Genomic DNA, 72089 nt, shown 5'->3' with positions numbered 1-72089 from the left:
GAAGACTTTTATCCGCCACTGATTAGCAACGGAGTACGAAATATTATTCCCATTAAAATTGTCGGCAGATATTATGATTGATTCCACACGTTTTAATTATAAAATCATATAATATTGAAAACAGAACCCACTTGATTCATTTCATTTATTAAACTAAGATTACTATTTGAAACTGTACCATATTCTAACTGATTGATAATTGATCACTGTTGTTGTTGACTAAGATTATATGATACATGAACAATTAAAATATTTATCTTTTCTCTCTCTCTCTCTCTATATATATATATATATATATATATATATATATATATATATATATATATATATATATATATATATATATATATATATATATATACTACCGCATATAGATAACTCATTCATATATAAGCTCGATCACAACCTCTTGCACCACCCTCACAATCACCGGTCACTGCAGCCCATTAAACACCATCATAGAGCATCATCATCAACCACTACATCCACCACAACTTCACAATCATGAATCACCAAACCACCATCTCATATCTTCTGTTTTCCATTTCCTATTACGTACGAACAACCTACAAACCATCACCTCGTGTTCTTCATGTCTAATTCAGTCCATGAACCTTCATTACAAACACACACCACCATCCTCAACACCTCACTATTTTTTTTTGAAAAACTATATCACCATTTTAAACCGCCACCTTTAATTGTTACTTCTTTTAATTACCACCATCATCGACCACTATCAAACACCAACCCACCACCATCTTTCTTTTTTTTCTCTCTTCTTCGTTGAATCACCATCATCTACATATTTCGCAGCTACTTGTTCTTTATGCGATCATAGCCACCACACCATTAAAAAAATTACTACACTAGCTTCTGTTTCTGTTTAACGAACCCAACAAAACCATCACCTCAACCATCAACCATAACCCATCTAAATTACATGTCTAATGTTTCTGGTTCAGTCTTCTTTCATCAAATAACACCACCCTTACAACTCACCACCCACCATTAAATCACAACACAACCTCAAACCACCAACACCTACAATCGTTCCCACTTGCTGCTATTTGGGTTACAGTTCAAACCCACTTAAAAACCCACCTTAATCGCCATGAACAATCATTATGAACCACCATCACTGCCAACTGCTACTTTCTTCTGTTTGATTTTATTCGTGTTCGACACTATTCTGTAGCAGCTGTTATTCGTTCGCTTCTATTATCCACCATCTGTTTTTTTGCGAATTTTATTTTCCTCTTTCCTCTCCTTTATAGCCGACAGGTACTCAACATATAACCCACTTGTTTAATAAAATAAAGGGAATTAAACGATTACAGAATGATAGTGAACCGTGAACTGTATTCTAATTGTCGGGCCATTTAAAAACAATTAAATTCAAATGCGCTTGTAAACATGTTTTTAATAATCGAATACTGTTATGGGCTGCTATCGGGCTTCAACTTGGGTTTGAGAAGAAAATTGGGCCACAAAAATTTCAAGCACATCGTTTCTGTTTCTAGTTACTAATCGTTAAACACAAACACACATATCATTTAAGTTGGTGATGACTAAGAATGAAGAGTTCATGATGTTAGATGATTCATTATGGAAGTAGCACGATAATGATGATGATGTTTAGTATTAACGATATGTTAATGGTGATTATGATCATGAAGGTGATTATGATTTTATGGTGATGATATAACGGAGAAGATGATGATAAATTTATGATAAATAGCTTCGTACATATTAATTATTTAAACGAATGAATAATTGTAAGAAAGTGTCGAGCGGTTCAATGGTTTAAGGGTTTGTTTGTTAAGCGAGAGGTCACGGGTTCGAGCCCTGGTTGTGGCATTTTTTTTAGAAAAAGAAGAAGAAAGGGAAACGGGAAGAAAATGAGTTATATAAATATAAGTATCATATTAATCAGAAGAGCTTTGGTTAAGGATGTTATCGGGTTAGCGGGATGTCGCGGGTTCAAACTCGGACTTGGGCATTTTTTTTAGGACTAATCCTTTGAGGTAGTTTATTTATTACTCACTTTTATTATTATTATTATTATTATTATTATTATTATTATTATTATTATTATTATCAATTTTTTTTTGTGTAAGTAGTATTATTATTGAAACTATTTTTTTATAAAAGTTATCATATTTATTATTAGAACTATCATTATTATTATTATTAGAATTATCATTATTTTTACCATTATTATTTTTATTATCATTTTTATTATTTCTAACACCAATATTATTATTTTTATCATTATTATTATTAGTATTATTAATATATCAAATAAAGATTTTCTATATAAAAATATATTATTTACATAAAACATAACTATATTAATATGATTGTAATAAATATTAATCATCTATGTAATAAATATTAATCATCTATTTAATATATATATATAAATAAATATAGTTAATTTAGTTATTAATGAAACGTACAAGTTACTAAAATAACAATTAATAATAATACCTAAATTTGTTCGATTACCATTATATGTGTTAATATACATATAAATGATATAGGTTCGTGAATCCGAGGCCAACCTTGCATTGTTCAGTTCCGTCGTATGAATATTTTTACTACAAAATATTGGATAGTGAGTTCATTTGCTCCCTTTCACTCTTTACATTTTTGGGACTGAGAATACATGCGCTGTTTTTACAACTACTTTATTAAATGCTTTTGATGTACATTTTTGAACGGTGAATACATGAAATGCTTTTATAAATGTTTGACGAGATAGACACAAGCAAAACATTCCTCGAATGAATTATTATGCAGACAGAAGTTCTGTGGATTATTATTGAATTAGTTGGACGTGATAATTGCCACTAATTGTTGTGAATATTTTCCCCTGATTATTATTGCTTGGTAACCTAAGAATTAGAATCGGGTATGGCCCTAATTCACGCGAATCCTAAAGGTAGCTACCGGGTTTAACACCCCCACCCAGAATGTTCACTAGACGGAAGAGCTAGTGGGCGTGGTGTTTAGTACTTCGAAGTTTATATGATTATTATACAGACGAGATGTTCTGTTTTGGGGATATTATTTATGCGCATTATATGTTAAGGTCGGTTACCAAGCCAAGCAATGAATGAAAAGTGAATGTTATGTATCGAGAGAATGATTTTATACACAGGTTATGTGTATGATATTTTTGTACACGAGATATGTGTACGGTTACTAAGATTTATGAAAATGGTTTTGTACACGAGATAGGTGTACTGTATTTAAATTTTGTGGTCTATCAAAATGATGAATTTTATTGTTTACGATAAACTTATGAACTCACCAACCTTTTGGTTGACACTTTAAAGTATGTTTATTCTCAGGTATGAAAGAAATCTTCCGCTGTGCATTTGCTCATTTTAGAGACATTACTTGGAGTCGATCATCGCAATGGGACCAGATGTTGGTGACTTCGTCCAGATGGATTAGGACGGGTCGTCTCACCTTTTACATTCCACCATATTAACAGTAAATGTATTAACAACTTAATTACCCTTTGACTTAAGCCTCTCCGAAAAATCACTATACTTATTCCTTGAAACCTTATCATGTACTCATCAGCATCTTGTAACGGTAGTTGCCATACCAAAAATCTTGAATCATTATTCTCGAATTTCGCAGTAATTCTACTCCAACAGCTATATATATACATATAACGTCGACCTCCTAGACTTACATACTGCGAATGTGAAGTTTCTGAAAAACACCCTAAACTTCGAACTAGTTCTCCGAATTTTGGAAAAATGCTGATGAAGCAGCAAAAACTGTAAACGACCTTAACAGTCGAGAGTTTGTTGATAAAGAGTAGTGTGTTAAAAAAGTTCAGAAAATGAGAAAAATTTAGTGCTGAAAAACGGTTGAGCAAACCATGAAGGAGGCTGTGGACAAATCACAAAGACGAAATCTACCTTCAAAGAATCCAAATGATTCAGTGTCTGCTGAAATCGTTAGCAAACACCTTACTCCTTATTCTAAACCTTCGCAGATAAATTTTCCGCATCATCCTTTGATTCCAGATATTTTAAAATTCTAAAACATCATCGAATCTTTCATTATAAATATCTTCGGTAATTCTGAAGATATTTTCATAACTATTCTTATCTGAAATCATTTATCCCTTCGCACTATCAGTGTTACATCATAAAGGAAACTGTTTAGTTTCTATATTCTGTAAACCTTCGAGTTTAAATTATGAATGTTCTTGAAGTAATGTTGGGAACTGAAGCATGAGTTAGTATAATATAATGATACTTGATCAATGTGATTAGATTACAGTAAGTCATGCTGAGTTTCTAATTGAACGTGATAAAGATTCACAGATCATACCCTCATCATGAACCATGTTACATAACTCTTTCATTCTATTCAACCTCTAAACTATCAAGAAAATATTTTTCTGATGATTTGGTCTTTTTCGAATATTCTGGTAATTTGACAAATCAAATCGTGCTATTACCTTTCCTTTCTACTTTGTATATTATGATAATTCGAAACTCCATACCTACGAATTCTGGACCATTATTTGCAAAAATAAAACAAGCATGAAGCTCCGAAATAGAAAGGGGGTATAAATCGCAGCAAACGGAAAAGATCATTAACCATAGATGTCAATAATTATGGAAAGACAAATACAAGGAAGGATTATGAAAATCACCACCCCAAGAGCGAAATAGAAGTAAACAGATTCCTCCGGAGGAAGTTGGAAAAGAAGGATAATTGTTGCGACAGTTAGGAACATATCAAGGATCAGAACTGGAACAAGCATATTCACGAATGTTTTAGAAGTATGAATTGGGGAAGAAAGTATAGAAGATGGGAGATGTGGAAGTAAGGAAATAAAGGGGGTGGACTTATAGTGAAACATCTGACAGAGCAATCGAAATAGATCATTGCATTTAACCAAAGAAGATCCTAATTTCCTTAATTACCGAAGAATCAAATCTTATTACGAAGATTTTCTCCAAATCCCTTGAACTCTGGAAATCAACCCTATCTACGTCAAAAGATATGACGAAACTTTACCTTTCTCATTTCACTCTTTTGTGATAACTTCACTCGTACGCTTCACATAAATAAATTGTTTTATCCATATTACTCGCTGATGATAAAACTCTAATTATCAACTCATATTCATCATGAAAACATTTTTATTGTTAGCCATGACGACCTCGATCAAATTTCAGGACGAAATTTCTTTAACGGGTAGGTACTGTGACAACCCGGAAATTTGTGACCAAATTTAAACTTGATCTTTATATGTTCCTGACACGATAAGCAAAGTCTGTAATGTTGAATCTCAAAATTTTAGAACTACATTCATGTAATCAATTACCCTTTGACCATGCTCGGCGATTCACGAACATTTAAGTGCATATAGATATGTATATATAATATATAGTTATATTATAACTTGAAAACGTTAACAAGGTATTAAATATATAATACTTTACATGAACAAAATTGTTTCAATATATTTATCGACAGAAATTTAAAAAGATAATATCAGATGACTAAATTATCAGATACATTATGATATTGTTATGGGTCTCTATTACGAGGTCCACATTGATTTGATAAATCGCTCTTTTTAACGATATTCAGAATAATTGGTAAAGTGATTTTACAAATTGGAATAAAGTGTCATTAATGAGAGGTAGTCAAAAGTTAGTGGAGATTCCCGCTTAATTTTCAAAAGCATGCTTTACAGTGATTGCCTCGTGTCCCTTGGTAAATTAATTATTTAGTTTTCATATTATTAAAAACATTATTTGATATAATAACTTCTATTATTTGAACGAGTTTAAATTATATAAAATGGATTTTGAAATATAACTGGTTTTGAAAACTATTCCAATTATATAGGAGTATATAAATTATATTCTTAAATAAAGATATATATATATATATATATATATATATATATATATATATATATATATATATATATATATATATATATTTTACAATGTAATATTAATATAGTTATAAAACGTTTTGATTTAAGTAATAATTTAAATATATTATTAAATATATTTTAATAAACAACGAGAAGTTGATTTACAAAAGCAAATGACTAAAACACTCAAATGTATAAGTTATCCTTCGTGTAATATAATTTATCAATAACTTAAGGTTATATTTTGACAAGGGTACGAGTCACGAAACGTAAAGTGCAAGTTTTCTAAGCGTACGTAACGATATTCGATAAACCGGAACTGGGACATTAGTCGAATGTCAACGTACAAGTCATAGGAACTGAGATTACAAGTTAACTATACACGGGAATACTATATAATATATAATTAATTATATAAATTAAATTAATATTTATAAATTAATGATAAAAACTGTCGGCAAAAATCATTGGGTGAATGTGAGCTGGAATGGAAGCCCATGTGATCGCATGGCCTCACCACACAAACCCCATGCGATCGCATGGGGGGTTGGTGGCAGCCAACTCCTTTATAAATCGATCGATTTCGCGTCTGGTGATTCAGTTTTCATTTCACACTCTTCACAAATATAAATATATATAATATAATTATTATTATTAATAATATTAAGGTTATTAATATTAATCTTAATATTTTTGATATTAGTATTATTAGGTAGCGTTATTATTAGTATACATAAAATACTACGACGAGAGTGTGTTCAAGTTATTTCAAAACGGGTTTTTTTGAGCGGGATAGAGCTAAGGAAATTACGGGTTATAGCTATGGAGGTTATGGGTATGGTTCAGGGGTATAGCTCGTGAGGTCAACCTAGTGTTTATTATCTCCGTTGCGTCTACATACTTTCCTGCAATATTGAATCACAATATTGATACGTGAGCATTCATATCTTATCTTTTATATATTAATAGTGTATTCCTGACTAGTGCTCGAGTATATATGATTATGCATGCTTGTATGTTTATTTTCGTCATTATATAGTTTATGATAAATCATGAATTTAATACATATACTACTGAGATAAGGTATATGATATGCATTTCGTTGGAAAGCTGTCGAAAAATTATTAACTTTTCATTTAGAAGTCGTGTGATTTCGATGAACGGATTTAAAGATATGGTCAACTGAATTATCGTTAACTCTATTATTATTATTATTATTATTATTATTATTATTATTATTATTATTATTATTATTATTATTATTATTATTATTATTATTATTATTATTATTATTATTATTATTATTATTATTATTATTACTATCGTCGTTATTATTATCGTCGTTATTATTATTACCTATAAATTATTATTATTGTTATTATCATTATCGTTATTATCACTAAGGTTATTATTAGTATTATTATTACTATTATTAAAATTATTAGTAATGATATTATTACTCAAATTATCGTTATTATTAAAAAGTAACAATTTTATAAAAACTATCATTTTATTATTTTTATCATTATTATTATTATTAAAAGTATCATTAATATTAAAAATTATCACTTTTATTAAAATTATCATTTCTAATAGAAATATCATTTTTATTATAAAATATTGTCATTATTATCATATTAGGATTATTATTAAAAATTATCATTTTTGATAGAATTATTTTATAAAATATTATTATTACTATTCTTATTATGATAATTATTATATATAGTAAATATTATTATTATGATGAATTATATTATTTTTTTCTAATATTAAAGTATCGATACTATCAATTATCATTTAAAATTTATCATTTTTATTAAAACTATTATTCTATTAAAAATTATTATTATTATTAAGAATTATCATTTTTATTAAGAATATAGTATAATTAAAAGTATAGAATTTAAAACTGCCATTTTATTTAAAATTATTGTTATTATCAATTTTATTAGTATTATTAATATCATCATTATTATTGCCCTTGTTATTTATATTAAAATTTTTAATAACATTATCTTTACTAATATTATCATTATTATTATTACAAAATAATACAACTTTTACTTATTATTATGATTATCAATATTATTTTATCAAATAAATATGGGATACAAAGATATTTTTATCACACGTAATATAATTACGTTAATAATACATACCACTATATGTTTATGATTTTGAGTGAATTATATAAATTTTATTACTCGAGATATATAAAAGTATATTTTTATCATATATAAATTTTAATATAAATTTTTATTTATTAATATATGACTTGTATTATTTACTCTAATAAAATCTGATAAATATATTTAAATATATAAAATGACTATATTTAGGGTATATGATAAACATGTATAGATTTTGAAAGTCATTTTGAGTCAAATTGATTTTGTTAACTTTTGCATATCGGTCTCGAGCATTAGGATTGTGGTACACTACGACTTGACCTAAATTGTTAGACAGATATTGACCAACATATAAATATATATATACTTAATATAAGTTCGTGAATTCGAGGCCAACCTTGCATTTGTCAATGCCGTCATATGTATTTTTACTACGAAATACAGTATTGTGAGTTTCATTTGCTCCCTTTTTAAATGCTTTTGCAATATATATTTTCGGGACTGAGAATACACGCGCTGCTTTTAATAATGTTTGACGAAATAGACACAAGTAATCGAAACTATATTCTATGTTGGATTACCGAAACCGAATATCGCCCCTTTTAGCTTGGTAGCCTAAGAATTAGGGAACAGTACCCCTAATTGACGCGAATCCTAAAGATATATCTATGGACCTTGACAAGTCCCATTCTGGAATTTGGAATGCTTTAGTACTTCGATTTATAGATATTGATTGCGACGGCCAGTATATAGCATACTGATTGCGATCGTATGCGGGGAATATTCTATATGCATCCTTGTTAGTCGGTTACCAGGTGTTCAACATACGAATGATTTTTAAACACTTGCGAGTGTATGATTATTGAATAAATGAAATCTTGTGGTCTATTAAAATGATGGAAATGATCGATATTGATAAACTAATGAACTCACCAACCTTTTGGTTGACACTTTTTAGCATGTTTATTATCAGGTATTAAAGAAATCTTCCGCTGTGCATTTGCTCATTTTAAAGATATTACTTGGAGTCATTCATGGCATATTTCAAAAGACGTTGCATTCGAGTTGTTGAGTTCAACCAGATTATTATTAAGTCATTTATAGTTTGGATATATTGTGAAATGGTATGCATGTCTGTCGACTTTCGAAGTAATGAAAGTTTGTCTTTTAAAAATGAATGCAATATTTGTAAAATGTATCATATAGAGGTCAAATACCTCGCAATGGAACCATATGTTATTGAATTCGTCCTTATGGATTAGGACGGGTCGCTTCAAGCGCGAAGCTCGTTGACTCCTTCTATTACTCCAGGATGATTGGCTGTTTGAACAAGGGAATGAATAAGATTTATAATGGTAGATATTATGTAATCGTTGCGAGCTATTCTGAAAATGAGGGTGAAAATGGTGTTTTGAATTTGGTTGGTGGAAGGGATCGCCTTCTTCTCATCTTCATTGATTAAGTCGAATACGAACTCATCCTCAATTCATCCATAATTGATGATGGTTGATTGGTTGATTCATTCCGATTACGCTGCTTTCGGAGCTAGAGTGGAAATCTATATCGGAAGAACTGTCAGAATCTGAGGAACTTGAACTGGTTGCGAGTTCCATCTTGTACGGTTAGATAAAGGATTTTTGATACGAAATGATTTTCGGATATCGGATGATATTTTAATTACATAGAATACCTATATATAGTATAGAAGATCCCGTAGATTACGGAGGAACTTTCGGAAGCTGTCAGGCATAGTTTACAGTAACAGGTACGCTAAGATATGAATTCATCTATACACTATCTATGCAATAATTGCACTAAGACATGTCTAGACTTAAGAATGATAAGTAGGTAATTTTCCACTAGGAATGATAAACAAAACTTATAATATGCAGCTAAGGCCAAAGTCCAGAATCGATAATGCATCCTAATGACTATCAGTTAGACACACTAATGCAAGACCTGGATCGCTAAGACCACCTCTTTGATACCACATGAAACGACCCGTCCTAATCCATCTGGACGAAGTCATCAACATCTGGTCCCATTGCTAGGTACTGACCTAAATATGCCATGAACGACTCCAAGTAATATCTTTATAATGAGCAAATACACAGCGGAAGATTTCTTTAATACCTGAGAATAAACATGCTTAAAAGTGTCAACCAAAAGGTTGGTGAGTTCATAGGTTTATCATAAATATTCATTTCCATAATTTTAATAGACCACAAGATTTTCGTTTTTATAAACATCATACAGACATTTCGCAATCTGCATAAAAATCATTCATGTGGTGAACACCTGGTAACCGACATTAACAAAATGCATCTAGAATATCCCCATCATTCCAGGACTCTCATCGAACATGATAAATCAAAGTACTAAAGCATCCGTAACCCGGATGGGGCTTGTTGGGCTCAATAGATCTATCTTTAGGATTCGCGTCAATTGGTGGCAGTTATAATAAACGCCAATTCTTAGGCTACCAAGCTAAAAGGGGTGATATTCGGTATAATAATCCAACCATAGAATGTAGTTTTTAAGTACTTGTGTCTATTTCGTAAAACAGTTATAAAAGCAGCATATGTATTCTCAGTCCCAAAAATATATATATTGCAAAAGCATTTAAAAAGGGAGCAAATGAAACTCACGATACGATATTTTGTAGTAAAATATGCATACGACTGAACTGAACAATACAAGGTTGGCCTCGGATTCACGAACCTATATCAAGTATATATATTACCACATTATAATATTAATCAACTAAGTTTACATCGTATTAAGACTAATATCCTTATATATATATATATATATATATATATATATATATATATATATATATATATATATATATATATATATATATTAATACTTATAATATGTTATAATATGTATCTGATATATAATTTAATTAATGTTATCTTACTATAAATGATATTTATGTGATATTAGTATATTTATGATATAGGTAATAAATATATTTTGCACAAATAATATTTGTTGTAATAATAATAATAATATTAATAGTAATATTAATAATACTAATGATAATGATAATAATAATAATGTTTAAAATAATAATAATAATAATAATAATAATAATAATAATAATAATAATAATAATAATAATAATAATAATAATAATAGTTATATTAATAATATTTATAGTAATCTTTAAAAATGAAAATGATTAGATTTTAATAATGATAATGATAATAATAATAGTTTTGGTAATAATAATACTAGTAGTAATAACAATAATAATGATACTTAATAATAAATTTAGAAATGATAAAATTAATAATAGTAATGATAATAATACTTATGTTAATAATAATAATAATAATAATAATAATAATAATAGTAATAATAATAATAATAATAATAATAATAATAATAATAATAATAATAATAATAATAATAATAATAATAATAATAATAATAATAATAATAATAATAATAATAATAATAATAATAATAATAATAATAATATAATAATAATAATAATAATAATAAAAGAAGTTCTACCTAAAAAAAAAATAGGCTGAGAAAATAAAGCCCCAGCCCGGGTTTGAACCCAAGACCTCTCGCTAATATGACACCTCCCATAACCACTCCTCCGTTTAATTCATTTCTGATTAATTCATGATTTATTTCTATTTAACCCATTTTTATGTGTTCCCCTTCTTCTTCAAACATGATAGTACCATTCGGGAACAGAACTGGATCTAGATCTCGGCCCAATAACATTTAATTATCTAAGCCCAATTAGTAAATAACAAGCCCGAATAGCAAAAGTGGGCTGCTGCAATTTGAACATAAATCGAAAATAGGAGTCCAGTAACAATTATAAAGGGTTTTCGTTATCTGCTATATTCAATTATGTAGCAACTGTAGCAAACATAAATGAACAGGAGGCAGTGCAGTAATATGGCAGTTGTAGGGGTGATCGGAGGTGGTTGTGGGTTGTGGTTTTTATCTTCTCGAACGAAAACAGGAATAAGAGTATTCGATTGTTTAGTGATCGTAAATTCTAAGCATAAGAGATAGTACATGGGTTCACAGCTGTAACATCTTCTTCTTGCATCATATCTCATCAGTCACCATTATCGCAATCATCATCAACTTCAAGTTATCCGTCGTGTCAACACAGAATCGTTATCAAAATAGTTACTGTTCATTGTCTCTTAAATGGGTTTCGATATTTTTGTTTCGAGATGGACTGAAACAGAAACAGGAGAGGTCGAGCTGTATAGTAATAGAATGGATAACAGTGTAGCAGCACAAGTAAATAGGAGCAGTAGCAAAAATATCGAAAATAATGATCGAAATTGGTGATGGTTTTAAGTGGTGAAGGTACGGTTGATCATAACGGTATCATAATGGGTTTGGGTTTAGTTACTTTACCAAAACAGAAACATCATCATCATTATTCACTCTATTTGTTCGATCATCACTCGTCTATGTTACTCATCATCTTCATTAAATAAACAAGAAAAGTACAGCTGCAGTAGCAGTGTAGCAGTGAAGACGGCAGCAGCAAAAACAGTTTTTAAAAAAATGGTGGCATTTAGGGACTGCAACAGCAGCAATGGCAGCTGTAAATGTTATCTGTTTTGTAGCCTGGTTTGACCTGAAACTGAACAGGAAGAAACACAAATATAACTTGGTGGTTATGGTGTTCATAATTAGGATGCTGATTGTAACATCCTCAGTTCGGGCCTAGATGTAAGATGACCTTTTTGCCCTTAGGCATAATTGTGTGGTTAATTATGCTTTTATTTTTAATTATATGTTTAGTGTTATTTTATTATTTGGTTAAGACCAGTTTATGACAAGGGTTACAGAACAGGTTCGTTTATTTAATTTGGACTCCGTTAGGGCAGTCAAATTAAGTACAAAAGATATTAGATAACTGGTAAATACCCTTGTGTGACGGGGTATGTCATTTAACCCACATATATAAGCTTGTGACCAGCTCTTTTTCTCATTTTTTCTTGAACCTTCTAAAAACATCCCGTACCTAAATTTCTTACCACTTGAAACCCTAGATTTCTAATTTGTGTTCTAGAGCTCAAATCATTCATATCATCTTGTTCTTTACAATTTACAGAGTCTATTGAGGTGATAAGGATAAGGAAGCCGCTCAATGATAGTTTATCTGAGCTTATTGCTGGTATTCGGTGAGTGGGTCTATCTCCGGATAGAGTATTAAGTAGCTGACACACTACTTGTTCAGACACTTTACTCTTATGTTTATGTTCAGTATGATTACCATGCGTAGTTAGATATTGCCATTCTAGTTAGGACGATTGCATGAATGTTTATCTGTGATCTTAGTTGGACACCAACCGAGGCGGCAAGGTTGGGAACCCACCGAGGCGGCAAGGTAGGGTTGATGTGAGGTCGACTGCGGTAGCCTGGTCGGGTCATGGTGTTACTGATTATTCAGTATAGCATAGAAGGACGCATGTGTTGCGTCTGGACGGTTATGCAGTGGAATCAGTAAAGCGGACTATCGGTAGACTGTAGCTTGATCAACTAAGTCGTGTGCTCGTACAAGCCGCCGATCCTCATATTGTCAGTTGTTGTTGTATGCTAGTTCAGGACGTTAGCATATCTGTGGCCTTTGCATATTTAGTTGCTTATGCTTGGTCTGTTAGATAGTATCCATTCACTTAGCAGTTGTGCTAATTCCCCACATTTCCACCCTTGCAGGTTTAGGTACTGTTGTTTAGGATGGGTGCTGCGGACGGGTTTGAAGATATGTTTGACTATGTGATTAACTCTGATGTTTCAATTTTAATCATGTTTTCACGTAACACCGATGTTTTGGAATATTGTAATAACAGTAACTAAGTTGATTTGTTAACTATGGTTTGTAAGTATTAACCACGGTTACTTTATTAACTAAATGTACTTCCGCTGTGTTTAAAAAAAAATTCAGGGTGTTACAACTTGGTATCAGAGCGTGGTTTAGCAGTAAGTACGTGCGCGTATTTGTTTCTAAACCCTGAGTTAAGTCAAACGTGTCCGTGGGGTGGGGCTAAGTGAATGCAGGATGTTGTGCATGTTAGTGTTTAGTAAACTAACACTTATCCACTAAGCTTTTGTGCGAGTGTTTTGTAGCACAGATGGCAGATGACAGGGATGCGAACGCTACAAACCCAATCCACCCCCGAATGTTCAGTGCTCCAGATGTGGAGGATGAGGCAGAGATTTACGAGGCTGATTATGTGCATGAGCTTGAAAGTAAGCTTAAGGAAGCTCAGGAAAAGATTACTGAGCTTGAGTTAGCTAGACAATTGGGTAATGAGGATACACCACCAGGTTTGGCCACTGCTCAATCACAAACCATACCGCAAATACACTAGAACCAGTACCATTACCCATTACAGAACCAATTCCCTCAACATGTTATGCCACCACAGTTTAACTACCAATATCAAAATCCCATGATGATGAACCAAGTTCAACCACCCATATACCAACAACCATTTCCGCAACAGCAATTCCAACAACAATACCAACCACCAAAAAGATGCACCTTTAAACAATTCAGGGATAGTGGACCTTCTTCCTACTCAGGAAGTTCTGACCCAACCACAACTCTCAACTGGTTAAGGGAAGTTGAAAAGGCATTCGAGGCATGTCAGTGTGAGCCAGAATTGAAAGTAACTTATGCGAGTAGGTTATTGAAAGATAGGGCTATGGTGTGGTAGGATTCAGTAATAGCAAGTGTTCCTCCAGAACAAGTTCGAATGATCACTTGGGAGCAGTTTTACGGTAAGGTACGTGAGCAGTACTGCAATGTGTTTGACATGAATAGAATAAAAATGGAGTTTTTGGAGATGCGGATGACACCTCAGATGTCAATTGATGAGGTAATTGAGAAATACATGGATAAGTTAAGGTTTGTACAACAATGGGTGCCTGATGAACAATCAAGAATCCAACATTTTGTGAATATGATCTTGCAGGAATACAGGACGTTTGTGAGGTCAGCACCAATGTTATCTCAGGCTTTTGTGATGGCAAAGATGGTAGAAAGTGATGTTAGAGCAGCAAGGGGCATGAATATAGGGAATGTGGTACCGCAGGGTAGTTCGGCTACCAGTCAGTCTCAGTCAGGTTCTAAGTCTAAGAAACCGTTTGGGTTTAGACCTAAGGGTAAAGGTAATCAATCAAGCACAGGGTCTGGTTCGGGAAAGAGAGAATGGTGTAAAGGTTGTAAGTCTTCTCATATTGGGCAGTGTTCTGAGGCAACGAGAAGATGTTTGAGATGTGGTATGGTAGGTCATGAGTCTCAGGGGTGTTCCTTCAGGGATAATGTGTGTTGGATTTGTCACCAGCCGGGTCACCATTCAGCTAGTTGTCAGGCGTCAAAGGGCGCAAGTTCCGGGGCAGGGTCAGAGGCGCGTTCGACATCTGTCGGGGGTTCCACAGCCTCTAGTGGACAGAAGAGAAAGAACCCGCCGACTGTGGAAGCTAGGGCCTTTCAGATGACAATGATGACGTCATAACTGGTATGTTCTTAATCAACTCAATACCTGCTAGAGTATTGTTTGATTCGGGTGAAAATAGGACGTTTATGTCTATAGATTTCTGTACTAAGTTAGGGTTACCTGCTACTGTGCTGCATGAGCCTGTTAGAGTGGAGGTAGCTGATGGTAAGACGGTTCCAGCCACAACGTATGTGTCTGGAGCTAGTATAGAAATTTATGGTAGACCGCTTGCTATGTCCTGTTTAGTGTTGCCTATCCCTAGTTTTGACGTAGTGTTAGGGATGAACTGGATGAGCCTACATAAGGCCCACATTAAGTGTGATAAGAAGATTGTGACTTTCCGTTTGATCGATGGAACCCGTATTGTGGCCCGAGGGGAACCAAGTGGGCTTAGTTTTTCGTTGATTTCTATGATGAAGGCGAAGAAGTCACTCTCTAAGGGGTGTGAATCTTTTATGAATTATGTTATTGATGCTAAGATAGAGAAGAGATCGGTTACTGATATTCCAGTGGTTTCGAAATTTCTCGAGGTATTTCCTGACGAATTACCGGGGTTGCCGCCGGTAAGAGAAGTAGAGTATAAGATTGAGTTGGTTCCGGGAACAACTCCAGTGGCTAAGGCTCCTTATAGGTTAGCACCTTCTGAAATCAGATAGATGATGTCTCAGATACAAGAATTATTAGACAGACGGTTTATAAGACCGAGTTCCTCGTCGTGGGGTGCGCCGGTGTTGTTTGTAAAGAAGAAAGACGGTACTCTGAGAATGTGTATAGATTATCGAGAATTGAATAAGAGGACGGTTAAGAACAAGTATCCTTTACCTAGAATCGATGATCTGTTGGACCAGCTTCAGGGTGCGTCATATTTTTCGAAAATAGATCTTAGATTCGGGTATCATCAGGTTCGGGTTGCAGAATCAGATATACTGAAGACAGCATTTAGAATGAGATATGGGCATTACGAGTTCTTAGTTATGCCATTTGGGTTGACGAATGCTCCAGCAGTTTTCATGGATCTGATGAACAGAGTTTGTAAACCGTATTTAGATCAGTTTGTGATTGTGTTTATCGATGATATACTGGTGTATTCAAAGTCAGAGGCTAATCATGCGACACATCTTCGATTGGTGTTAGGGTTGTTAAAGAAAGAGCAGTTATACGCTAAGTTCTCGAAGTGTGAGTTTTGGCTTCGAGAGGTGCAATTTCTGGGTCATGTTATATGTGAAGCAGGTATTAAAGTGGATCCATCAAAAATAGAAGCGGTAATGGGTTGGAATTCGCCGAAGACGCCGACAGAAGTTAAGAGTTTCTTGGGTCTTGCAGGTTATTATCGCCGATTTATAAAAGATTTTTCTAAAATAGCGGGTCCGTTAACCAAATTGACCAGAAAAGACGTAAGTTTTCAATGGAGTGACCAACAGGAACAGGTTTTTCAGACGATCAAACAGTTGTTGTGTCAGGCTCCAGTGTTAGCATTGCCAGAGGGTTCAGATGACTTTGTGGTTTATTGTGATGCGTTAATTGCCGGGTTGGGGTGTGTACTAATGCAGAGAGATAAAGTTATTGCGTACACTTCTCGTCAGTTAAAGACACACGAACGTAATTATCCGGTTCATGATTTAGAAATGGCCGTAGTGGTATTTGCGTTGATGTTATGGAGACACTACTTATACGGTACAAAGTGTGTGATATGTACAGACCATAAGAGCCTCCAATATATTTTTACGTAGAAAGAACTGAATATGAGACAGAGACGGTGGATTGAGCTTATAAAAGACTACGATTGTGAAATAAAGTATCACCCGGGTAAAGAAAATGTTGTTGCCGATGCTTTAAATCGTAAAAAGACCGTAGAGACCGTGAAATTTATGAGAACCGAAATAGTATCAGACCTTATTGAAAAGATAAGACAAGTTCAAGCCCAAGCTTTATTGGAGGAGAATTTAAAGACTGAATTGATGACCAAAATAAAAGACCAATTGACTACCGATTCCAGAGGACTTAAGACGTTTAACAACCGAATTTGGGTGCCTATGCTTAGAGATTTAAGGAAATTAATCTTAAATGAAGCACACAAATCAAGGTTGACTATCCATCTGGGTAGTACCAAGATGTATAATGACTTAGAACCGATGTATTGCTGGCCCACGATGAAGAAAGATGTTGCTCAGTTGGTAGAAAAGTGTCATATTTGTGCACAGGTTAAGGCCGAACACCAGAAACCCTATGGTTCGTTAAAACAGTTGAAAATTCCAGAGTGGAAATGGGATCATATTACGATGGATTTTGTGATGACTCGAAAATTTTTGACCAAATTTAAACTTAATCTTTAACGTTTCCGACACGATAAGCAAAGTCTGTAAAACTGAATCTCAAAATTTTTGAACTACTTTCATATATTCAAATACCTTTCGGTTGTTATTGACAATTCGCGAACAATTATATGTATATAGATACATATATATATATATATACTATAACTTGAAAACGTAGCAATGTATTAATTGTTTGATACTGTACATTAAACTTATTGGTTTAAATATTTATTTGAATATATATGATAAGTTGGAATATTAATTGTATGAATAATTTGCGACATATATTTAAAACGTGTTTATGAATGTTGAAAATATATATTAACTTGGTCATAAAACGATTTGTTATTATATATATATCAAAAAATAGCGAGGCAATGATTTATAGAAGTAAATGACCAAAATACTCGAAATTTTAAGATATACTTTGAGTGGTATAGTTTAGGGGTAATTTAAGGCTATATTTTGACAAAGGTACGAGTCACAAAACATAAAATACAAGTTTTCTCAGCGTACGAAAGGACATTTGAAAAACCGGAACCGGGACATAAGTCGAGTGATGACGTACGACTTATCGGAACAAAAATTACAAGTCAACTATGCATGTGAATTTAATATAATATATAATTAATTATATAAATTAAATATATTATATATATAATATAAAATTATGTCGACAAATAAAACAACAAAAAATTGTGAGCTGGATTTTGGGGTCATGCGATCGCATGAGAAATAGGCATAAAACCTATGCGATCGCATGGCAGTCAGGATTCAGAAACATGCTATAAAAGGCCAGTTTCTGCTCGAATTTTTACATGGTGTGATATCTCTCTGCTTTATACAAATATATATATAAATTATTATTATTATTATTATTATTATTATTATTATTATTATTATTATTATTATTATTATTATTATTAATATTAATATTATTATTAATCTTATTATTATTAATATTATTAATTAGTATTATACATAAAATACTACGATGAGGTTATGAGCGTGTCACTTTCAAAATGGGTTTTCGAGCGGGATAGAGCTAAGGAAAGTATGGGTTATAGCTATGGAGGTTATGGGTAATGTTCATGGGTAATATTCGCAAGTCAAACCTAGTGTTTATTATCTCCGTTACGTCTACGTACTTTTCTGAAATATTGAATCACAATATTGATACGTAAGCATTTATATTTTATCTTTTATATACTAATAGTGTATCCATGTCTAGTGCTCGAGTGTATATATTTATACATGCTTGTATGTTAAATTTCGTCGTTAAACAGTTTATAATAAATCACGAATTAAATACATATATTATGGGTAAAAGGTATATGATATACATGTTTTCGGAAAGCTGGCGAAAAATCAATAACTTTTCATTTAGATATCGAATAGTTTCGAGGAACGAATCAAAAGATATGGTCAACTGAATTATAATTGACATTAATTGGAATTGCTTTTTGAATCTGCAATTAATACTTAAACAACTTGTTTACGAGATTGATAAAATAGATTTTTGAATATTACCAACCGAGTAAATGAATCCTTATATAAGGTACGTCTCGTTTGTTGAACTATTGTCAAAATTGACTTTTTGAAACAACTTTGAATAACTTTTGTATGCCAATTTCGAGCATTAGGATTGTGATACACTATGACCTGACCTAGCTTGATAGACATTTATTGACCAACATATGTTCTCTAGGTTGAGATATACGATTATTTGATATACCGAGTTTCGGTCACATTACGATGAACAACTTTATATGCTGCTAAGGTGAGTTTCATTTGCTCCCTTTTTAAATGCTTTTGTAATATATATTTTTGGGCTGAGAATACATGCGCTACTTTTATAACTGTTTTTATGAAATGAATACAAATACTAAAACTGATTTTTCGTGAGTTTCATATGATCCCTTTTACCCTTTACATTTTTGGGCCGAGAATACATGCAAATGCTTTATTAACTGATTTACAATATTTATATACGTGAGTTTCATTTGCTCCCTTTTTAATTGCTTTTGCAATCTATATTTTTGGGCTGAGAATACATGCACTTTATTTTAAACGCAATGGATACAAGTACATACTAAATTCTACACCGAGTTTGAACCGAAAATCCCTTAGCTTTGGTAACTAGTAACTGCCGGTTATAAGAACTGGTGGGCGCGAGTAGTTATATATGGATCCATAGGGCTTGATATCCCCGTCCGAGCTAGAGCACTAGCCTTTTAACGGATGTATGCTATTTGAGAAGCGTACACGTTGGTTGCGTGTATTATTAAGATGATTATACAAAGGGTATAAATTATATATACATTAAGTTTAGTTACCAGGGTGCTCAATTTCGTAGAATATTTTGATAAACGTTTCTGGATTGAACAACTGAAATCTTGTGATCCACCTTTCTATACAGATTATGCGCAACATTAAAACTATGAACTCACCAACCTTTGTGTTGACACTTGTTAGCATGTTTATTCTCAGGTTCCCTAGAAGTCTTCCGCTGTTTGCTTATATGATAGACAAGCTATGTGCATGGAGTCTTATATGGCATATTTTTCAAGAAAACGTTGCATTCACCAATTCATCGTCATGTACCTTATTTTGACTGCATTGTCAATGGAAGTACTATTGTAAACTATTATATACGGTGATTGTCTATATGTAGAAATCATCAGATATCGAAAACCTTTGATTTAAATATTCATTTATGGTGTGCCTTTTCAAAAGAATGCAATGTTTACAAAACGTATCATATAGAGGTCAAATACCTCGCAATGAAATCAATGAATGACGTGTTCGTCCATATGGATTTGGAGCGATCGTCACAGATTTTGTAACTAAATTACCTAGATCTCAGAGAGGTAATGATATGATATGGGTAATTATTGATCGACTGACGAAGAGTGCACATTTCTTAGCTACAAAAGAGACAGCTTCGTTGAGTACTTTGGCAGAATTGTACTTGAAAGAAATAGTTAGTCGACATGGAGTTCCATTGTCTATCATATCCGACGGGGATTCTAGATTTGTATCGAACTTCTGGAACAGTTTACAGAAAAGTTTGGAAACAAGGGTAAATCTGAGTAAAGCGCATCATCCACAGACCGACGGTCAGAGTGAGCGTACAATACAGACACTAGAGGATATGCTTCGATCCTACGTGTTAGAGTACGGTGGTCCGTGGGATATACATCTACCATTGATCGAGTTTGCTTACAACAATACTTACCATTCGAGTATTGGTATGCCACCTTATGAAATGTTATATGGTCGCAAATATAGAACGCCGACTTGTTGGTTAGAAGCCGGAGAGAAAAAGTTTGCAGGTCCAGAATTAGTTCAGATAACAGCCGATAAGGTAGCGATAGCGCGTGAAAAGTTAAAAGCGGCACGTGACATACAGAAAATGTACGCTGATCCACGTAGACGTCCAGTAAACTTTGAGGTGGGTGATTGTGTTTACTTGAAAGTTTCACCGTAGAAGGGTGTTATCAGGTTTGGTAAGGGGGGAAAGTTAGCTCCGAGATACATTGAGACGTTCAATATTATTCAGAGGATTAATGATCAGACGGTTGTATTAGAGCTTCCAGCAGAGTTAGCAGGGATACATAACACTTTCAACGTATGTTACCTTAGGAAGTGTAAGGTCGATGATGAGACGCAACTGATTCCGTTGAGTGATTTGATTGTAACATCCTCAGTTCGGGCCTAGATGTAAGATGACCTTTTTGCCCTTAGGCATAATTGTGTGGTTAATTATGCTTTTATTTTTAATTATATGTTTAGTGTTATTTTAGTATTTGGTTAAGACCAGTTTGTGACAAGGGTCACAGAACAGATTCGTTTATTTAATTTGGACTCCGCTAGGGCAGTCAAATTAAGTACGAAAGATATTAGATAACTGGTAAATACCCGTGTGTGATGGGGTATGTCATTTAACCCACATATATAAGCTTGTGACCAGCTCTTTTTCTCATTTTTTCTTGAACCTTCTAAAAACATCCCGTACCTAAATTTCTTACCACTTGAAACCCTAGATTTCTAATTTGTGTTCTAGAGCTCAAATCATTCATATCATCTTGTTCTTTACAATTTACAGAGTCTATTGAGGTGATAAGGATAAGGAAGCCGCTCAGTGATAGTTTATCTGAGCTTATTGCTAGTATTCGGTGAGTGAGTCTATCTCCGAATATAGTATTAAGTAGCTGACACGCTACTTGTTCAGACACTTTACTCTTATGTTTATGTTCAGTATGATTACCATGCGTAGTTAGATATTGCCATGCTAGTTAGGACGATTGCATGACTGTTTATCTGTGATCTTATGTGCGCACTGTTAGTTGGACACCAACCGAGGTGGCAAGGTTGGGAACCCACCGAGGCAGCAAGGTAGGGTTGATGTGAGGTCGAATGTGGTAGCATGGTCGGGTAATGGTTTTACTGATTGTTCAGTATAGCATAGAAGGATGCATGTGTTGCGTCTGGACGGTTATGCAGTGGAATCAGTAAAGCGGACTATCGGTAGACTGTAGCTTGATCAACTAAGTCGTGTGCTCGTACAAGCCGCCAATTCTCATATTGTCAGTTGTTGTTGTATGCTAGTTCAGGACGTTAGCATATCTTTGGCCTTTGCATGTTTAGTTACTTATGCTTGGTCTGTTAGATAGTATCCATTCACTTAGCAGTTGTGTTAATTCCCCCACATTTCCACCCTTGCAGGTTTAGGTACTGCTGTTTAGGATGGGTGTTGCGGACGAGTTTGAAGACATGTTTGACTATGTGAATAACTCTGTTGTTTCAATTTTAATCATGTTTTCACGTAACACCGATGTTTTGGAATATTGTAATAACAGTAACTAAGTTGATTTGTTAACTATGGTTTGTAAGTATTAACCAGGGTTACTTTAGTAACTAAATGTACTTCCGCCGTGTTTAAAAAAAAAAATTCAGGGTGTTACAACTTGGTATCAGAGCGTGGTTTAGCAGCAAGTACGTGCGCGTATTTCTTCCTAAACCCTGAGTTAAGTCAAACATGTCCGTGGGGTGGGGCTAAGTGAATGCAGGATGTTGTGCATGTTAATGTTTAGTAAGCTAACAGTTATCCACTAAGCTTTTGTGCGAGTGTTTTGTAGCACAGATGGTAGATGACAGGGATGCGAACGCTACAAACCCAATCCACCCCGGAACGTTCAGTGCTCCAGATGTGGAGGATGAGGCAGAGATTTACGAGGCTGATTATGTGCATGAGCTTGAAAGTAAGTTTAAGGAAGCTCAGGAAAAGATTACTGAGCTTGAGTTAGCTAGACAGTCGGGTAATGAGGATACACCACCAGGTTTTGCTCAGGAAAACGTGTTATAAGTTAGCCGTCACTAATTACGGACTAAATTTCGTACTCCGTTGATAATTAGTTGCGGATGAAAGTCTTCGAAAAAAAATTCCATATTTTTAAATTAAAATTCTTTATTTATTTCAGTCATTATGGTATAAAATTTTGTTATTAACTATTAAATAAAAATTACATCACTGTCCGTGCTCGATTCCAGGTAAAATATGAAAAGTTTTCAAATTTAACAATTAGCTCCTAAATACATTTTTAATAAGCCTATAATTTATAAAACTCATTTTCGGATCACCGTTTATTTTAAAATCATATAAGTTCGAATTTAACTTGCTTAATATTAATCGGAATATCAAACGAGTACTACAATCCTTTAATATTTATTTTTAATATACTTTATATATATATATATATATATATATATATATATATATATATATATATATATATATATATATATATATATATATATATATATATATATATATATTCATTTTAAGATACAACATTATTATATCTTATTTTATTTTATTGTACAAGATTAATTCTAATAAATAACTAATATAATATTTTAAATTATATTTTGAATTAATATATATATATATATATATATATATATATATATATATATATATATATATATATATATATATATATATAGGGGCAGGATCAATGGGGAAGTAACAAATCGGGGGGAAGTAAAAAAAAAAAATTTCGTTTTTTTTTAAATTTTTTTTCCGACATCAAGATCACACGAAAATATGAACATTTAGAAGAGACACTTCGTGATGAATGTTATTATTTAGGCGGGAAAACGATCGACAAAAATAACATTCAAGATAATATTGTTCGTGAAGAATATGAACGTTTTTTTTCATGTTTTGTGAAGTAAAATTTAGCCCGATTTAGAGTTTAGGGTTTAGGGTTTAGGGTTTGGTGTTTTGAGTTTATTCTATAAACCCAAAACACCAAACTCTAAACCCTAAACCCTAAACTCTAAACCGTTCGTGTTAAAAACTCAATCTAAATCCTAAATCTAAACCCTAAATCTAAACCCTAAGCCCTAAATTTCTAGACCCTAATATCTAAACCCTATAAACCCTAATATCTAAACCCCAATAGCTAAAACCTCAAAATACGCTCGAAAAACACGATAATTGTTATATATTACTTATTCGAGCGTTTCCCGCCAAAATAAAAACATTTATCACAAAGTGACTCTACTAAATGTTCATATTTTCATCTCATCTATAATGTTCGTGAACAAAGTTTTTTCAAAAAACGAAAAAAAAAACTTTTTGCTTCCCCCCGCTTCCCCCCGATTGGTTACTTCCCTCTTGATCCTACCCGTATATATATATATATATATATATATATATATATATATATATATAGTTTCTATTATATTGCTAAAATGATGATGTCATTATTAGGCTAATTCCTTTATTAAGAAAAAATCAAAAAGAAAAAGAAAAAAACCTAAGCATGATGGGTGATGTCATTAATTTAAATAATTTTAAATTAAAATTAAATCTTATTAATTAATTAATTATTATTAAATCTTACTAATAATTATTTTAATTATTAATAACTATTTTAATTATTAAAATTAAATAAATTTAAATATTTTTAATTAATTATTTTTAATTGAGTACGAGAAGGTATAAAAGTTAGGCAGAAGAAAATCAATTCAACATTTATATTTTAATATTTTAATTTACACTTTTAAAATAAAATGACAACTAATATTATCTCTTATGATTGGATGTGGATTGTTAAATATGTATTTTAGGTGTTTGACGAAATGTTCAGCTGACGAGTTTCTTAGTCGGACTATGTGGTTCCACGGGTCATTAAACTAAATAACTTTAGCATTTACATTCACTTGATACCTATCATTAAACTGTTTCGTTTAAACAAACCCGTGATTTCACGGGTCATTTCACTAGTATTTAAATATATACGTATCTATTTACAAATAGTTGTTCGTGAATCGTCGAGAACAGTCGAAGGTCAATTGAATATATGAATCAGTTCAAAATTTTTGAGACTCAACCTAACATACTTTTCTTATCGTGTCAAAAATATTAAATCGTATCGAGAGTTTGATTTAAAATTAGTCGAAAATTTCCAGGTCGTCACATGATAAAACTACTCGAGAGTGTAAGGTGGTCTTTTTTTTGGGATTGGGTGTTCGGGTTCTAAAATCTTTTGGCTAAAATGGGAAAATGTCATAGATTCATTCGGGAATGAAGGGTTAAATATCGGGTCTCTAAAGAGTAAAAATTTTGCTTTGTTGCAAAAGTGGCGGTGGAGGTTCAAAATCGAAACCAACTCACTTTGGGTTAAAATTTTTCGTAGCATTCATGGTTCTTATGGTGGCTTGATGTCGGAGAGTGAAAATGCTCATTCTTAGACATTGGGCACATGGCATGATATCATTTTAGCAGGTGCATCTATTGAAGGTTACATGTCTCGTTTAGAAGTTCTTTCTCAAAATAACTGGTGATGGTGGTTCTACTTCCGTTTAGCATGAACAATGGATTGGTGATGATATATTTTGCAACTTATGCCCACAACTTTATAGGCTCGAAGTTTCAAAAGAAGCAACAATAAAGGATCGTATACTTGGGGATGCTGCCGATTTTCATGCAGCTTGGAACTAATCTCGACTACCAACATGACGCACTTCAGGAGAGCTGGAAAAGTTACATAACTTGTTTTCTCCGTTCTCTTTGTTAGACGGTAGTTTAGATTTAGGCCCAAGCCCAATTGTGGACTGGGTCCATTAGGGTTTACTAGGGTTCTTCATGAAAGTGAGGTACTGAAGAGCCCCGGCGAGGCTGCGATACAATGTCGGATTAGCAACCGGTGGACCTGACGTATTAAGCTTAGAGCTGGTTTCGACCGGGGTTCTGCTCGGGTGACACCCCGTCATATCTGCGCGCTCTAGAATCTCGGTGGCGTACTTCTTCTGAGATAGAAACATCCCCGAAGAGGTGCGAGTAACTGAAATACCCAAGAAGTAGTTCAGCGGGCCAAGATCGGTCATGGAGAACTCCATGTGTAGAGAGGCAATAACCCGCTGAAGAAACTCTGTCGATAAGGCAGTCAGAAGAATATCGTCCACATATAATAAAAAATATGCAATATCAGTACCCTGTCGATAAATAAACAAAGAAGTGTCGCATCGGCTCTGCTGAAAACCGACACTCTGAGCATAGCTTGCGAATCACTGGTACCATGCGCGTGGAGCCTGCTTTAATCCGTAGAGAGATTTCTGCAGGAGACACACATGATCTGGTAGTGAAGGGTCACGAAAACCTGGAGGCTGATGCATATAGACAGTCTCAGAAAGATGACCGTGAAGGAAAACATTCTTGACATCTAGCTGATGAACGGGCCAGTGTCGAGAAATGGAAAGACTGAGAACAGTCCGAATGGTGGCCGGTTTAACAACCGGGCTAAACGTCTCATCACAATCAATACCAACCTGCTGACTGCGACCATTAGCAACTAGTCGAGCCTTATACATGCTCAAAGTCCCATCAGCATTAAACTTGTGCTTAAACAACCACATGGAGCGAATGATGTTCGTGTCCGAAGGGCGGGGCACAAGAGTCCAAGTACCATTTTTAATTAAAACATTATACTCTTCGGTCATAGCGAGTTGCCAGTTAGGGTCTTTAAACGATTTTCTTTTCACACCTGTCGCACATGCAAAATGTATACCAATATTTGTATTTGACCCAAGAATCATCTTGTGTGCTGAAGAAACCTAAAGTCTATATTTTTTTTGTTTTTTGTTTTTTGTTTTTTTATTACTCCGGATTTTGCTGTGTATTTTATTTTAAATCTTTCAATAATCAGCGTGGGGCTGAGCCGCCTAGCTTGACTAAGTTCCAAACCCCGAAAAAAAGGTATATGAAAAAAAAAAAAATGAAAAAAAAATATAGTCAAAATTCTTGTTTGCAGCGTGTTGAAGAATATTGTTATCGTCGACAGAAATTGCATAACAAAGTGGTACTTGATCCTTAGGCACAAGCCACGGCGTAAAGAAAAAAAAAGCTACGGAAAAGGAGAAGCCATCAAGACATACGCAACCAAATCAGCGAATATCGGTCTATTCAGCACAACAAATCAAGAAAAACATATGTTATGTTTTCTTTATTTATTTGATATTTGTATTTCCTTCCAGTTCGAAATTTCGCGATTTCGTCGTTTGAACTGCGGGGGAGTGTTAGACGGTAGTTTAGAGTTAGGCCCAAGCCCAATTGTGGACTGGGTCCATTAGGGTTTGCTAGGGTTCTTCGTGTCATTATAAATAGCGCACCAATAACAAAGTAATATTCACGGGGGTTGTATTCTATAACATGGTTGTTAGACGGTAGTTTAGAGTTAGGCCCAAGCCAAATTGTGGACTGGGTCCATTAGGGTTTGCTAGGGTTCTTCGTGTCATTATAAATAGCGCACCAATAATAAAGTAATATTCACGGGGGTTGTATTCTATAACATGGTAATCAGAGCTTAGGTCTGATCCCGAGACCATGTTATAGAATACAACCCCCGTGAATATTACTTTATTATTGGTGCACTATTTATAATGACACGAAGAACCCTAGCAAACCCTAATGGACCTAGTCCACAATTGGGCTTGGGCCTAACTCTAAACTACCGTCTAACACTCTTTTGATCACAGGAACATATACGCATGGCGATGGAGTGTGTCCTCGGAAGGGTTGTTCACAGAGAAGAAATTAGCAGCAGCAATCGATGATCATCTTCTTGGTTCAAGCAGGTCGCAACAAATCACTACACGTAACAATCTTGTGCCTATAAAGTTTAGAGATTTTCGTGTGGAGAACATTAAATAAAAGATTACGCGTTAGACTTGAGCTTGAAAAGAGTAAATAGATCTACATAGTATCTATTGTCCTCTTTTTGATGACGATTTTGAATCTGGGGATCACTTCCTTATCTTTTGCAAGCACACACTTGACATTTGGGATCATGCATATAATTGGTGAAAGTTGGGGAATTTTGCAAGCTTCAACATACCCGAACTACTTAGTCGCACGGCCCAATCACAATGTCGTGTTATGGTAAAAAAAAAGTGTGGTAAGCTACGGAATGGGTTTGTGCGTATCTAATTTTAAAAAATCATAAAAGCATGGTGTTTCAAGGTAAAAGTATGAATCCTCTGGTGGCTCTAAATGAAATACAAATCAGGTCGTTTGAGTGGATATCAAATAGACCGAGAGGAAGGAAGTTCTAATGGCATACGCGGCTATCTAATCCAAGTGTATACTTCAACATTTCGTGATTTATAGTTTCTTTGCGCTGCTGCCTTTGCAACCCATTTATCATGCTCATGTTCTAATGTATATCATGATATTTGGCATGGGTGATCCATGACTGTCTATGGATCCTCATGTAATCCATGTACTATGTAATTGTGTGAATAAAAATCCAATTGTCAAAAAAACATTGAAGGGTAAAAGAATATTGTTTTCATGTTCATGCAATTACGAGAACGAATATCTTTATTTAGTGCAAGCGGCATAATTATGTTATGCATTGATTGTATTCGAATTTAACCCTAATCACTCAGATATGTTTATGGAAATATTTGAACATTATTATATCTCTTTCGGATAAATTATAAAGTCAAAGAATCTCCTCAACCGAAATAATATCTATATCTCAACCATAAAACTATCTTATAATAGTTATAACTAGAAAAAAATTCAACCGCGCATTGCTGCGGTTATATTCAACGGGCGGTTGAATTTGAATATAAGTTGTTTGGTACCTAATATATCTAGTAGGTTGAGTTGTTTGTTGGACGTGTATGTATGTGTATGAAATATAGCCTGAAATATTTAGTGTTTTTTAACGATGTTCGTTTCGCGTATAGTTAGTCGCGTTGTGTTCGTAAAATTATTTCGAGTTGAACGGTGGTCTCGGAAAAATTTAACTCGCATCGAGCGAGAATATAGGGCCCGTTATTTAGTGTTTTTTTAACGATGTCCGTTTCGCGTATAGTTAGTCCCGTTGGGTCCCTCTGATTTTTTCGAGTTGAACGATGGTCTTGGAAAAATTTAACTCGGACCGAGCGAGAAGATAGGGCCCATTGAAAATTCGGGTGGAATTAGTTTCTTTTATTTTAATAAAATTATATATTTACACTTTCTACCCCTGAAAAATTGGGAACCTAAGGGGCCGTTGTGTAAATCAAGCCGAAATTGAGGGACCGTTTGTAGTGCTTACGCAAACTCAAAACGACGATTAAATAGAACTGAAACGGCGAAATCAGCCGTGAGATTTAGTATACAGATAAAAATAAAAATAAATTATGATTATTATTATAATTATCTAATAAAAAGGATCATGACAGGTAAACCACACGTGGTGGTGAAGTGGTTAGAGTTTACTCTTCCAAAGTGGAAGTTATGGGTTCAAATCTATAAAGTCGAAAAAATTAATTCCCCTCGTAGCTACGGACCCGCAATGACTCTGGATGACTGCAAAGATGAGTCACTGTAAGATTAGTCGGCTCCCAAAGCGAATCGAAAACCCATGTATAAAAGAAAGATCATGACATTATTCAAATCATAGTAAGAAATAAAAAATTCCATACTTTTATTAAGTGGCAAATAAATAAATAGAGAACGCTAATTAGTGCCTTAATTAACATTTAATTGAGTTAAATTTTTCGTAAATAATTCAATTCAAATCATAATTAAAATTAAGTAATATTTATGTATAATTGAAGATTTATTACATAACCATGGATATTTTGTTATGAATAAAAAGTAGAAGTGATAGGTTATTAGCAAGGGCATAGTTTCTTATGGCAGGAGGGGACCTCACCCCTCCAAAAATTTGAGTAGCTAGTGGAGATTTGTAGCCTTTAAGTTACGGATGTTTGGACTTTTGAATCGACTAAAACAAAATCCGTATGAAGGAGATATGCTCAAAATAGTGAAGGCTCGCAAAATTTGTGAGTTGCCAGCGTTTTGGTTATATCTACTTCAAACGAACTCGGATTTAGTTGATTTAGGGCTCAAATGCCCGTAGCTCAATTGACTACAAATTTCATTTTAATTGTTACCTGGAATTAAGAGCCATTGGTCCAGAGAGAGCAGTTCCTCTCTGAGATATCACTAATATACTCAAAATTAATATTCTTTACTAAAATCAGTTGGCATCTCGATATAAGATGTCATGTTCAGCCTCTCCAAAACAACTGTTCAAGCTCTGCGCCACTGGTTATTAGTTAGCATTTTCCAAAATAAATATCAACATAAGCTATTAAGTTGCATAATATAAGTCAAAAAATCAAACATGTGAAGTTTAATTGTTAGGTCATTAGTTAACATTTCCAAATAAATATCAAAATAGCTATTAAGTTACATATAAATAAGTCAAAAAACAAACATGTGCTATACTTGCTTGTTAAAATATGATTGGCAGCATTAAATATTTAGCCTATTAATATGGAGGCAATAACCCATATATAACAATTCAAGCATGCTTTATACTTTTTTATATCTTAACATATAAGATTATAAGATGTCCACAGTTGCCTTTGAAAAGTTATAAGCAGTTTCTAGATCATAAATCAAAAGATGATCAATTATCAATATGTGCAAATTAGTGTTACTGCGCAAAACTTTGATCGCCTTGTTGCAGGTGATCCCTGTAAACCATCCCTTGTGACCACATAGTTTTCGCACATAATTTCAGTTAGATTACAGCGGCTGAAGTTCTTGCTCAGGCACGATTGAACCTACCGGCCTATATGGAATCTTATTGTGGTGTGTGTGTCTCCAGTACCACCATGTAACAAGAGCTGAACATCCAAAAATTATAGCCAAAAGGAATATTATGACAGTAACCATGTACCTCTGCCACCATGATCTGCACATCATTTTTCCAAGCATTTTAGCGGGGCGCTTATCTGAAATCACCATAAAACTAAACATCTACAATTTAAAGAGCATACAATATGTATACCTATTTGGTTCTGATTCAATAAACCAATTGGATATCCTATGATTTCCAAAGCTTCGAGGAAGGTGTATCTCATTTTCAGCTATCCGAGCAATAATATCCTGTTAGCCGAAACAAAAAATAAGTTTGTAATTTACAAGATAAATTTAAAAACCGGTAGTAGAAAAAAATATATAACCCACGGATGCAGTTGCTTTGGACATAAATTCAGCAGGTTTTAGTGGAGTAATAGACCATATTGTAAGCGAGCCATTTCCATCAGACGTAAAATCCAGTAGCTTAACCTGAAAACAATATTCACATAAACTTGCACTTAATATGTAAACTACCTTGCAACTGTAATAATCGTAATATACCTGAGAAATGTTAACATCCAACTCCATGGCAATAAACTGTGTAAGCTCTGTGATTTGGGGTTCCAATTTGAAATATTTAATATTCAGAGACATGTAAAATACTATGCTTCCAACCTTCGACCCTGCAAAATGTGTGTTTAGTGGAAGTTTTATATTTACCCAGATATTTCAAACAAATAATCTCTATCTAAAAACGATGCTAAAAATAAGCAAGCTTGGTACTTATTTAATCTATCTATCATCCCATAAATAAAAGGGAAAAGAATCTAATTTGGCATGTACCCTATCCGTTAAAATTTGTCTGACTGTAACAAGTAACAAAATAAAATCATAATAGTAATAAAAAATAATAATTGATAATTAATACGGAGTATAGTGAATAATAATTGACATAATCTCAATAAACCAGTAGTAAGTTAATTTTATTTTTACAAAAAAAAAAAAAAAGGTTTGGCGGATTTACGGTTATGTATATGTACAGAACAACTAATGTATCAAACATGTTGTTGAAATGAAAAGATGCATCGGTGGATATTGGTAAATCCGTAAATATGGAAAAAACTTGCAACTTATAGATCACATTTTCCTCATACACACGACACATCATATGGAACGCATAATATGCAACACTAAAATGTAAATCCAATAGAATTAACTGATCAACCTACTTGCATGGCAGAAGGATATGGCCGGACCAAAAAATAAAAGAAAGCACAACAGTGAGTAAACTGAATGAAATAGCAATAAACGATACCAATAAGGTAAGTACCTAAATTAAAAAGATAGACCAACTCTACTAGATTGGTCATACATTGGAAATGCTCAATCACTCAATAAATTTTTATCCCAATCATACGCCCCCTAAAACACCTAACCCTCTTTACTAGACGTTTCCTTTTTGAACAGCTAACTCACACACCTACGACCCTCCTATTATACACCTTGTTTCGTTTCGGACTTTAACACTTAATCACCTGCTTGAAGAACATAGTTGTCTAGTTAGGCCTTAACTAGTAAGACTAAGATAAACTATGTACCTGGAGAAATATGATATGGCATCCCCATTGGAGCTGATGAAGGAGTCGTATCTGCAATCGAATGTGATCCATCAGATGGAGAAGGAGGTGAATCAAAAGAATGAAGTCTTGCCCATAGATCGGAACAGTTAGTTTTCCAGAATCCAATCTTGTCGTTTTCACGGTCATACATAACGAAAATATTGCGGGTAATGATGCCTAAATCAAACATAATATTCAGTCAAACAATTTTGTTTAAAAAGGATGATACTTGAGCTATAAAAACACATCTAGTGAAATTAAGATACCTCCTAAAAGAGTTGTTGGGTCTTTTCCGTTCTGAAAAACCCCAAGGCAATACGCACCACGAACCTTTGAGTGCTTTTCAAGTAAAAAACAAATGAGATAAAAAGGAAACAATAAAAAACCTCAATTATATCATTAAAATGATTTGAATAAAAAATACACTGAAGTAAAAAACACATTAGCTCACCCTAAATAAGTAATTCTCAGGGGATAGCGATAGCTTATGTCCTTTCCCAAAAACCATGTCAACTGACGGAAATTTGTCCGAGAGTTCCGAAATATCACTGAAGTAAAAAACACAAATGATCAATTCCATTTGAACGCGATAATAATTCTAGATTACTGCTATATATGCATACTTCACAAACAACACCTTCCAGCACCAGAGAAGCAAATGTCATTATAACTTGGATCAGGACCTTTGATCTGTTTGAGAGTTTGAAGTTCTTTCGTGATCTGCATACAAAGTTTAAAACTTTTTATGAGACTAAAGTTGCAAGACCATGGAAAGGATAAAAACTGTTAAATATAATTTATAGGTAGAAAGTCATCAATAGATACACTAGCATCTTTATGATGATCAAGTTCCTTCAATAACTGATTCAAGCTATACATATCTAATTAAAGCAAATGCAAATTTAAAAGATTATGAGATTTGTATATTACAGCATCCTTAAATGCAAGAAAAGCTGCTTCAGGTAGGTATGCATACGTTGTTCCACTATCTAAGACTGTTCCATGCTTTCCATAAAAAACACTCGGATTTAAAGGCAACCGCTTCCCAGCAACATGTAACTCCTTCAGCTCGATATTGTAATATGGGCTGTTGCCACCCCGAGACTAGAGTAAATGTGTGAGACGTATTAAATGTATTTTGTTATAGAAAGACGTTAAGTTTTGTATCCATAAAAATAATAGATACAAAACATACCTGCGTACGGGGTCTGAGTAGGCATAGACCATCTCAGGTGGTGGAGAAATACCACCAAGAACCATTGCACCACCACCGACATCCATTCCACCATAACACAAAGAAAACGAATCACTAATTACCCCTTTATCAACAAGTTGATCAACTAGACTAAGATCACCACGGCCCAAACCCATTATTCCATCAGCATGCTGACTGTACAAATCTCCAGTTTCCATATTTTCACAACCAAAGGTAGCACGCTGAGGCGAAAGGTCACTTTGGTTCCCAAATGATATTATATCCTCACCAAGGACACCACTACTAGAACTCATTTCAGCATACTGCCTTTCATATATGCACTGCTTTTTGTCATTGTCACATAAGCAATCAATATTGCATTTCACAGGTTCATATGTGCTGGATAACTCTGGATCAAACTTTGGGTCCTGGCGAAATCAATAATATATTCAGATACTTAACAGGCTATGCAAACATATATATACGTATACGTGATAACTATAACTCATAGGGATCAAAATTCACTTAACTAAAACACACACTGCGTATCTTTCAAGGGAATACATGCACATTAAAAGATGATATCTCCTAATAATGCAATTCCTTATATCGAATCCTAATATCCTACTATCAATATAAGATAAAATCAACTAACAGATGCAGTGTATCTTTTTATCTGAACTTCACTACAAGAGAATGTACCTGATGTTTGCCACATTTTTCACAGGTTGAACATGGAACATAAGTAACAGTACTCCCTGTATCAACTATGAGTGCAAACCTCTGAGGCGGTGACCCGATCCATAGCCTCGTCGTATAATACCTAATTATTATGTTATAAATTAATCATACAATTAAACACTATTTCTACTCAATGCACATTCAATTTCACAATTAACACATATTATATATGCATATATATATATATATATATATATATATATATATATATATATATATATATATATATATATATATATATATATATATATATATATATATAAAAATTAAACTGAAACGATACCCGTTGAGGAGGAGATCATCATGAAGAGCCATCCGAGCGTTAGGGGGAGAATCACTATCGGATTTCTGGAGGTGACGGCGAGATTTAACGGCGCCGGAGAAACGAGAGGAATTAGGCGGAGATGGAAAAAGAGGTAAAAACATGGTGTGACGATTGCTACCGGAATGCGGTGGACGGAGAATCATGGCGGTTGGATCATCAACAATCGCGTAATCAATAAAGGATGATTGTAGAATATTAATTAACATATTTATGGTTACAATGACGGCGATGGTAACGGAAATGGATGACGCCGGTAAACAGGTTAATCGTGACATACTTTGCTTATATGATTGTAAGAATGTGTGTTATGATTTTAATTTCCGGTGGGTGAGCTAATGTTTTTAATTTTTATTGATGTATATATTGGTTCGAATTTACGTTAACCGGATCTGGAACTTAAAAGTAGATCAAAATGAAAAGAAAAGTGGCGTGTTTTATAATTATAATATATTATTATTACGGGATATGAAAAAGGCGCTGAGCTTCTGAGTTGGCGTTCGACAACGCTCACAATGCTTGTTACGAGGCGTTGTGGGATAGTTGTGGGCAGACGTTGGGGTGGGAACAAAGGCTATCGCAATAGGCTTCTTCGCCACGTATCAGATTTTGATTGGACTAAAAGGAGTTTGTTTGACTGATTTCAATTAATAAATTATTATTTTTTTCAATAATTTATCTACATAAACATATCTTTCACTTTTTTGTATCCATCTTCATCTTCTTCTCTTTCTATTTGTCCAAATTTTGCAAACAACAATAATCAATTTTCCTACAATTAAAATCCATCAAATGTTCCAAATGATTCATCCTTTTCACCAAGTTCATCCTTCTTGAATCATTTAAACATGGTTATGCCAACTACACCGGGTGTCGGATCTTCCCAACAACCTAAGAACTAGCTCGCGCTTAACACAACATGTGTGTTACTTTACTTTATTTCACTATGTTTAAAGTTTAATAATAAAAATTAGAGTTTACGTAACGTGTAAAATATCGAGGTGCCCATTTGACCTTGAGGTCGTGGTTTCAAGTTCTGTAATGAACATTATGAACATTATGTATATATTCGTGTAAAATATCATATTGAATGTGTGCCGTAGCCTTTCAAAATAATCCAATTTTCTAAAGCTCACATCTATTGAAATTTAAAGATGGCAAAAAGCCTTTTACAAATACACTAAGTTCACCAGCATTAGACTATAATTAGCCAAACTAAACAACAATTCCCTTCTAACCAAACTTCAAAGGGTTGATACCATCACCTACACTCGCTTCTTCCTTGGGATTGAATCGCTGTTTCTCAAGATCTAGGAGAATATTTGAAACACCTGAATGATAACCAAAACCAAAGGTGTGATAAAATTTTCATACTTGCAAGCACATCCTCATTGCGATATGAACTCGTTTTTCTACCAACTATGGATTGATTTGTTCCTCCACTTCCAGATTGACCACAACACGTATCGCGTTGCAAGCCCCCACCAAGTTTAATACCTCACTCTTTTGCACGGGAGAGCGTTGCTAACGTGTGGTACCACAAGTTTTTGTCACTTCGGTACAATCACACTATTTCTTTGTATCTTAAATAACTAGTACTAAAGATTCATACTCCGTATTTCATAAGCACGTGACATTTTAAATCTCTTTAAATAATTCCATTCTTAATCCTTACTAGTATTAATAAAGATTTTTTTTTTTTTTTTTTTTTTTGGTTATTTTGCAAATGTGTCAAGATTTATAGACAAAATCTACATGTGCCAAATATGGACTCTAGGAAATAAAGATAGATGACCGATGGTTTCGGTTTTAAGTTAGTAGCTAAAAAATGAGGACTACTAATGCGGCCCGATACTTTTTTCCAATAATGGCCCAAAAAAATTATAGCATAGCCTTTATTTTCATCAATCACAAAATACTTGCAACATTTTATAAACATGAACAACACTTGACGTGTGTTGCAACATTTTATAAACATGAATAACACTTAACGTTGTTGGGATCGAACCTGCACACATATCACTTTCGAGATCGATCCCCATCACATTAAAAACCACACAAACATGTATAAGTCAATAATAAACGACAAAACATAAAAAGTAATACGCACACAACATTTTACGTGGAAAACCTCTCAAGGAAGAGTAAAAACCACGGGACCAGCGGCTACTTAAATTCTACTATGTACGAATAATATTACAAGAATGAACGCTCCTTACAACACTCTTAAAGATTATCACGTATCTCTCAACACCTCTCACAAACGGTAGATTACAATAACGGAATTCGTTCTCATCGTTATTGAATTACCGACACCACCTCACGGGACGGAGTAAAGACGACTCTCATAAACTCTATTTTTTCTCTCTAACTCATCCACTTTTCTCTACATACTACCACACATATTTATACTAAAACTCCACCAAATTTCCCTCCAAAATTCACTCCACAAAACTCGCTCCACAAAACTCTCCAACACAATTTCCACCAAAACTTCCCAACAAAATATTCCCTCTAAAAATATACTTACATTATTTAGATAATTTAAATCAAAAATATAACAAACGTGTGTTGCAACAAGGAGAGTATTTAGTTTTAAAAGCTTCTTTCGCAGACCTAGAATGGTTTATCCGGGTTATAATGCTTCGACCCAACCATGTAATCCAAAAGTTGAAAGATGGGTGCAGATTTAACACATCGCATAACTTTATATTGATTAAGAGATGCCCCTTGTGATATCGCGTAATCCATCAATTCTTCAAATGTACCATTATTCACAACACGAATCTCCAACGGGCCAATAGAATTATCTAAAACTCGACACTATCGATAAACCGAATTCAAAGTCTCCTCCATTGACAAACAACATTACTCCAACACCTCCTGACTCGACCCGGTATTGTTTTCGTGTCACTAAAGCGTGTGTGTCCAAAACTTCAGTGTTACACTCTTTCAAAAACACCGAAGCTACTTTGATAGCGGTTTGCAGCTCGTTTTCATCAGTTTATCATGATCGATACTATGTAAAACGTCCTTTCTTCTAATGAATTTGAATTTCGGAGACAAATAGTGGAAACCAGTGACCGGTAGTATGTCTCCAACCCGGTAATGATATAGACCCGGGTAAGTTGTGAAATGTCCCGTTCTTATTGATTAAAAACGTTTCATATTAATTGATTTCGTTGCGAGGTTTTGACCTCTATATGAGACGTTTTTCAAAGACTGCATTCATTTTAAAACAAACCATAACCTTTATTTCATCAATAAAGGTTTAAAAAGCTTTACGTAGATTATCAAATAATGATAATCTAAAATATCCTGTTTACACACGACTATTACATAATGGTTTACAATACAAATATGTTACAACGAAATAAGTTTCTTGAATGCAGTTTTTACACAATATCATACAGGCATGGACTCCAAATCTTGTCCTTATTTAAGTATGCGACATCGAAAGCTCTTAATAATCACCTGAAAATAAACATGCTTAAAATGTCAACAAAAAATGTTGGTGAGTTATAGGTTTAACCTATATATATCAAATCGTAATAATAGACCACAAGATTTCATATTTCAATATACATCCCATACATAGAGATAAAAATCATTCATATGGTGAACACCTGGTAACCGACATTAACAAGATGCATATATAAGAATATCCCCATCATTTTGGGACACCCTTCGGATATGATATAAATTTCGAAGTACTAAAGCATCCGGTACTTTGGATGGGATTTGTTAGGCCCAATAGATCTATCTTTAGGATTCGCGTCAATTAGGGTGTATGTTCCCTAATTCTTAGATTACCAGACTTAATAAAAAGGGGCATATTCGATTTCGATAATTCAACCATAGAATGTAGTTTCACGTACTTGTGTCTATTTTGTAAATCATTTATAAAACCTGCATGTATTCTCATCCCAAAAATATTAGATTTTAAAAGTGAGACTATAACTCACTTTCACATATTTTTACTTCGTCGGGAAGAAAGACTTGGCCACTGGTCGTTTCACGAACCTATAACAAATATGTACATATATATCAAAGTATGTTCAAAATATATTTACAACACTTTTAATATATTTTGATATTTTAAGTTTATTAACTCAGCTGTCCTCGTTAGTAACCTACAACTAGTTGTCCAACTTTAGATGTACAGAAAAAATTGATATATATTATCTTGAATCAATCCACGACCCAGTGTATACACGTCTCAGGCTAGATCACAACTCAAAGTATATATATTTTTGAAATCAACCTCAACCCTGTATAGCTAACTCCCACATTACTGCATATAGAGTGTCTATGGTTGTTCCAAATAATATATACACATGGGTCGATATGACATGTCAAAACATTTGCATACGTGTCTATGGTATTCCAAGATTACATAATATATTAGAATACATGTATAATACAATATAAGTTAGCTAGGATATGATTAATATAGATTTGTTACCAATTTTCACGTTGCTACAACAAGAAAAATTATCCAATCTTGTTTTACCCATAACTTCTTCATTTTAAATCCGTTTTGAGTGAATTAAATTGCTATGGTTTCATATTGAACTCTATTTTATGAATCTAAACAGAAAAATTATAGGTTTATAGTTGGAAATATAAGTTACAAGTCGTTTTTGTAAAGGTAGTCATTTCAGTTGAAAGAACGACGTCTAGATGACCATTTTAGAAAACATACTTCCACTTTGAGTTTAACCATGATTTTTGGATATAGTTTCATGTTCATAAGTAAAATTATTTTCCCAGAAGAACAACTTTTAAATCAAAGTTTATCATAGTTTTTAATTAACTAACCCAAAACAGCCCGCGGTGTTACTACGACGGCGTATGTCCGGTTTTACAGTGTTCTTCGTGTTTCCAGGTTTTAAATCATTAAGTTAGTATATCATATAGATATAGAACATGTGTTTAGTTGATTTTAAAAGTTAAGTTAGAAGGATTAACTTTTGTTTGCGAACAAGTTTAGAATTAACTAAACTATGTTCTAGTGATTACAAGTTTAAACCTTCGAATAAGATAGCTTTATATGTATGAATCGAATGATGTTATGAACATCATTACTACCTCAAGTTTTCTGGATAAAGCTACTGGAAATGAGAAAAATGTATCTAGCTTCAAAGGATCCTTGGATGGCTTGAAAGTTCTTGAAGCAGAATCATGACACGAAAACAGTTCAAGTAAGATTTTCACTCGAAATAAGATTGTTATAGTTATAGAAATTGAATCAAAGTTTGAATATGAGTATTACCCTGTATTAGAAAGATATCTTACTGTAAATAAGAAAGATTTCTTGAGGTTGGATGATCACTCTACAAGATTGGAAGTAAGCTAACAAACTTGGAAGTATTCTTGATTTTATGAAACTAGAACTTGTAGAATTTATGAAGAACACTTAGAACTTGAAGATAGAACTTGAGAGAGATCAATTAGATGAAGAAAATTGAAGAATAAAAGTGTTTGTAGGTGTTTTTGGTCGTTGGTGTATGGATTAGATATAAAGGATATGTAATTTTGTTTTCATGTAAATAAGTCATGAATGATTACTCATATTTTTGTAATTTTATGAGATATTTCATGCTAGTTGCCAAATGATGGTTCCCATATGTGTTAGGTGACTCACATGGGCTGCTAAGAGCTGATCATTGGAGTGTATATACCAATAGTACATACATCTAAAAGCTGTGTATTGTACAAGTACGAATACGGGTGCATACGAGTAGAATTGTTGATGAAACTGAACGAGGATGTAATTGTAAGCATTTTTGTTAAGTAGAAGTATTTTGATAAGTGTTTTGAAGTCTTTCAAAAGTGTATGAATACATATTAAAACACTACATGTATATACATTTTAACTGAGTCGTTAAGTCATCGTTAGTCGTTACATGTAAGTGTTGTTTTGAAACCTTTAGGTTAACGATCTTGTTAAATGTTGTTAACCCAATGTTTATAATATCAAATGAGATTTTAAATTATTATATTATCATGATATTATGATGTACGAATATCTCTTAATATGATATATATATACATTAAATGTCGTTACAACGATAATCGTTACATATATGTCTCGTTTCAAAATCATTAAGTTAGTAGTCTTGTTTTTACATATGTAGTTCATTATTAATATACTTAATGATATGTTTACTTATCATAATATCATGTTAACTATATATATAACCATATATATGTCATCATATAGTTTTTACAAGTTATAACGTTCGTGAATCACCGGTCAACTTGGGTGGTCAATTGTCTATATGAAACCTATTTCAATTAATCAAGTCTTAACAAGTTTGATTGCTTAACATGTTGAAAACACTTAATCATGTAAATAACAATTTCATTTAATATATATATAAACATGGAAAAGTTCGGGTCACTACAAGTTGTTATCCCGAGTTCATACTCCTTTCCTAGTTCCACTTCAACAAGATCAACGAGTTGAGTAAGCGACTCATCCAAGTCTTGTGATATGAATTCAAAGTAACCCATGTTTGGCATAAGGGTGTAAGAAACTTCAGACAGTTTAATCATTGACCCAAATGAACATTCAGATGAACCGTAAGCCATACAAACTTACGGTATATTACCGCTATAAAAATATAATATCGAAACGTACTGAGACATTGCTCCCATAACAATGACGTCAAGGTACTTGGTATTGGGCCAAATCCAGGTTACAATCCCTTCCCAATTTTTTTTTTTACAACAATGATCTGTAACAAATCGGGCCAGGTCCGGTTTGGTGATATGTTCAATCTAAGTTCTTAAACCGCAATTGAACAATCGATTAAACCTTTAAGCCTATGAACAGGAAAAGCTTAGTAGCAGAATCAATATCTTTATTGATTACTGAAATTGGAATTGGAATTGAGAGAGAAGTATTCTGTTATAACTGCAAACCTAAAAATACAATGCTTTCAATCTAAGCTATATATCTGCAATGAAAACGAAATAAGGGCAGAAAGTAGTTAGACGCTCAAGCTTCTTTTATTTGGCTCACGTGTTACGTATATGGGCTTTTAACTCTACGCATGTGCTACACACGTGCTGCACATATCAATCCTTCCCCCTTAAAATAATGCTTGTCCTCAAGCATTGAGTAAGAAGTGTAATTTGAAAAGCGTTGTAAGAGCTCATCAAGTGGCTACCAAGTGGCATCATCGATGCTTCCTTGTTGCCATTGGATTAAAGCATATACCACCGGTTGATTCTGTTTTTTTTCTTCTAACTGGCTTTCGTTCCAATATTTTGAGCAGCAATGGAGTGATTAACCCTTGAATATACACGTCTTTTTGTGTAGGAGGGCGACAGTATGGTCTAATGTTAACCGGTTGGGCACCATTTTTGAGAAGAATTCGATGATCACAACTAAGCCTAGGTGGTAAAGTTTTTGTGACATCAAATATATCTTGGAATGCATCTAATAACTGTTGAAGTTTGGGATCCAATTCTTGAACTTCCTTTTCTGTTGGCTTTTGTGAAGGCACATTCATATTGCAAATTAACAGTGGGTACACACACGAGAACATGGCACGTAATTGCACATGTGGTTGTTCCATTGGCTTCAACAAGTTCTTTCCATCAACCATTACAACCGATGACATTTTCCCATTTAATTCTACCTTAACATCTTTGTACATAAAAGTCATTCTCAATTTTTCGAAATTTCACACAATATCTCCAAGTGTTTCTAACAATTGTATCCCAAGTACCATGTCACAACCCCCCCCCCCCCCCCCCCCCCTCTTGGTAATAACAATACATCACTTGTAAGACCATTTATTTTCCATTGAAATTGTTCAAAAAAGATTCTTAATTGGTCACCCCGAAGAAATCGCTTTCTTAACTGAACAATCCATCAACCAAAACCTGAGCAATGGTCGAGCGCATTCTATCCAACACCCTTCGTCAACCATTTTTTCTAGTGAGAGAAGTTTAAAACCGCCTTATATTCCACATACCCTGGAATATCCGACCAAAACCTTTGGTCATACCGTTTCAAACCCGCAAGTAACAAACTTCCCTGATAAATTCCACTTTTAATTTCAATTCGATGCGTCCCGTTCATTACCCAAATGCCCTAACTTGAGAGAAACCGCTCTTCCTGAGCTCCAAAATAAACTAACATCCCCAATAATCCTGCTCATATCGCTCAAAGTTTTACAAGAAAAACCATCTCGCACTCGCTTTAACAAATTTGAAAAGTTTATCTTGAAACTGCAACAACTTTGAAATTTTATATCTGAAAATCCATCGGTCCGGTCATCGCCAAATTTTTACATCTAGAACTATATGTCTTCTATTTACAATCCATAATTCAAATATTTGACGATTAACGAACCCTCTATGAATTTTTTCCTCCATCTATGCATGAACGTCAGAATTTAGCTCGATCTTTCCTTCGCACAGGATATCAAGGAACGAAAACTCAGATCAGGCACCCAGATCTTTCAAAATCTCTCTTGTAACAAATCAGATCGATCCAACCTCTGACTCCGTAACCCTTCGCTAACAAACATCACCTTAATAAAACTGTCGCGACCAACTGCATCATAATCTGCCAGAAGTTTTACCCAACCCTGGTGTGATCAACTATGGATACATTGACCATACCCACTGAGTTTACCGCGATCAACTAAGTCACCTGGTCTCGATACATGTTACAAAAAAATCCTAAGCCCCATCGTTTAATAACCCCGATGAAGAAAACTGATCATCAACATATAGTAAAACCATGTTTCAATCCGTCGCCGTGTACGATCTTCAAACCTTGAAGAATTGATACCATTTGTTTGGAATTGGCCGCGAAATGACTCAACCAACAGTACCCTCGTTAGCGAAAACCCAATTCTCACCAGATTTGTGTAACCGGATTACATCTACAAATAACAAATGATTAAGCAAAATGATAAATAAAAGATAAACGATTCAAGGATATAACGTGATTATATCCCAACTCCAAAAACGGCGAAAGGTTTAGTTCATGGGTACAAACTAAAGATTTTTCTTATTATTTTATGCACACAATTACAGAGGTTAGGGTTACATTATATATGAAGCGTAGAAGGTAGAAACCAAATCAAATACAAAAATAAATTCAGATTTGGATTTCCAACTTGGCCTCCATGTCAGAATTTCTGCTCATATCCAAGCAAAATATCTCATTTGAATCAGTGAGATCCCACTGAGATCTTGAATTCTAATCCTAATTTCTTTGTTCTAATATTAACACTCAACAAAATTGACTAAACAGTAATAAAAAATTTGATACTCCTATGAAATTAACCTTTCTCTATCAAGAAGCCATATAAGAAGTGGCTCATGTATCCATGTACCATGTATCTTCGGGGGAGTTGAGTGCCATGGTGTGCAAAGCATTCTCAATGTTAGTAGGATAGTAATTTGAGGCATCAGAAGTAACTGAATGGGCTTGAGTTAGTCGAGGGCCCAATAAACCAGCCTGACCAGAATTGTTTGTGGGATAGGAACATGGTGGTGTATAGGCCCAAGGGTTTTGCTATTAATTCCATGGTGGTTGAGTCGACCAAGTAGGTAGGTTATTTAGATAATAGGCTTGACCACGACCACGATTGTTGTTATTTCTGCCCCGATATTACCAACATAACCACCTCGACCTTATTGTTGCCACAATACTAAGAAATACTGGAAAATGGAGGTTTGTTTGATGGAGAATTGGTGTTGGTGGTGATTAGGGTTGCGTCAGAGGGTCTAGAAGGTGGAAGACTTTGCTTCTGCTTACGTGTTTCTTCTAGTAACAACATTGAGCTTGATAAAATGAAGGTAATGGTGTAATATGAGCCAATTGAGAACCGATTGTGTCAAAGTTATCATTCAAACCCGCGATCAATTGAAGTACCATTTGTGTTTCGTAGACTTTGTCCCCAACATTTCCAAGTTGATCTCCAAGAGATTTAAGTTCCTGACAATAAGAAGAAACGTTAGAAAAATCATCAAGTTTGATGTTGGTAAATTGGCGTTGAAAATAAAATACCCGAGAGCTTTTGTTGTCTTGAAAAATGGGTTGTATTCGTTTCCAAGTCTTTATAGCCGTGGAATCAGCCTCAAAGATGGTGTCAAGAAGATCAATGGAAATTGTTTCAATGATCTAGTTTAGAACAAACACGTCTAATCGAGAGCATGAAACATATGAATTAGTTTCAGTAGAGGTAGAAGCAGAAGATTCTGTAGCAGCATAAGCATCAGAGGGTAGGATGATGTGATCAATCACATCATATGATCGTCAGGTAATGTTAAAGAGTTCTGACCATGTAGAGTATTTTGCTTTGTCCATTTTAAGTGTAATGAGAATATGGTTTTTGATATTGACAGTGAAAGTAGGGTGATATTTGTGTACTACCATGGAGAAGATGATGAATAGGATTGAAAAATAAAATAAAAGAGAATATTATAGGATTTTTGGTCTGATATCATATAAGACAAAGTTAATCGATGATCTTATTTCCTGTATAATGCCGTATATATAATGTTACATGCAATGTAATCCCTATTCTCCTCTAGTTTAATACAAATATGGGAATGATATACAAAATCATTCTTATCTATAGAAGATATCTATATGCTATGAATATTGTACGGCTTGTACGCGCGTATATGTCTTATACTAACTAGAAAGGCCATTCCCTATTTCTAGTGAAAGGGGCATGTTAACACTAGTGAAAGGATAAAAAAGATAGGTAGCAATTAGTGAAAGGGTTTGTGAATGATCGATGCAACAAGGCTCTCACGAAAAGTGGTGGGACCACATGTTTTTTTTTTTTTAGCTTGTACATGTTTCATTAATTGTACATATTATTTTATATAGATAGAATTGTGGGTAATATTTTAGTGTAAGATAAGGATGGATTAGTAAAGAAATATTAAAGTCTTTTGTGCTAATATGACGGATGTGGATGAGAGAAGTTATGTTAAATGAGTGTAAGATAAGGAACATTGATCATTTATTAACTAGTTGTGAAGCAAATGAAATTATATGCATTAACGTGGATCTTCATTGTTGTAATGAAAAGCTCCCTCCATCTATTTATTTCCTTGTTTTTTGGAGGAAAAAAAAACGACCGTTCAAATGGTTTTTTTAAAGGAGGCATGGTAGTACAATTGCATGCAAACTTGCCGGTCAACGTCTGTTTTTGTTCACTTTATGTAATTATTCTTTGAGTTTTTTTTTTTTTTTTTTTTTTTTTTTTTTTTTTTGTTGGCAAAAAACAGAAATAAATATATATAAATTTTCACAAAAATGTGAAAAAATTTCAAGTACACAAGCAAGCCGGACTTACACACACCTATGTCCACTTGACTAAGGCCCACTAGACCAAAATAGCACAACATATCAGTTGGCCCAAAACACATAAAGGCTATCACACTAACACCAAGCTAACATTAGTTACAAGTAAGCATCCCTAAACTACCAATTAAAGGAACTGAAGTAAAACACAATAAAATAGAACCCTGCATGTTTCTTACAAAAGCACTCATGGTTGTTCCAACCATACGTACAGTTGGAGACTATCGCACGGCTTCAAAATCACTAGCCCTTAAAACACTTTATACTTTATATGAGTGACAACACATGCCCAACATGAGTACACCCCGTTAAACATTTCAGTATTTCTTACGTTCAAATCGCCCAATAAGTAGCGGGACTCCATAAATATTCCACCACTCAAACAAAGACGCCCATATGCTATACGTCCACGAACAATGTAAATAAAGGTGTTCTATTGATTCGATATATTTCAAGCACCAACCGCAATTAAAATCCGACCCATCGCTTAAACAATACCTATAACTCAAAACTTCTCTTAGCCAAAACGCCCCCCTCCTTTGATCATAATCTAATGAAAAAAGCTAACTTTGAAGGAACGTGCTTATTCCATATAAATTTAACCCACTCGAACTCTACATCCACATTAGAAGCGAGCATACTCCGAAACCCATCCGGAACCATATATACCTACTCAATCGAATGGACCCATTGAATTTAATCTTCGCTATTTTATTAGTAATAATAAAGGAATTTAATAAAACCAATAAAGTTTGTTTTTGTAATTCTTCATAAGACTGGAGAATATAAGTGAAGCCAGAATCCCATCTCATTTCCTCTAAATCATTTAGACCCAACCAACCTCTATCCCAATCTTCTAACCTCATTGTTTGAGTTTTTGCCATAATTTTAGTATTCATAATAAATAATACTCCGTAATAAATAGTAGTGACAGAATTGATAAATCGTATAGTCTAACAACATGTACAACATATAAGTCCAAGAGTCCATCCTTTTCTAAAACCAATTGGTGATAGAGGGACTTCCCCTTAGACTTAAATGCATACCTTTGTAGAGGGACTTCCCCTTAGACTTAAATGCATACATTTGTTTTGTCCCATGGCCGATGTGGGATAAATTCCCAACACGCCCCCTCACATCGAGGCGTGGAACAGTTGTAGAGATGGCGGCAAGAAGAAGGCCTGACTCATCTCTTTGTAGCGACGGCCGCACACTCATGGGGGCCTGACTCGGACTCGCTGTAGAATAAACCGTCCACCTAAGCTCTGATACCATGACATAATTGATAAATCGTATAGTCTAACAACATATACAACATATAAGTCGAAGAGTCCATCCTTTTCTAAAACCAATTGGTGATAGAGGGACTTCCCCTTAGACTTAAATGCATACATTTGTTTTGTCCCATGGCCGATGTTGAATAAATTCCCAACAAGTAGTAATAGTGTAATAATCATGATATTGACGGAGCATTGTTTTAGGCTATGTCTTGTTTGATCAGAGGAATATATGTCACAGGCTCAAAAGTGTAACTAAAAGTTGCATTCAATATAGGGTCGACGTCTTTATAGAATTAAAACAACCCAACCCGTATTCTGTACGATAAATTTTTTTTTTAAATAATACACATTTACGCGCCAATTAAATATGTAACCATTCCACACGTTCGTTGGAACATACAACAAGTTTTAGTGTTTACAAAAGGCACAAAGGCCATTAACGAATGAGATACAAGTTTGACCAATACAAAAATGATAGTTTTAAACCAAACAACACATCGAGCATGGTTTGGGACTAAACTACCCAAAACGCTAGGCCAACTTCCAAAAGCTCCAACATAACATCATCAAGGGACACCTAGTGCCCAACAACCCCCTTGCCCTTGTCCACACCTGCATCTAAAAAGATAAACAACTAGAGGGGTAAGCTAATGCTTAGTGAGTGCAACAATTATACGTATACATATACAACCTACTTACTTGCAATCACTTACACATTTACCGCATACATGTTAGCAATATAAATAATCATACCATCCCAAGTACATTACCAAACCTTCCACCATACGAGCCAGCATAATAATAGCATATAGTTTAAACAATATAATATGCTACAATTCACACACAACCATGGTTAACCAATCGAATGAGGGAACGGTGTTTAAAGACCGTCGGAGTTCATAACAACCATTAGTGCACTTAACACCTCGTACACTAACCCCACGGGTGGCATCTTAACACCTCGATACTTCACCCCGAGTGGCATCTTAACACCTCGATGCTTCACCCATCTATTCTACGGAGTGCTGCCTTAACACCTCGACACTTCACCCCTAGGTGGCATCTTAACACCTCGATGCTTCACCTATCACGTGAGTAGTGGTGTCTTAACACCTCGACACTTCACAACTCATACTACACAAATAAATACATCATACATGCACGCATATAATTATTCCACTCACCTTAACACCTCGGTGGTGATTTAATGCTTCCAAGGCTTCAAAGCAAGGTACCTATTACATAAGTACACATTCAATTACACACTAGTGGAATTAACCACATTACACATACTTGAGCATTTAATGACTCAATTCGCATTAAATGACTCAACCACACCAAAACCGCCCTTAAATGGCCAAGACCCGACTTTAACCACTAAAACTAGTGAATTAAAGTCTTCTAACCTCAACTAACACAAACTTAGGGTAATTCATACCCATTTCACCCAAACTAGGGCAACTAGTACATTTTGACCCATTTTAATTACTTAGCCTCACAATCAAGTCAAACTTACCCATTAACACTTCTTTCATAAATCTAAAAGTGTATTAGTGACTATCAATACCATTTGACACTTACAATCTCAAATCACAAGACCAAAACCCTAGTTTGTGGCTATTAGGGTTTCATTACAACAACATAACCCAAATTCACCCATTTTACCCTCAAATGGGTCACCCAAATCTCTAGTAACCAAAACCCTAACCATTAACCAATTAAAACTCAAAACTTAGAGTTAGAACTTACCGAGACTATCAACGTGTAGCTAGAGACACAAGCAACAACTTTAATTCTTGCTCCAAGGTTTGATTCACAATTCTTCACTCTCAAATCTCACTTGAACACAAATGGGCTTTTAAGTTTTGGGAGAGAAAATGGAAAGAAAAGAGAAAAGAAATTGAATTAAATGAATAAGTGGTTGAGATTTAAAGCTCCCATCAGATCTACACGTCAATTTACCATTTTACCCCTTAAAATCCCCAAAAAAGAGCTAAGTCCGGAATCTGTCCAGCAGGATTGCCGCGGCGCGGCTTAATTGGTCGCGGCGTGACGTATAAAGGGAAAACAGACCCTTCATAACTCATTTTCTGATCCAGGTTTGCTTGATATGTCGCGGCGTGGACCACTTTGTCGCGGCGCGGCTTAAAGCTTCACCTGAACAGCTCGACCACCTTAAGCAAATTTTGATTTTTATTTAATTGTACACTCCATTCCCGCTTCATATATTCGCCTAACCCTCAAAAATAGTCTCACAAGACTTAACGCTATCAAAACTCATGTATAAACTTGTATATGCGCATATTGTCAAGCATATCTACGTATATACACATATCTACACACATATCTATACATTTCCACATAAACTAACGAGTTACAAACGTACTAATGATTAAGTATGTACCTTTAGACGTGTACGGGGAAACGAGATGTTACAACTCTCCCCCACTTGAATCGGAGCGCGTCCTCGCGATCCAAGCCGCATGACAAGAAGGAAGATAAACCAACACAAACTCTTCGGGCTCCCAAGTAAACTCGAAACCCTTACTACGACGCCATTGAACTTTAAAAGCCCTAACCTCTTTATGTCTCAACCTTTTGACCTTCTCATCAAGTATGGAAATCGGTTCCTCAATGTACTCTAACTTATTGTTTAGCTCGATCTCGTCTAATGGCACCCAAGATGAATCATCCGCAAGACACTTACGGAGATGGGAAACATGAAATGTATTATGGATCCCCTCAAGCTCTTCGGGTAATTCCAAACGATACGCGACTTCACCAACACGAGCTAAAACCTTAAATGGTCCAATAAACCGAGGAGCTAACTTTCCCCGTTTTCGAAATCGAATAATACCTTTCCATGGCGAAACCTTAAGCATCACCATGTCACCTTCTTGGAATTCGATCGTTCGTCACGTTTGTCGGCATACGACTTTTGCCTATCTTGAGCCTTTTTCAAATGCTCTCGAATCATATCAATCTTGCTATTCGTTTCTAAAACCAAATCGGTACTCCCGATTTTCTTTTGTCCCACTTCACCCCAACAAATCGGGGTTCGACATCTACGCCCATAAAGCATCTCATATAGCGGCATCCCGATACTAGTATGATAACTATTATTGTACGAGAATTCCACCAAAGGTAAGTGCTTGTCCCAACTATACCAAAATCGATAATACATGCCCGTAACATATCCTCCAATGTTTGATTCGTACGTTCGGTTTGACCGTCCGTTTGAGGATGATACGCCGTGCTCAACTTCAATTGCGTACCCATATCTTCATGAAACTTTTCCCAAAACCGAGATGTAAAGCGAGTATCTCGATTCGAAATAATAGATATAGGAACACCGTGTCGAGAGATGACTTCCTTGATAAACAACTTAGCCAAGGTCTCCGACGATATCGCTTCCTTAATGGGAAGAAACAAAGCACTCTTCGTCAGGCGATCAACTATAACCCAAATCGAATCAAACTGGGTTCTCGCCGTTTTAGGTAACTTTGTGATGAAATCCATGGTAATATGCTCCCATTTCCATTTCGGGATTTCTAACGGTTGTAACTTACCATACGGATTTTGGTGCTCGGCCTTAACTTGCAAACACGTGACGCATTGCTCAACATACTTCACAACATCACGTTTCATGCCCAGCCACCAATAATCTTTCCTTAAATCAAGATACATTTTCGTCACGCCCGGATGAATGGAATACTTTGACTTATGTGCTTCATCAAGTAGCACTCACCGGTAACCACCCATCTTAGGCACCCACACTCTTTCTTGAAAAGACAACAAACCACGCGAGCCCATAGTGATGAACTCCGATTGCCCTACAATTCGTTCTTCGTGTTTGTTGTGAACGTAAGCCTCAATTTGAATCTCACCAAGCTTTACAAGAAAATCATTAGTAATAATCATACGTAACAATCCCAATCGTAATGCCGGGTGATGACTCTTTCGACTTAACGCATCCGTGACCACATTCGCCTTGCCCGGATGATAAAGTATTTCACAATCATAATCCTTACCACATCCATCCACCAACGTTGACGACAATTCAAATCTCGTTGAGTAAAGAGGTGTTTCAAACTCTTATGATCCGAATAAATCGTACACTTGACACCATACAAGTAGTGGCGCCAAATTTTCAACGCATGTACCACCGCAGCCAATTCAAGATCATGAGTCGGGTATCTCTTTTCGTGTTCCTTTAATTGTCGAGAGGCGTAAGCGATGACTTTACCTCTTTGCATCAAAACACACCCGAGCCCATTTAAAGAAGCATCACAATAAACCGTCATGTCTTCTACCCCTTCCGGCAACACTAACACTGGAGCTTGACACAACTTCTCTTTTAACAATTGAAAAGCAATTTCTTGCTCGTTTTCCCAATTGAACCTTACGTTCTTCCTCGTCAACTTCATCAAAGGAGAAGCAATCTTAGAAAAGTCTTGGATAAACCGACGATAATAACCGGCCAACTCGAGAAAACTTCCGATTTTCGTAGGCGTAGTCGGTCGTCCCCAACTCTTCACCGTTTCTATCTTCCCCGGATCTACTTGAATACCTTCTTGGTTCACAATATGGCCAAGGAATTGAACTTCCCTTAGCCAAAATTCACATTTGGAGAATTTTGCATACAACTTCTCCTTCCACAATGTCTTCAACACTTCACGCAAATGGTGCTCATGTTCCTTCATACTCTTAGAATAGACAAGTATGTCGTCAATGAACACTATTTCCGACTTGTCCAACATAGGTTGGCACACTCGGTTCATAAGGTCCATGAATGCCGCTGGTGCATTCGTAAGACCAAAAGGCATAACTACAAATTCAAAATGCCCATAACGCGTTCGAAAAGCTGTTTTCTCTATGTCTTCCTCACGGACCCGCACTTGATGATAGCCGGACCGTAAGTCGATCTTAGAAAAATACGTCGCACCTTGGAGTTGATCAAACAAATCGTCAATCTGAGGCAATGGATAGCAATTCTTGATTGTCACTTTATTTAACTCCCGATAATCGATGCACATTCGCATACTTCCATCTTTCTTTTTCACGAACAAAACCGGAGCACCCCATGGCGAGGAACTCGGTCGAATGAAACCCTTTTCAAGCAACTCTTGGGTTTGATTTAACAACTCTTGCATTTCCGTTGGCACTAAACGATAAGGAGTTTTAGCAATGGGAGTAGCTCCCGGAACCAACTCAATGCGAAATTCTACTTGTCTTTCCTCCGGAACACCCGGTAACTCATCCGGAAAAACATCTTCAAACTCACTTACCACCGAAATTTCACGAATAGGTGGTGGCTCATCACGAGTATCAACAACATGGGCAAGAAAAGCCATGTCACCACTAGCAAGAAAACGACGAGCCCGTGCAAAAGTGCATATCGGCACAAGTCTTCTTCGTTTATCACCGTGAATAATTAACTCTCCCCCACTTGGGGTCTTCACACGGATAAATTTCTCATGGAATGCAATATCGGCTCTATTTCGATCGAGCCAATCCATACCAACAACAATATCAAAGTCGCCCAAAGTCATCGGGATAAGATCAATTTTAAAGTTCTCAACACCAAACACAACATCACAATTTTTACACACATCAACCACTAGCACCGTCTTGCCGTCCGCTATTTCGACTTCTACCGGATGACTTAACTTAGCTAGCGGTTTGTTAAGCTTAGATACAAATCGAGGCAACACAAAAGACAAATTAGCACCGCTATCAAATAATATCCGTGCCGGATTAGAGTTAACCATGAAAGTACCTGAGACGACTTCACTTGATTGCTTGGCTTCGTCATTGGTCATCAAATAGTTTCGCCCCCGGGCCGTACCCGCCGCCTTCTCTAACCTCTTAACATTATCATTGCGTAAGTCGGGACACTCCGTCTTCTTATGCCCTTTTTTACCGCAATTAAAACAAGTGAGCTTGGTTGTGGATGATTGTTTTGGGCACTCACGAGCCATGTGCCCCCTTTGCCCAAAATTGTATCAAGCATAAGTAAAATCACCGGAAGCACCCTTCTTAACACTACCAACACTCTCGGAGCCCTTTTTGTGCTTCTTGTTAGAAAAGTTCGAATGACTAGTAGCTTCAAACTTCCTTTTGCCGAAGGTAAAGCCACTCTTTCTCAAGATGAGCGACTCGAACCCTTTGGCCATATCAAACAACTCATCAAAACTCTTCACCACGTTCACACTAATCTTTTCTTGATAGTTGTCATTCAAGATTCGGTAAAAGTCTTCCTTCAACATCTTATCATTCCTGACATACTCCGGGCAAAATTGAGTTTTTGACAAGTAAACGGATTTAAGAGTATTCAAATCCATCGACCCTTGCCTCAAGGAATGTAACTCGTCCTTAAGTCTAGTAAGGTCGGCCGAAGTTCGGTACTCTTGGAAAAACTCCGTTTTGAATTCATCCCAAGTAAAATCCATGCATTGTTCTTCGCCATTAACTTGGATTTTTGCATCCCACCATAGCTTCGCATCACCTCTTAGCATGCTACAACCATACCTTGTCTTTTTATCAATCGGGCATTCACAAGTTCGAAAGGCCCCCTCCATACCGGAGATCCACCGGGCACTCTTTAACGGGTCTCTTTCGCCCTCGAAAGTAGGTGGTTGAGCATCCTTGAAATTCTTATAGAAAAAGTCACGTCTTCCCACATTATCTTCATGTAGGATGGACTTAACTTGTTCCCTTACCACACCGACTAATTGTTCGTCGATTGAATCTAGGAACATCTTCTTGATATCCACAAGGTATTCAGCCTTTTGACGTTGAAAAATGGCCTCAACCTTGGCCGTGAATTCGGGGTCCTCACTAGTGCCCCCATTTTCGGTGTCGTGTCCGTTTCTCATCTTCATTCTATAAAACAGAAAAGATTAAACAACGAAACGAAAGACATGACACATATAAATACACATACACGTCAATCCGCCCCATCTTGCTCAACAATCTCCGTACATTGCTTGTTTGATACGATTTGCACCCGTAACAATGGTAGCTAGTCATTGCTACGCGAGCACGTCGCATTAACTCGCTAGTACAACGTCCATCTCGCTTGATGATTATAACTACAACACGAAACAATTAGTGCAAGGTTAAATCACATAAAACTAAGCACTAAAATTTTCGATCCGACCCGAAGTCCTGCAAGTCCCGCATAAAAGCGCATACACATTAAAGTCTAAGTCTAGGCACCTATCTCGAGTCGCCTAAATCCCTTAGACCATGCTCTGATACCACTTGAAACAACCCAACCCGTATTCCATCCGATAAATTTTTTTTTTTTAAAATAATACACATTTACGCGCCAATTAAATATGTAACCATTCCACACGTTCGTTGAAACATACAACAAGTTTTAGTGTTTACAAAAGGCACAAAGGCCATTAACGAATGAGATACAAGTTTGACCAATACAAAAATGATAGTTTTAAACCAAACAACACATCGAGCATGGTTTGGGACTAAACTACCCAAAACGCTAGGCCAACTTCCAAAAGCTCCAACATAACATCATCAAGGGACACCTAGTGCCCAACAACCCCCTTGCCCTTGTCCACACCTGCATCTAAAAAGATAAACAACTAGAGGGGTAAGCTAATGCTTAGTGAGTGCAACAATTATACGTATACATATACAACCTACTTACTTGCAATCACTTACACATTTACCGCATACATGTTAGCAATATAAATAATCATACCATCCCAAGTACATTACCAAACCTTCCACCATACGAGCCAGCATAATAATAGCATATAGTTTAAACAATATAATATGCTACAATTCACACACAACCATGGTTAACCAATCGAACGAGGGAACGGTGTTTAAAGACCGTCGGAGTTCATAACAACCATTAGTGCACTTAACACCTCGTACACTAACCCCACGGGTGGCATCTTAACACCTCGATACTTCACCCCGAGTGGCATCTTAACACCTCGATGCTTCACCCATCTATTCTACGGAGTGGTGCCTTAACACCTCGATACTTCACCCCTAGGTGGCATCTTAACACCTCGATGCTTCACCTATCACGTGAGTAGTGGTGTCTTAACACCTCGACACTTCACAACTCATACTACACAAATAAATACATCATACATGCACACATATAATTATTCCACTCACCTTAACACCTCGGTGGTGATTTAATGCTTCCGAAGGCTTCAAAGCAAGGTACCTATTACATAAGTACACATTCAATTACACACTAGTGGAATTAACCACATTACACATACTTGAGCATTTAATGACTCAATTTGCATTAAATGACTCAACCACACCAAAACCGCCCTTAAATGGCCAAGACCCGACTTTAACCACTAAAACTAGTGAATTAAAGTCTTCTAACCTCAACTAACACAAACTTAGGGTAATTCATACCCATTTCACCCAAACTAGGTCAACTAGTACATTTTGACCCATTTTAATTACTTAGCCTCACAATCAAGTCAAACTTACCCATTAACACTTCTTTCATAAATCTAAAAGTGTATTAGTGACTAGCAATACCATTTGACACTTACAACCTCAAATCACAAGACCAAAACCCTAGTTTGTGGCTATTAGGGTTTCATTACAACAACATAACCCAAATTCACCCATTTTACCCTCAAATGGGTCACCCAAATCTCTAGTAACCAAAACCCTAACCATTAACCAATTAAAACTCAAAACTTAGAGTTAGAACTTACCGAGACTATCAACGTGTAGCTAGAGACACAAGCAACAACTTTAATTCTTGCTCCAAGGTTTGATTCACAATTCTCCACTCTCAAATCTCACTTGAACACAAATGGGCTTTTAAGTTTTGGGAGAGAAAATGGAAAGAAAAGAGAAAAGAAATTGAATTAAATGAATAAGTGGTTGAGATTTAAATTTGTCGCGGCGCGACGTATAAAGGGAAAACAGACCCTTCATAACTCATTTTCTGATCCAGGTTTGCTTGATATGCCGCGGCGCGGACCACTTTGTCGCGGCGCGGCTTAAAGCTGCACCTGAACAGCTCGACCACCTTAAGCAAATTTTGATTTTTATTTAATTGTACACTCCATTCCCGCTTCATATATTAGCCTAACCCTCAACAATAGTCTCATAAGACTTAACGCTACCAAAACTCATGTATAAACTTGTATATGCGCATATTGTCAAGCATATCTACGTATATACACATATCTACACACATATCTATACATTTCCACATAAACTAACGAGTTACAAACGTACTAATGATTAAGTATGTACCTTTAGACGTGTACGGGGAAACGGGATGTTACAAGAATGTATTTACGGAGTAGTATTTATGTACATTTGTTTATATATTTCTCTCTACTTGATTACGGAGTTACTTATTATAACAAACAGGGTTGGTAATTTGTACACCATCAAAACTAGCATGCATTACAGAATTTCAATTATACATTTCATTGTGTTAATTTACAATACCTTTGAAGTATGAATTTAGTGATATTTGACTAATTTTTGATAATATTATAATCCTTATCATATACTTGTATTAACATCCAAATAATTATTTAAGTTGTTTTCATAGCTTAGTTATTTTATTCGTAGGATTTAGAAATAGAAAATAACAAGCTAGCACCAGCTAGAGCAATGATTACTTAAATACCGGTAGAATAATACTTTATAATAACATTAAGTTGTAGTTTAATTGGTAGTGGTCTGCCTCTCTAAACGAGATGTCAGGAGTTCGACTCGTTGGGCTGCAACATTGCACTCAGTATTATCCTTGACCTGAAGTATCCACTCAGGTCGCATTTCGCTTAGTGTGGGCCTACGGGGAGGGGGTTTTTAATCGTATTTGATAAACTGAGAGAAACCGCTCTTCCCGAAGTTTTACAAGACAAACCATCTCGCACTCGTTTTACGATTATATGTTCTAGTTCTTATGTTCTACATATTTTATTGGTGCATCAACTTGCATATCTATTTGAATTCGAACAATTTTATATATGTTCGAACAAATAGATACAAATTGATGCATCAATAAAATATGTAGAACATCCGATGTAGATGTAAATTGTTAGATGCAATTGTTACGTACAATTTCGTTCAACAATTTCTTCTCTACAATTGTTAGATGCAAGATGTAAATTCTAGCTTTTTTAAATTATGTACAGGAATAATTGGTTGATCAAAATTTGAAGATAAGTTTATGATAAAGGACAGGAGATTGAGATTTAAGGTGATTTTTAAAGTTTATGATAAAGAATTGCCCTAATTATTAGCTGCATGTTAAAATTGTTCGACCACAACCTATATTTGTTCACCCCTGTCTCTAAATTGTTCGAAGTTGGAGTTCTTAGGGTTGCAATTTTGAAAATCGAATACTTTAAATATCTAATAAACAGTGCCCTAATCATAGCACAAAAACATTCTTGTAGGAGTGGATAGGGGAGCATTTTAGAACTGAGGGGTTAAAGGTTCAAGGCTTGACAGTGTTATCTTTTTAAAACACTCGATTCGTTTAAATAATTAATAAATAGTGTGGTAATTATAACATAAAAGTATTTTTTTTAAACACTCGATTCGTTTAAATAGTTAATAAATAGTGTGGTAATTATAACATACAAGTATTTTTGGACGAGTGGTTAAGGGAGCATTTTCAACTGAGGGGTTAGCGGTTCGAGTTCCGGTGTTGTTTTCTTTTTAAGAGAATTTTGGAAATCGATTTTTTAAGCAAGCAATAAATAATGTGGTAATTATAACACAAAAGCAGCCTTGGATGAGTGGTTAGGGAAGCTCTTATCAACCTAACAGTAAGGGGTTTGAGTACTAGCTGCGTTATTTTTTAAAATTTTGGTCTGGAGACTTAAAACCCATTTATTTAAACAATAAACAAATAATGTTTTAATTAAATTGTAGAATCAAGCTTGGAGGAGTGGTCATCGACGGTGTTTATCAACTTAATGATCGAGGGTTCGAAACCTGACTACTATAAATTGTTGATTTTAGTTATACATATGTCAAACGTTTTTTTTTTTTTTTTTTTTTCAATTTGAAAGTTGCTCTTTGTATATGTCTAAGATTTTATTGGTTTTTTATTTTCTTCGTTAAACATATAACTATTGTTTTCTGGGTTACATTAAACTCATTAAAGTAAAATTATTTTTAAGGAAAACATATTGTTATGTACGAAAATAAACTTAACATTTAGTAGCAATATTTGTTAAAAGCTCTTACATTGTTAACCACACTTCGATCGCCGCGAAGCGGGATTGACCCCAAAACTTTCTACATTAATATGATAAATCTAGCAGGATGAAAGAAATTACATCCATACCACCAAAACATACTCTACCGACTAAAATTGAATCTCACGATAGTCTATGATCGCCAAACGAAAATCTACCAACGATACGACCAAAACATACTCATACATACAAAAGTACAATCTCGACATCCAAAACAACCGAGCACAATGTCATTAAGGGCAATCACTAGGTAAATTAAGCATGATACAGACTTAAATTGACCACGACCTTTACATATTCGACACAACCCACAATAACTTAAAAATAAATAGCTCTGATCATGTAATATACTAAATGGTGACACCGCGCTGATAAGAGATGGCTGCCTGAATAATAACTTGGCATGTATGAAATCCATGACACGAATCGGCCCTTGAAATGACCTTTAACGAGCAACCTATCTCGACCCATACACCTCCGATAGTCGTTAAAAATCAAACACCACGAAAACAAACGACCTATAACGAGTAACATATCTCGACCTTTACACCAAAAATTTTCTTTCTCGAGACATAAAGCTAAAAGAATAAAAGATATCTTCTTTTCTTTGTGAGGAGCCGTATGGGGTTGCAAATCCGATCCGATCTCGATCTTCAAAATTGTTCTAGTTTCACCAACTGTGACGACCCGGAAATTTCCGATCAAATTTAAACTTGATCTTTATATGTTTCCGACACGATAAGCAAAGTCTGTAGTGATGAAGTCTCAAAAAATTTGAACTGTTTCATATATTTGATTACCCTTCGACTGTTCTCGACGATTCACGAACAATTAATTGTAAATAAATATGTATATATATATATATATATATATATATATATGGGTATATAAATAATAATTTGAGATATTAAATAAAGTATTATATGATTTGATGATTTGAATTAATAATTAAATTTTTAGTTAATATATATTTATGTAAATATAACGTAATTAAAAAATAAATGGTTATTTAAACAAACTTATATGATTTTAAAATAAACGGTGATCTGAAAATGAGTTATATAAATTTTAGGCTTACTAAAAATGTATTTATGAGCTAATTGTTAAATTTGAACACTGATGTGCGTAGAGGTGTATACGAAATAGTAGTATTTTTATTACGAAATACTATTAAATACGATACAATTTTACACAAGTTATTTATTTATTTATAGAGTGGATATACCTAAACCTTGCTACAACACTTATAGGCAGTGTACCTAATCGTACAGTAGTGTAGTTTTTAGTAAGTCCGGTTCGTTCCACAGGGAGCTAGCCAAGTTTAACGCTATATTTTTAAAACTATATTTGTATAAATATAAATATAAATATAAATATAAGTAGTATTATTATTATAAAAGGGGTTTTTTACCGTTTAATGACCGGTTTGTCGATTTTAAAACTTTAGTCGCAGTTAAAACCTAATGTAAAATATTAAATATATAAAAGACTTAATTTAAAGTGTAAAGTATATGACAATAATGAAATTGTGATAAATAAAATGACGATAAATAAAATTGCGATAATTAAAAAGTACGATAATTAAAATGACAATAAATTAAAGTGCGATAATTAAAAGTGCAATTAAATATGAAATAAAGAAATTATGCTTATTTAAACTTCCGTAATCATGATGTTTGACGTGTTGATTTTAGTTTATTCCCATGAGTTAATTGTCCTTTGTCCTGGATTATTCAATATGTCCGTCTGGTTTTTATCCATAATAGTCCATCAGTCATAAATATAAAGTGCGAGTGTCCTCGTCAAATTATCCTTATATCCGAAGTCAAATATTCCAACTAATTGGGGACTTAAACTGTAACAAGGTTTTAATATTTTGTTTAATAATTACACCAGGATATCGACTGGGTGTAACCCAAGATTTTAATACTTTATTAACAATTACGCCAAGTGTCCTTGTACATAATTCACCCTTGTTTTAATAAGTCCATTAACTATTAATCCATTCCCGTGTCCGGTTAAATGAACGATTATTAGTACTTATAAATATCCCACCCATCGTGTCCGATCGAGTGTATGTGGTTATTTATAGGTACGTCCAATTGTAAATCTTTATATTAAATTAACAAACTATCATTTAATTAAACAAATATAAAGCCCATTAATAGCCCATAGTATAATTTTCACAAGTGTCGTTCTTTTGTCCAAACCCCAATTATGGTACAAAGCCCAATTACCCCGTCTTTAATATTTTAGCCCAACATCACGATTACTTCGGCTTAAATAAGCATAATAATAACTTAGCTACGAGACATTAATTTAAAAAGGTTGAACATAACTTACAATGATTAAAAATAGCGTAGCATTACACGGACAGAATTTCGACTTACACCCTTACAACATTCGCTAACATACCCTTATTATTAAAATTAAAATTAAAATTAAAATTATAATATATATATATATATATATATATATATATATACATATATATATATATATACATATATATATATATATACATATATATATATATATACATATATGTACGTGAGATTGAGAGATAGAGAAAAGGTGTAAACATTTGATCAAAAACTGCGAAATTTATAGGATGTCACCTGATTCTGTTTACCATGTGATCGCATGGATTTATAACTGCCAGGCCATGCGATCGCATGGCCTGCTTTTCCAGCTCACATGAGTTTGTTTGCTTTCTTGCCGACGGTATTTAATAATAATATAATATATAAATAATTTATAGAATTATTTAAATATTATATTATATTTGTGTGCATAGTTGACTTGTAATTTTAGCTCCGTTGTGTCGCGCGTTGTTAGTTGGCTCAGGTCCCGGTTCCGGATTTTTGATCGTCCTTGCGTACAATTTAATATCTTGTTTTTTGCGTCTTGTACTCTTGTAATTTTGATACGTTTCTCATCAATAATTTGAACCACTTTGATTGTACTTTGTACTTTTGAGCTTTTTGATCGTTTGCGTCTTCAATTAGTCGAATCTGTCTTTTGTCTTCACCTTATATTATTTAAACGAATATCACTTGTAAATAGAACAATTGCAACTAAAAGCTTGTCTTTCATGAGGTATAATGCTATGAAATATATGTTCATTTTTAGCATTATCAAATATTCCCACACTTGAGCATTGCTTGTCCTCAAGCAATATATTCTTGAAATAAAAATACTAGAATCACTTCTTTATTCTTCACACTTTGTACATCAGTGATTTCTATACGGCGGTATGAACAATGGTAGTAACGATGTGGTTTACAGTCCCACATGACTATAAAAATTTAGATCCTTTAGGAAATTGGATTTTTATGAAAACATTTGATCTTTTGTAAATTCAATCTAGCTTTTACCCTAGATAAGTTTTCCGGAATAACCCTTCACCGGTGTTTGTAAATTGTTTTTGTGGGTTGTATGGGTTTCAGATTTGAAAATTTTAGCTCAAAACTTATGGTTTTGTGTCACTCACTTGCTAACCTTGTATTGGGAAAGCAACACGTCCAGTATACTTGCTCCGTATATACCTTTCGGTAAACTACCGTCTGGTTGTAAAAGAAAGCGTTGAACAAGCAACTGTTAAGGCAATGTCCCGTGACATGCTTTTAATTATGGTCTATAACGTGTCTGATGCAATTACTATCCTTGGTAGGAGCAATAGTAAAGATCACCCTATAGTTTTTCGGTCTGGCACAAGGTCCTGTCTTTGACCATGCTATGCAACCACCGTTCTTACGGTTGACACCCGATTTGGTTCAGGTGACCTAATGAATTCCAGGTGAATTCCTAGGATTTTACGTTCAATGGTAATGAACACATTAAAAATGGGTTTTCAGAAAATAAATCGGTTTGTAATTTGATCAAAATATTTTCTCGTTCAAGCTCGAGTTTAGATATTATCGAATTCCATGAGTTTGAATTCTCAATCTTTAAAAGTCAATCTCAAGGATTGAGTAATATCAGTCTTAAAAGCTGATTTTTGATCTTTAAGGAGATTATCCTTTCTGGGGTCTGATTCATTAGTCTTATCAAGCTAATTTACACGGCGCCCTCCCCATTTGACGAGACAGATCCTCTCATGGTTAGGATTAGTCTAACCACTTGGCGACCCTGTTTGATGCTGAGGTCCGTGGATTTCCTGCTGATTTTAGAGATGACTTTTCTAGATTTTTTGTCAACCTACAGCTGGTCTGGACGACAACTTCATGACCTAAATCAAGAAGTGCGTGTCTTTTTCGGAAGACTTTACTTCCTTTTAATGATGGAATTGATTCATCGTGTAGATCCATCTATTCTTTCAAATATATTACAGTAAATTAGGTAAAACTGATTAAAATCGTCCAAAGCAAAAGTACCCGCAATAATCTTGTCCAAATATGTGATATATGTTTTGAAGAACTTGGTAAATTCTTCCCACACTTAGCTTTTTATTTTATTTCTTTGCCTTTTTATTCTCCTTTATTCTATTTTAAATGAATTCTAACGTTTTGGGTTGTTTCTCCATTTATGTTCTGTCCGAGGTAACAATAGTTTTGGCATTAACACCTAGTTTTATCGTTCATAAATATGTATAAACATGATTTTGAATTCATTTAGTTAAAATTTTTTCAAATTTTCACAAAATTTGGCAATTAAACTAAGTGTAAACCCGAGAGAATTTATAACCCTTCCCCACACTTGAGATCATGCAATGCCCTCATTTGCATGAAATCAGACTATAATTATAAATTCATGAGGGTGATTAGTGTAGAAAAGTGATTAAAAATACCGAGTTTGTAATTACTAAGGTCGTCGAATGATAGATGGCGCGCCTCATCGTTCATTCCTTTTGTTGTAATTTCATATTTTTTTGCGTCTTATCGTCAAAATTAGTAGCTTTTGCTGAACTTAATCTTTACAAGTGCGCTGTTTTATCATGTTTTGTACATAAGATAAACTACAAACATATATATATATATAATATATATATATATATATATATATATATATATTTTTATAAAAACCTTTATTTATTAAAATAATTTAAATGAATAATTTTTAAAATTTTGTTTCCTTTTACTTTAGGTAGTTTCGGTATGTTTACCTAGTCCGTCCCTCGACAAAATTTAAAATTTGTCGTTTTTAAAGCGATTGTTTTAAAAGCAAAGATTTTTGTGGTTTTTTAATTTTTTTGGTATACTTTAGATCAATAAAATTAAAAATAATGATAACAAAATTTTTCGCCCCGCCCTCGGGTAAAACAATTTCGGTTCCATGACCTAGTCTTCAACTTACGATGAATTTTAGAAATCATTTTTTAAACTTAATGAAATAAAGTAAATTTTGTTTTTAAATTCACACAAAACTTAAATTTAAAAAGCATATTAATTTCATATAAAACCTACAAAATATTTGAAAAAAAAATCAGAATGGGGGGAGAAAACTAGTTCTTTAGTGTCTGCTAGCGGAAGAGACCAACCGAATTCCATTCTCGGAACTACACGAGAACAGAACAACTAACCCTAGACAGTATAATTTCTTAGAACATTTGAATCTCCCCACACTTAGGTAGCTGTGGTGTCGAAATTGTGGTTAACTTCATTGTCAATTTCTCTTGGACCATAATCAACTTGCATATCTATGACTTTTGCTTTAAGCCATTGGTCGGATTCCTGTGTAATATCCACAAATTCAACTAGTTTCGCCTTTTCTCTAGGAGATAGATTGGATACTAACCGGTTACATAACTTAAAGTTCCCCTTGGTTCTAGCATCGCGAATCCGTTTAATAAGTTTCTTCATTGAACTGTTAATAATGGAGTCATTTAATTTTGTATCAACAACGGGGTTCTTTGTTATCAGGTCATCATTAGGTGTTACTTCATCTTCCCCACACTTAGGCATTTTATTATTGCTAAGCACTACCGTTAGAGTTGGTAAAACAACATGGTTCTTACATATCGTTTTTGTCGGTTCAACGGTTTTGGTTGGTGGAGATTTAGACTTTCGACTCACAAAGGTGATCGATTTTTCATTATTACTAAGTGTCATTCTACCCTCTCTTACATCAAATAACGCCCCGGTAGACGCTAAGAATGGTCGACCTAAAATTAGAGGAATGTTTGGGTCCTCTTCTATGTCAATGACAATAAATTCGACTAGAAAGGTTAAATTACCCACTTGAACGGGTAGGTCGTCAGCAATTCCAACTGGGTGCTTAATGGTTTGATCAAAAAGTCGAACACTCATCTCTGTTGGACTTAACTCACCTACTCCTAATCTCTTATATAATGAAAGAGGCATAACACTCACACTCGCACCTAAATCTGCTAGTGCATCATACATGACACAATCAGTAAGTAGACAAGGAACAATAAATTCACCCGGATCACCCAATCTGGGTGGAACTTTTAATGGAACTGTCTTCACCGAGTTTATCTTTACGGTTTTTGTTTCTTGCACTTTCTTATTCTTCTTCTTCTTTCCAAAGGTATCATAAACTTTATTACCTATTACTTGCTCATACTCAACTCCTTTTCTTGGAAACGGGATGGGTGGTCTGTATGGTGCCACCACTGGCTTTACATACTCGGGTGGTAGTGGTGTTGTTGTAACTTCTTCATTGTTACTCACATCTAAAACCTTCCCATCTTCTGGAGCTGGTTTTTCAGAATTCGTTGAAACCATATTAACATTCTCATTTCGAGGATTTACTTCAGTATTACTCGGTAGCTTTCCTTGTTCCCTCTCACTCATCATGCTAGCAAGAGTACCTACGTGTTTTTCTAGATTCAAAATGGAAGCTTGTTGAGTTCTTAATGAATGATCAAACCTCTCATTTGTTTGGGTTTGAGATGTAATAAATTGTGTTTGAGATTCCATTAGCTTTGCCATCATTTCTTCTAGAATTGGCTTTTTCTCTTCGGTTTGTTGTGGTAGTTTATACAAACCAGGTCTTTGTTGATTGAAAGTGTTGTTTTGAGTTGGTTGGTTATTCGGACCTTGTTGGTTATACGAGTTATTGTTTGGTCCATTTGGATTGTAAAGAATGTTTTGATTTTGATTGAAGTTTGGCCTTGGCGGTTGATAATTATTTTGATAATTATTTCCCGGCCTTTGGTTCATGTAGGAAATATTCTCCCATTGTTTCATCGTTTGTTCAATGTGACAATCTTTTGTTTAAGTGTGGTCCACCGCATTGCTCACAACTGATTCGTATTGCATGAATATCTTTAGTCATCTTTTCCATTCGTCTCTCGAAAGCATCTATTTTTTGCCGAAACGGAATCAAAGTCAAGGCTAGAATCGGCTCTAGCCGCTTTAGATGATCGAAAAATATCTTTTTCTTGATGCCACTCAAGTGAGTGGGATGCTGTGTTATCAATAATTTTATAAGCTTCAGTTGCGGTTTTCTTCATAATGGAACCACCAGCTGTTATGTCGATGTCTTTTCATGTAGCAACGTCGCATCCTTGGTAGAATATTTGTACTATTTGATAAGTATCTAAACTGTGCTGAGGACATCCTCTCAACAACTTTCCGAATCTTGTCCACGCCTCATATAGAGTTTCATTTGGCTTTTGCGTGAACGTAACAATTTCTCCTTGAAGTCTCACGGCTTTGGATGCCGGAAAGAATTATTTAAGAAAATTTTCAACTAAAACATCCCATGTATCAATCGCCCCTTCAGGTAACGATTCTAACCAATCTTTGGCTTCTCCCTTTAAAGTCCAGGGAAATAACATGAGATAGATCTGTTCATCCTCAACTTCTCTGATTTTAAATAGAGTACAAATCCTATTAAAGGTTCGAAGATGTACGTTTGGATCTTCCTTCGGCGTACCACTATATTGGCATTGATTAGTTACCATGTGTAGGATTTGTCCTTTGATTTCATAATCTGGCGCACTAACATCTGGCTTAATAATGGCATGTCCTTGGCCCGTACGTGTGGCTCTCATTCGATCTTCCATACTTAGAGGTTCCGTTACTTCCATAATTGAAATTGTTGAATACGAATCACTAGAGGATTCTGATTTAACGGTTTGTGGTTCAGGAGGAATGATTAGTGGTTCAGGATCTTGGAATTGTCCTTGAATATCCTCCGGGTATTCAATTTTGAAGTCGGGTTCAAAAAATGGTTTTCAATTTTGAAGTCGGGTTAAATGAACGATTATTAGTACTTATAAATATCCCGCCCATCGTGTCCGATCGAGTGTATGTGGTTATTTATAGGTACGTCCAATTGTAAATCTTTATATTAAATTAACAAACTATCATTTAATTAAACAAATATAAAGCCCATTAATAGCCCATAGTATAATTTCCACAAGTGTCGTTCTTTTGTCCAAACCCCAATTATGGTACAAAGCCCAATTACCCCGTCTTTAATATTTTAGTCCAACATCATGATTACTTCGGCTTAAATAAGCATAATAATAACTTAGCTACGAGACATTAATTTAAAAAGGTTGAACATAACTTACAATGATTAAAAATAGTGTAGCGTTACACGGACAGAATTTCGACTTACACCCTTACAACATTCGCTAACATACCCTTATTATTAAAATTAAAATTAAACTTATAATATATATATATATATATATATATATATATATATATATATATATATATATATATATATATATATATATATATATATATATATATATATATATATATATATATATATACGTGAGATTGAGAGATAGAGAAAAGGTGTAAACATTTGATCAAAAACTGCGAAATTTATAGGATGTCACCTGATTCTGTTCACCATGCGATCGCATGGATTTATAACTGCCAGGCCATGCGATCGCATGGCCTGCTTTTCCAGCTCACATGAGTTTGTTTGCTTTCTTGCCGACGGTATTTAATAATAATATAATATATAAATAATTTATAGAATTATTTAAATATTATATTATATTCGTGTGCATAGTTGACTTGTAATTTTAGCTCCGTTGTGTCGCGCTTTGTTAGTTGGCTCAGGTCCCGGTTCCGGATTTTCGAACGTCCTTGCGTACAATTTAATATCTTGTATTTTGCGTTTTGCGTCTTGTACTCTTGTAATTTTGAGACGTTTTTCATCAATAATTTGAACCACTTTGATTGTACTTTGTACTTTTGAGCTTTTTGGTCGTTTGCGTCTTCAATTCGTTGAATCTGTCTTTTGTCTTCACCTTTTATTATTTAAATGAATATCACTTGTAAATAGAATAATTGCAACTAAAAGCTTGTCTTTTTTGAGGGATAATGCTATGAAATATATGTTCGTTTTTAGCATTATCAAACACTTTTTATATTTTATCCAGAATCGAGAGGGATAGTTGATGTAATTTTTATTTAATAAATTAATGATCGAATTTTATACCATAATGACCAAAATAAATAAATATAATTACTATAAAAATTTGGGATTTTCCCAAAGACTTTTATCCGCCACTAATTTCAAATAGTGCACGATACACTGTTCGTGAAAACTGTCGGCACATTAATCCAATCACCCACCAACTAAACTATTCTTAATTGAATTTAGTTTTACTGTTTTTGTTCTTTTCTCTCATCCACTAACATAAGCACAATCATATATCCGTAATTGATTTACTAAATAAAGATTTACTGTGTTTGATTGAATAATTTAGATCATTGTGTATGATTGTGTTGTTTTATTCAGAGAACTATCTATCTACTCCATATATATATAATATACATATACATGTGTGTACACATAAACCAAACCATCCCCTTAATTTCTCTGCTATTATAATCGATCATCTTCTTCACCTTGAGATCAACAACACAACCTTCCACCACCGGACACCATAACAACCCGGACCACCACCATCGTGAACCTCGAACCCTCGTCACCTTAATATCACCAACTAGCCACCCTCACTTTCCAAAAACTAACATCCACGATCACCACCGAAGCTTCATACAACCACACTTATTCTTTTTCTCATATTCTTCTTCTTCGACTCTAATCATCAACCATCAAAACCACCATGATAATTCACCACCTGCACGCCACTTGTGCTTTCTGTTTCAGCTACTCCTTCGCTCAAGCAACCGCCAGGAACTACCACAATAACGGTCACCAAGGTTAAGAAACTCGCCACCATCTTTCAGCCACTCACCATCTTGTTTCCTTTATATTTTTTGTGAACTACCATCAACAATCATCACCAATTACTTCTACTTCAATTTCTTGTTTCTTGTTCAAAGACCCAATCAAACCCATTATCATGTTTTACACCTTCTCCTCTTCCTCCCTTCTTAAACCGTAACCACCACACAACACCGGAGAACCACCATCATTAACCACCTTAACTGTTACCATAATCACTTCTATTTCTGTTTTCTATCAAACAACGACCCAAAACTAAATCTTGGTTTCTTGCTACAGCAGCCATCTTTTAGTACGGATAACTCACTCAATAAACACATCTTCCTGTTCATTGTTTCATTGATTGGTGGTACTCAACATTGGTTCACCACGTCCCTCTTGTGTGAACCCATAATACCACCACTATAACCACACACACTTCCACCACCTTTTAACAAACCATATCGTCACCACATCACTACGGCTGCTAACAAAATTCTGATTCTTTTCCTTGATCACCAACAACATCACCAATTCTTTTATTTTGTTTCCTACCCAAACCCAACTCGCTTTTGGTTACAACTATCGATGAAGACCAATGAAACTCATCAACTTGTTTCTACTTCCATCACCATGAATTGTTATCAATTTTGCCTTGTATTCGAAGCTTCAATAACAGCTATTGTTGCAACTATACCGAACCAATGAGGAAGACAATAAAGATGTTTCTTTTTTTTTTTGGTTTGTTAGTCGACAAATTCATCACAACCGACACTTTTGTGGATAAAGGTACAAGAATAAAGCCACCTTTCCCCACTATTTTTTTTTAATATTCGTACAGCAACTATGCTGTGAATCTGTCTAATGCAAACAAAAATCCAAACCCCACTCAATCCCACGTATAAAGTTTTCTCAGTTAAATTGAATCGAACACATAAAATTCTATTAGACTGTAGGGTTAGTGTGGTTGTGTCGAGAATGCTGATTGGGCCATGATTCTTTAGATTAATTGTTGGGCTTGTGTTTTGCTGATTGGGCCATAAACTGTTAGGATATAAATGAATTTATGAACTTCTTGTTTGGGCCGAGAATATAGAAATGATGATGTTATAATAAGTGACGGTTTATGTATGATGATACCATGGGGAATTTAATTGTGGTTTGCTGCTACGCCTGGTAATCTCCCATCTGCAAATGACGAGCAATATCACAAATCAACAAGTAATGGACTTAATCATTATGGGATTAGATAAATTTCTCTTAGGCTTAATTTAATTGATTGGGCCTTAACATGTCTAAAAATATTATTAAGCTAATAAGCTTCATTTAAGCCTTGTTAAAAATCTATTAGTGGGCCTGATTATGGGACGAAAATAATGGTGATCGAGCCTGTTAAAGATGATGATGCACTGTTTATGATAATACGGTTATAATAATGATACTCGAATTAATGATGAAGGTGATAGTATAGAGGATGATGGAGATTGATGTTGGAATGATAATAAAACCGTAATATTGGATGATGATGTTTTGATGTTTCACCAAATAAGATAGTGATTAGGTAATGATATTGATAATGAACGTAATTAGTTGATAACGAGACTGTGATGATAGTTGGTGTTTTCGAAAGATGGATACATGATATGGATAATGAATCTGTGAAGATCATAAACAAAATGTTTATCATGGTGTAGATGATGAGGATGATTAGAAAACGGGAAATGGATTAACACAATTTTAGACACAAATTAAAACAGAAAAATATGAAGCAGAGCATTGGTTAGGGTTATTGGGTTAGCAGGACGTCGCGGGTTCAAACCCGGACTTGGGTATATTTTTAAGGATTACCCCTTTGAGGTAGTCATTACTAATACTCTTATTATTATTATTTCATTATTATTATTATTATTATTATTATTATTATTATTATTATTATTATTATTATTATTATTATTATTATTATTATTATTATTATTATTAACTGTTATTATTATTAAGCTAATTATTATTATTACTAACATTAATATAATATAATTATTATTATTATTATTATTAAGATAAGTATTATTAGTATTAATATTATTATTATTATCATTATTAATAAAATTATTATTTTTATGATTATTATAGTTATCATTTACATTTTTGTTACCATTAATATTATTCCAAAGATTATCATTTAGATTATTATTATTATCATCATCATTATTATTATTATCACTATTTTAGTATTATAAATATTATTTTAATAAACAAATGATATTTATATAATTTACATCTATATTAATATTAGATACTATTTTGTTTAATAAAAAGTTATTATAATTAAGTTACAAATAATATATAAATATATTTTAAATTAAAGCATAAATATATAAATATGTGTTCTAATATATTATTTAATATTTTCAAGCATAAATATATAATATTTATTATAAATTACCTATATTATATCTTAATTAAAATACTTTAATAAGAATCTGTTATATAACTACTAAGCATCTAAAATATATAAAATAATATATATATATATATATATATATATATATATATATATATATATATATATATATATAATTTATTTATTAATATAACATACAAATTCTTAATATAAGAAGTATACTAATAATATTAATTTATAAACTTGTTAATTGTTATTATGTGTTTTAATACATACAAAACTGATATAGGTTCGTGAATCCGAGGCCAACCCTGCATTGTTCAGTTGTTCAATGTCGTCATATGTATTTTTACTACAAAATACAGTATAGTGAGTTTCATTACTCCCTTTTTAAATGCTTTTGCAATATATGTTTTTGGGACTGGGAATACATGCGCTGCTTTTATAAATGTTTTACGAAATAGACACAAGTAATCGAAACTACATTATATGGTTGAATGATCGAAGCCGAATATGCCCCTTTTTGCTTGGTAGCCTAAGAATTAGGGAACATCACTAATTTTGAGAATTAGTGCACCCCTAATTGACGCGAATCCTAAAGATAGATCTATCGGGCCTAACAAACCCCATCCAAAGTACCAGATGCTTTAGTACTTCGAGTTTTTATATCATGTTCGATGGATGTCCCGGAATGATGGGGATATTCTTATATGCATCTTGTTAATGTCGGTTACCAGGTGTTCAATCCATATGAATGATTTTTGTCTCTATGCAAGGGA

General features: G+C 34.3%; 1 protein-coding gene and 1 pseudogene across 1 annotated transcript; both read right to left on the bottom strand.

The window, feature by feature from the left end:
* Positions 1–30707: 30707 nt before the first annotated feature.
* LOC139862780 (aspartic proteinase 36-like) lies at positions 30708–35223 on the bottom strand. Its single transcript, XM_071851410.1, has 12 exons — positions 34882–35223; positions 34560–34680; positions 33858–34285; positions 33593–33749; positions 33300–33382; positions 33114–33210; positions 32929–33001; positions 32642–32839; positions 31605–31726; positions 31431–31532; positions 31252–31349; positions 30708–31155 (listed from the first exon to the last, which is right to left on the bottom strand). The coding sequence occupies exons 1-12, from the start codon at positions 35196–35198 to the stop codon at positions 30987–30989; spliced, it is 1965 nt and encodes a 654-aa protein (XP_071707511.1). The 5' UTR covers positions 35199–35223; the 3' UTR covers positions 30708–30986.
* Positions 35224–37536: 2313 nt separating this feature from the next.
* LOC139863723 (indole-3-acetic acid-amido synthetase GH3.3-like) lies at positions 37537–42599 on the bottom strand (annotated as a pseudogene).
* Between the last annotated feature and the right edge of the window lie 29490 nt (positions 42600–72089).

This window comes from Rutidosis leptorrhynchoides, chromosome 8 (genome assembly GCF_046630445.1).
Source record: "Rutidosis leptorrhynchoides isolate AG116_Rl617_1_P2 chromosome 8, CSIRO_AGI_Rlap_v1, whole genome shotgun sequence".
Taxonomy (NCBI): Eukaryota; Viridiplantae; Streptophyta; class Magnoliopsida; order Asterales; family Asteraceae; genus Rutidosis; species Rutidosis leptorrhynchoides.
The sequence above is the reverse complement of the archived record's forward strand: the minus strand, read 5'-3'. Positions and strand labels throughout refer to the sequence as shown.

What these genes read in the sequence shown, in the direction of transcription:
- LOC139862780 (XM_071851410.1), bottom strand. Translation starts at nt 35,198, where the DNA reads ATGTCACGATTAACCTGTTTACCGGCGTCATCCATTTCCGTTACCATC. An exon ending in TGGATGTTAACATTTCTCAG is followed by an intron (nt 31,533 to 31,604) that starts GTATATTACGAT and finishes TATTGTTTTCAG; the next exon opens with GTTAAGCTACTGGATTTTAC. An exon ending in TGTCCAAAGCAACTGCATCC is followed by an intron (nt 31,350 to 31,430) that starts GTGGGTTATATA and finishes TTCGGCTAACAG; the next exon opens with GATATTATTGCTCGGATAGC.